This window comes from Aquarana catesbeiana, linkage group LG12 (assembly GCF_042186555.1).
Source record: "Aquarana catesbeiana isolate 2022-GZ linkage group LG12, ASM4218655v1, whole genome shotgun sequence".
Taxonomy (NCBI): domain Eukaryota; kingdom Metazoa; phylum Chordata; class Amphibia; order Anura; family Ranidae; genus Aquarana; species Aquarana catesbeiana.
The window spans coordinates 140,786,127-140,858,215 of record NC_133335.1 but is presented as its reverse complement, the minus strand read 5'-3'; the positions used below and the strand labels follow the sequence as shown (position 1 = coordinate 140,858,215).

At 44.1% G+C, this 72,089-nt stretch overlaps 1 pseudogene; it reads right to left on the bottom strand.

The window, feature by feature from the left end:
- Positions 1–35,138: 35,138 nt before the first annotated feature.
- Positions 35,139–35,453, bottom strand: LOC141114072 (cytochrome c oxidase subunit 7C, mitochondrial pseudogene; annotated as a pseudogene).
- Positions 35,454–72,089: the final 36,636 nt, after the last annotated feature.

The following is a 72,089-nucleotide window of genomic DNA, read 5'->3' as shown; positions in this document are numbered from 1 at the left end:
TGTACAGCAGATCACACCATTGCTGTTTGCAACCTATGTCTGAAGCGGATCAAGCGTGGCCAGAACAGCAGCCGCTTGGGCACCACATGCTTGACCAGACATATGACGACCCCACATGCAGTCTGTTTCCTGTATACTATATTTGAGATTTAATATCGCTCAGATATGATTTGGGTTAAATAAGAGTTCTTTGACCACGAGTGAAAGCTTTGACACAATAACAACATTTATTGGTGAGTAGTTGAAAGTCTATCTAATACACAACCATCTATCTATAGTCTACACCAAGGAAGAAAATGTTAGGTTAAAATAAGAGAATTACATGAAGGAATACAGAGTATATTTCTTAAAACATTAATCGACAAACATATTTAGTTACAAGTAAAATGCAGACCTTTCCCATAATTACCCTTTGCACCAAGGTTCCATTCTGATGGTTGCTCTCCCATAAAAGTGTGTGTTTCCCTCCCATCTAATCTGTGTATATCATTACATGCTGATGCCCCATTGGTTGGCATAGCGTGGCTCTGATTGGTGAGCTTCCCTATTCCTGGTTAAGGACTGGCTACATCTCCAATCCCCATACTTTGCATAAGTCAACCCCCTTTAATGCAAATCCTTGTGACTATTCTGAGCAGGAGATTAACTTGAATTTTACCGGGAAGTTAAGTATTGATTACGGGTGGGGCGTGGCCTGAAGCTGCGTGGCGTGAGGAGTGCAGAGTGAGAGCTCCGGCTGCACATTATCCTCTGACCCGATCCTTTGGGGCTAAATTGCCCTCTAACTCAGTACAACTTACCTGCATAATCCAGAGAAGCTCTCACGCTCATGTCGCCACTGAAGCGAACTCCGGGAGCACTCGCAAAGCTGGACAAATATCGCCATGAGGAACGGGAGTCGACGGGGAAGATGGCGCTGCACCCGCCTCGGGGGAGGAAGGCCCGCTCTCTGGAGACACGGCTCGTATCCTGGATGCGGTCTCCCTCTGCCAGACAACCCTCACACCAAAGATAGAGGAGATCAAGGTTGACATTTCCCTAATCCGCCAAGATATCCACAAACTGCGTGAGAGGGTGACTGAGGTAAAGCAGGATTGGACAGGTGGAGGATGATTTCCCGTCACTGCAAGTCACTACCGAAAGGCTCCAATACCAGCTAAACGCCATCCTAAGTAAGCAGGACGACATGGAAAATAGGCTCCACCGCTGTAACCTTAGGTTTGTGGGATTGCCAGAGAGATAGGAGGGCTCGGACCCCCCCTCATTCCTGGAAAATCTCCTAATCACCAACTTTGGCAGAGAGGCCTTTTCCTCCAAGTTCGTGGTGGAACGCGCACACTGCCTAGCTGCGAGGCCTCCACACACTTTCATCGCAAAGTTGCTGAACTACTGAGACCGGGATACCATCCTGGGCCTTACCCGCAAAAAGGGCAACATCCCGTTCGCAGATTTACACATTTCAGTGTTTCCAGACTTCTCCGCAGAGGTCCAGAAAAAGAGGGCACAATTCTCAGAAGCCAAACGCCAGCTACGCAACCACCACCTAGCCTACGCCATGTTATTCCCGGCGTGCCTTCATGTGATCCGTGATGGTAAGGCTCACTTCTTTGAGGACCCCTCCGCAGTCATCTCATGGTTGGAGAGACAGGATGCAGCTGCCTCTGCTCCATTGTAACCACCGATCGTGTCCATCTACCGATGAACCACGCTGAACTGGAACCCCGAGACCCATGCCATGGATGTCCCTCCTAGGAACCGTGAGTTGACATAGGCCTGTTTTCCTTACACCCCTCCTGACTGCACTCACAGTGCCCCCGGAGGTGACCACACCTTGATCCTGTCCTTCTCCCCCAGCCCGATACCTGACCAATACACTGCCACCTCGTTCTCATGCTCCTGCAAAGCCCCCTCAACAGAGCACTTATTCAGCCTCTCTTGAATAACATTCCTGCACCCCCCCTAACATCTAGATGATACATCATCTAGCACCATTGTACACTTCTGATAACTTTTGTTCTCCCCCAGAGACAGCTGAGAATGCACCTGGACTGCCACCTCCATTGCATCCTCCCGTTTCTGTTCCCCTGCCCCATGGACAATGGTGCACCTCGCTGTCCTCTCAAGTCACGTTTCCCTGGCCAGCAGCACCCCCCACGGCTGTGGAGGGCTGCCACCAGTTTGACATGCCAATCTGGTCCAGAGTTGGCATAGTTTCTATACTTTCATTTTTTTCTTCTTTTTGTCTATTTTTGCAGAGTCTGACATACTACACATTGCAAATTATATATTGTTGTTTGCTAGTGATTTTACCTGCTCACCCACTTCCCTGTGCGGCTCCCTGCAGTTCGGTCATGGACACTTTGCCGCTTTTTGTGACCCGCCTGCAGGGATCCATTATGTGCTGGGAACTGGGACCTCTGTTTCAATGCATGTTTTCATATATGTTGATTGTACTTTATGTGAGAGGAGACATGTGCCATCCCCTCCTGATCCGACTGCATATCCAGCCAATACTACTGGTAACATGGAAACCCTTAAGCTAGTCACATGGAATGTGAGAGGGCTGAGAGCTAAACCCAAAAGGCTTGCCGTCCTGTCCCACCTTAAACACATGCGAGCAGACATATCTGTTTTTGTAGAGACTCACATTACAGGCCAAATGCAGATGTCTACCAGGCCCCATACACTAACAACTCCAGTGGGGTTGCTATCATTATTGCCAAGTCGGTTCAGTTTCAACTAAACAGCCTGCGGTCGGATCAGCGGGGCAGGTTCCTCTTCCTACATGCCACCATAGGGGGTCTTGAGGTCCTCCTCTTAGCCTTTTACATTCCCCGACCATTCCAATTCACTGCTCTTAAGGAGGGTGTGGCCTTCATGATCCAATACCCCACGGTTCCTGCCATATAGATCCCCTCGTGGACAGACTTCACCCATCCACCATGGCACCAACCCAGCCTACATTAACTAGGTTTGGTAGATTCATTCTGGAATTTGCCATGACGGACACTTGGAGATTCAAATACCCTACCAAAACTGCATATTCCTTTTTCACCTCCTCACGGGCTGCTATGTCTCGTATAGACATGATAATGCTGTCTCCCACCCTGGTACCAGACCTCCTCGCAGTGGGGTTTGGAGTCAGAATCTTTTCCAACCACTCACCATACTGGGTCACCCTTAGCCTGCCCTCCACCCCTCCGACCCGCATATGGAGTCTGAATCCATTCTGGCTCACAGTTCTTATGGACCTGGAGGCCATTCAGCGAGAGTGGATTCACTATTTCCACTCCAATGCGGGGTCAGCCTCGGTTGGGATGGTGTGGGAGGCATTTAAACTACATGCCAGCTCAACCCTTTCTATACGCATAAACAGACACAAAGCCTCTTCTAAACCTATCCTACAGCAGGCTGATGAAAGACTGGGCTCCCTTGAGCAAGCTTTTCTCGCAGACCCGACACCCTCCAATTCTACCCAACTATGCCTACACTCCAGACTGACAGACCACCTACACTTCGAGAAAGCCAAAAGAGGCATCTTCTTTAGCAAGCAGAAAACCTTTGAACATGGTGAGCATGCAGGGAGGCTTTCAGCTTACATGGCTCACCTAGATCATAGCCCCCCTGTGGTGGTTCAACTCTGTTCGGAAACTGACACCACCCTCACAGATCCAGGTAGTCCAAGAGTTCAAACAGTTCTATTCTGAATTGTACACCTCAAAGACTAGCTGTCCCCAGAGTGAACAACACTCACTCCTTCAGAGCGTAGACTTCCCATCCCTCACAAACCCCCAAATAGAACTTTTGGAAGCGCCCATCACCGAAGAATGTATCATGGAAGCGATAGCAAGTTTACCAACATCCCTAGGCTCAGATGGCCTCCCATTAGAATTTTATTATCAATTCCAGAAGGTCCTCCTCCCTAAACTACAAGCACTATACTCCCACATTTACGAGTACACTCCCGCGCACCATGGGCGAAGCCCTCATTGTCCTTATCCCGAAGCCAGGAAAAGACCCTTTCTACCCTAAATCATATCGCCCCATTTCCCTCCTACAATTAGATGTCAAAATACTGGCCAAAATTCTCGCCCTAAGACTTAGTAAAGTAATACTTAGCCTCATTCACGCCAATCAAACAGGCTTTATGCCCAATAAAAACACTGCATTTAATTTATGGAGATTATTCATGAACTTCCAAGCCACACAAGACAACGTTGGCTCGAGGGTGGTGGTTGGCCTGGATGCCACCAAGGCATTTGATTCGGTAGAGTGGAGCTACTTGTGGGAATGCCTTCATAGGTTCGGCTTTGGCCCTAGATTCATCAGGTGCCTCCAACTCCTCTCTCAGGCTCCCACAGCCCGGATCCAGGTTAACGGCAAGACCTCCGACCCTTTTTCTCTGTCCCGAGGAACCCGCCAGGGATGCCCTATATCCCCTATGTTGTATGCTCTGGCTGTTGAGCCTCTGGCTATCACCATAAGGACGCACCCTGAAATAAGGGGCCTCCGCATGGGACAAGTGACTGAGGTAATCAGTCTCTATGCGGACGATATGCTCCTTTATCTGGAAGATGCAGGCTCTTCACTGACAGCAGCCCTACATTTAATTCAACAATTTGGCACTTTCTTGGGACTGCAGATTAATTGGTCCAAATCCCAAATTCTTCCTATTGATATCACCGCCCCCACAGCCTCACAGGAGGCTCTCCCCCTAGTGGGGACCAACCAGATTAAGTATCTGGGTGTACAATGCTCCCGCTCCCTTATGGACTACACACAATAGTTTACAGCTATTAATGGAGATTTCACATAAACTCATAAGGCAACAAGTCCGTTGACAACAGCACTTGAAAGACCCACATCAAGGAAAAAGGCAGACTTCTCCTTGCTCCTCATCTGGGATCTCCAACCCTACTATACCTCCAGTCCTCTCGAAAACCTGCACTGAGAGGAATGAAGGTATAGCAATAGGTGTCCCAAGTACTTGCAGCCAATCTGCTAGCAGTACACCACCATCTGATTTTAGCAGGCAAATTTCCCTACCCCAGTTGCTAAACCGGTGAAAGAAATTCTGTCCCAGCCATCCACATACTCAGCATCTGAATGCTAGCTTGGCCAAATTGCTAACACTGCAACTACTGCCTTTTCAGCTGGTAGACTCTTCCCCCTTTCATGAATTTGTGTAATGTGCTGTACCTCAGTTGCAGGTTCCAAAATGCCATTTCTTTTCACGGAAGGCCATTCCAGCTCTCTACCTACATGTGGAAGGCAATGTTTTTGTCTTGTTGGACAGGGCAGTCATCAGTAAGGTGTATATTACCGCTGACTCATGGTCTAGCAGGCATAGGCAGGGATGTTACCTTTCCTTCATGGTGCACTGGGTAACTATGCTGGCAGCTGGGAAGGATGCAGGACAGGGTTCAGTATTGTTGGAGCTTGTTCTGCCACCACGCCTCCAACATGCTAGTGGTGATTCTCGCACAGCTCTCTCCTCCACCCCCTCCTCTTCTTCTTCCTCTATGGCCTCTTCTGCAGATTTGTCTCTTAACCAGTGGTGACCATAAGCATTCAAGGGGCTATGCAAGCACTCAGGCAAAAAGATGCCATGCAGTGCATGAGTTGGTCTGCTTAGGGGACAGGAGCCACACTGGGGCAGAGATTCTGTGTGAGGTTACAATTTTCTGGTCCTGGACAAAGTATTGCTCAGTCAGAGGACAAGCAGTAGGGAAGGTGGCCGTCTGACCGATGCTTTTTAGCCAATTTTTCAGTCCTCAGCCAAGGTCTGATTGGTTCAAGCAACCGTCGCCAGTGTCTGCATTACATGGTGCAGGAATATATAGGGACAAGAGCAGACTTTTCCAACAGAGCATCCACTGGGTAACTGGGTCTTGAGGATGGACCACTGGCCAGAAATAGCTCAATATGCAATTAAGCTACTGGCCTGTTCTGCATCCAGCGTTCTTTCTGAACGCACATTCATTGCTGCTGGTGTGTTTGTAACGGATCATAGAGTGTGCCTGTCCACAGACATCATTGATAGGCTCACATTCATAAAAATCAATCAGTCTTGGATCAGCAGCAGCTATCAAGCACCTGATGCTGATGTAACTGATTGATTTTTCTATGGATGTGGGATTCTTTGAAGACTGTCTATGCTGAGTGACTATCCTATTCCTCCTAAATCTTGATGATGCTAGCTTCCAACAATATTTTTGGTTTAGGGCACCACCACCACTACCTAATGCCCAATTTTTCTGTCCCTGTTTAACAGGGGCATGTAATTCCAATCTTTGATCTAATATTTCACAGCAGGGCCCGTTCCTGCGCCCAACAAGAGTATCTGTGAGGGGTTACAGTGTTGTGGCACCACCACCACCAAAGGCCCAATTTTTCTGCCCCTGTCCCAGCAGGAGAAAAAAAGGACAAGCGTGCCCCACGGCCACCTGCAGAAGATGCACCATGTCCATGACCAGCACTGTTGACTGTAGACACAGAGCCTGCTTGCCCTCTTTTAGTGGCCTTTGACCATCTGCCTCTCCTTGGTGGCCTTCCAGACATGATGGGGATTTTGTTTTGCAACACCACACTGTATTGCAGAATGTGTACACCACCAAAAAAGTAGTAGCAACTGCACTATGGGTGCACGGTACTGTGTATACCAACAGAAGTGTAATAACAACTATGGGTGCACTGTATGTATTGTGTACTGTGTACACCACCATAAAGTAGTAGCAACTGCACTATAGGTGCACGGTACTGTGTACACCAACAGAAGTGTAATAACAACTATGGGTGCACTGTATGTATTGTGTACTGTGTACACCACCATAAAGTAGTAGCAACTGCACTATAGGTGCACGGTACTGTGTACACCAACAGAAGTGTAATAACAACTATGGGTGCTCTGTATGTATTGTGTACACCACCAGAAAAGTAGTAGCAACTGCACTAGGGGTGCACAGTATTGTGTACACCACCAGAAGTTTAAAAGCAACTATGGGTGCACTGTATGTATTGTGTACTGGGTACACCACCATAAAGTAGTAGCAACTGCACTATAGGTGCACGGTACTGTGTACACCCACAGACGTGTAATAACAACTATGGGTGCACTGTATGTATTGTGTACACCACCAGCAAAGTAGTAGCAACTGCACTAGGGGTGCACAGTATTGTGTACACCACCAGAAGTTTAAAAGCAACTATGGGTGCACTGTATGTATTGTGTACTGGGTACACCACCAGAAAAGTAGTAGTAACTGCACTAGGGGTGCACGGTATTGTGTACACCACCAGAAGCCTAATAGCAACTATGGGTGCACTGTATGTATTGTGTACTGTGTACACCACCAGAAAAGTAGTAGCAACTGCACAAGGGGTGCACGGTATTGTGTACACCAGCAGAAGCCTAATAGCAACTATGGGTGCACTGTATGTATTGTGTACTGAGTACACCATCAGAAAAGTAGTAGTAACTGCATGAGGGGTGCACGGTATTGTGTACACCAACAGAAGTGTAATAACAACTATGGGTGCACTGTATGTATTGTGTACTGTGTTCACCACCAGAAAAGTAGTAGAAACTGCACTATGGATGCACGGTGCTGTGTACACCAACAGAAGTGTAATAATAACTATGGGTGTACCGTATTGTGTACACCACCAGAAAAGTAGTAGCAACTGCACTATGGGTGCACGGTACTGTGTACAGCAACAGAAGTGTAATAACAACTATGGTTGCACTGTATGTATTGTGTACTGTGTACACCACCAGAAAAGTAGTAGCAACTGCACGAGGGGTGCATGGTATTGTGTACAACCAACAGAAGTGTAATAACAACTATGGGTGCACTGTATGTATTGTGTACTGTGTTCACCACTAGAAAATTACTAGCAACTGCACTATGGGTGCACGGTACTGTGTACACCAACAGAAGTGTAATAACAACTATGGTTGCACTGTATGTATTGTGTACTGTGCACACCACCAGAAAAGTAGTAGCAACTGCACGAGGGGTGCATGGTATTGTGTACACCAGCAGAAGTGTAATAGGCTTATATGCAAGTTATTGTCATAAAAAGTGTTTGGGGACCTGGGTTCTGCCCCAGGGGACATGGATCAATGCAAAAAAATGTTTTAAAAACGGCCATTTTTTCAGGAGCAGTGATTTTAATAATGCTTAAAGTCAAACAATAAAAGTGTAATATCCCTTTAAATTTCATAGCTGGGGGGTGTCTATAGTATGCCTGTAAAGGGGCGCATGTTTCCTGTGTTTAGAACAGCCTGACAGCAAAATAACATTTCGAAGGAAAAAAGCCATTTAAAACTACTCGCGGCTATTGCATTGCCGGTCTGACAATACACATAGAAGTTCATTGATAAAAACGGCATGGGAATTCCCCACAGGGGAACCCCGAACCAAAAAAAAAAAATGACGTGGGGGTCCCCCTAAATTCCATACCAGGCCCTTCAGGTCTGGTATGGATATTAAGGGGAACACCGGCCAAAATTTAAAAAAAAAAATGACGTGGGGGTCCCCCTAAATTCCATACCAGACCCTTCAGGTCTGGTATGGATTTTAAGGGGAACCCCGCGCCAAAAAAAAAAAACAGTGTGGGGTCCCCCCAAAAATCCATACCAGACCCTTATCCGGGCACGCAACCTGGCAGGCCGCAGGAAAAGAGGGGGGGGACGAGAGAGCGCCCCCCCTCCTGAACCGTACCAGGCCACATGCCCTCAACATTGGGAGGGTGCTTTGGGGTAGCCCCCCAAAACACCTTGTCCCCATGTTGATGAGGACAAGGGCCTCATCCCCACAACCCTGCCCGGTGGTTGTGGGGGTCTGCGGGCGGGGGGCTTATCGGAATCTGGAACCCCCCTTTAACAAGGGGACCCCCAGATCCCGGCCCCCCTGTGTGAAATGGTAAGGGGGTACAAAAGTACCCCTACCATTTCACTAAAAAACTGTCAAAAATGTTAAAAATGACAAGAGACAGTTTTTGACTGTCTTTATTTAAATGCCTTTATTTAAATGCTTCTTCTTTCTTCTATCTTCCTTCATCTTTTTCTTCTTCTTCTGGTTCTTCTGGCTCTTCTGGTTCTTCCTCCGGCGTTCTCGTCCAGCATCTCCTCCGCGGCGTCTTCTATCTTCTTCTCCTCGGGCCGCTCCGCACCCATGGCATGGGGGGAGGTTCCCGCTCTTCTCTTCATCTTCTTCTCTTCTTCATCTTCTTCTTCATCTTCTTCTTTTCTTCTCTTCTTCTCTTCTTCATCTTCTTTTCCGGGCCGCTCCACATCCATGCTGGCATGATTTTTATGACAATAACTTGCATATAAGCCTTTAAAATTAGCACTTTTGATTTCTCCCATAGACTTTTAAAGGGTGTTCCGCGGCATTCGAATTTGCCGCGAACACCCCAAATTGTACGCTGTTCGGCAAACTTGCGAACAGCCAATGTTCGAGTCGAACATGAGTTCGACTTGAACTCGAAGCTCATCCCTATTCACCACCAGAAAAGTAGTAGCAACTGCACTATGGGTACACGGTACTGTGAACTGTGTACACCGCCTGAAGTATATTAGAAAAAGTACACCAGGAATGGCCTGCAGTCAGATATAGGCTTGGCTACACTGGATGCAGTGTATATATATATATATATATATATATATATATATATATGTATATATATATATATATATATATATATATATATATATATATATATATACATATATATATATATATATATATATATATACACACGAGACTGTCAGGAGACGAAAACCTTCTCCAGAGTGCTCAGGACCTCAGACTGGGCCGAAGGTTTACCTTCCAACAAGACAATGACCCTAAGCACACAGCTAAAATAACGAAGGAGTGGCTTCACAACAACTCCGTGACTGTTCTTGAATGGCCCAGCCAGAGCCCTGACTTAAACCCAATTGAGCATCTATGGAGAGACCTAAAAATGGCTGTCCACCAACGTTTACCATCCAACCTGACAGAACTGGAGAGGATCTGCAAGGAGGAATGGCAGAGGATCCCCAAATCCAGGTGTGAAAACTTTGTTGCATCTTTCCCAAAAAGACTCATGGCTGCATTAGATCAAAAGGGTGCTTCTACTAAATACTGAGCAAAGGGTCTGAATACTTAGGACCATGTGATATTTCATTTTTTTTTTTAAATCTGCAAAAATGTCAACAATTCTGTGTTTTTCTGTCAATATAGGGTGCTGTGTGTACATTAATGAGGAAAAAAAATGAACTTAAATGATTTTAGCAAATGGCTGCACTATAACAAAGAGTGAAAAATGTAAGGGGGTCTGAATACTTTCCGTCTCCACTGTGTGTGTATATATATATATATATATATATATATATATATATATATATATATATATATTAAATACACTACAGCTAACTGAATAACATGCCTGCCTGTCAGGAAAGGTTCCCTCCGCTGGTAATATCGATCATTTGGCGTGCAGTACTGAGGCCCACCAGCAGGTGTCTCCTGGCAGTTTGGAGCTGTCAGAAGAGCTTTTCCCTGCTGGTATTATGTCATCTTTCCACAGTACTGGCGTCCACCAGTGGAGGGATCTTAGCAGTATGGAGCTTTTCCCTGAGCTTTTCCCTGCTGGTATTATGTCATCTTTCAACCACAGTACTGGCGTCCACCAGTGGAGGGATCCTGGCAGTGTGGAGCAGGTATTACCTTCTGCAATCAGGTTTCACCTTACCTTGTTAGCAGCTATAGTATAAATACCCGGCAAGTGCACACACACCTGGTATTGTCCTTGTGCCTTGACCTGCAGCCTGTTTACCTGTTATTCTGTTTCTGATCGTGAGCCTGAACCCTGATTCCTGATTCCTGTATCATGCATCCTGTACCTGTTATATCTGTTCCTGTATCCCTGGATCTTTGCCCTGCAGCCTGATCCCTTCCATCATGTTCCCTGTCTGTTACTCCTGGCCCCCCATCTACTGATCTCCTGTTTATGACCCTGGCCTGGCTTGACTACGATTCTGGTACTTCCTTTTGCTACATATGCTGGTTGGTTTATTATCACTGTTTGGTTGTTTGGTTTGTTCACTCTGTTTGTATTGGTGGTGTGTTCACGTGTATATGCATTTTACCTTAATAAACTTACTTTCACCTATTTATGTCTGGTTCACTCTGTCGCAGTCACACAGTTCTGGTCACATCTGGTTTATGACAGAATACCAGGGCCATCCCTGACTGGAAGTGGCTGCACAGGGGAACCATTTTGATTCAGTTTGGTTGCAAACATGAATGCTGATGAGGTTATTTATTTTTCTCTGCTGGCATCTGAAAGTGGTGATTATTGCCGCCAGGCTTTGAAAGGATGGTCTAGTGACCAGTTGTTTGCAACTATACGTTTGGCTCACTCCCTGGTCGATCAGGATTATATATTGTTTGCGGAGGTACAGCCTTTGATCAAGATCTGTACTGAGCTGGCCCTGCCCTGTATTCCAGAGGGCCATGACGATTTCACTCCTCCTTTTCAAATGAATCAGGTTGAATCCCTATATGGCTTTTTGAAGATGTTCCCGCCAATTTTTGTGAGCACTACTTAGCCTGTTCCCCACAGGTGATTGCTGAGTGCATTGTATCTGCTCAGTCTATTGTTTGACAGGGAGATTTAAAACAACAGTTTGTACAACCTATGCTCCCAACCAAATACTCATATCTGGTCTCTGCTCCCTGTACCTATCCTGCATTCAACCCACCTGCCTCTTCTCAGCTGCCTACAAACCCACAAGAACTTCCCCCAGCTACTGTTACCTCTTCTCTGCCATATCCCAATCCTCCTTTCCAGTCTGCTGCACCCCTAACCTACAGAGCTTCAGTGGCTATGCCAAAGAAAAAAAACAAAAGTTTTTCCCAACCAAAACGATCCTGCCATTAACCCAACCTGCATCCACACCCACCAATCTGGCCCAGCTTGAAGTTCCAGTGCCAGTGTTCGAGCCCGCCGTGCCAGTGTCCCAGCCCACCGTGCCAGTGTTCCAGCCTGAGGTGCCAGTGTTCCAGTCCGAGGAGCCAGAGCCAGCGTTCCAGTCTGATGTCCTGATGCCTGCCTTCCAGTCTAATGTGCCTGCCTTCCAGTCTGATGTGCCTGCCTTCCAGTCTGATGTCCTGGTGCCTGCCTTCCAGTCTGATGTGCCTGCCCTCCAGTCTGATGTGCCTGCCTTCCAGTCTGATGTCCTGGTGCCTGCCTTCTAGTCTGATGTGCCTGCCTTCCAGTCTGATGTGCCGCCTGCCTTCCAATATCATGTCCTGGTGCCTGCCTTCCAGTCTGATGTGCCTGCCTTCCAGTCTGATGTGCCTGCTTTCCAGTCTGATGTCTCGTTGCCTGCCTTCCAGCCTGATGTCTCATTGCCTGCCTTCCAGCCTGATGTGTCCCAATCTGCTGCCCAGCCTGATGTGTTCCTGTCTGCTGCCCAGCCTGATGTGTTCCTGTCTGCTGCCCAGTCTGATGAGCCTCTGTCTGCTGCCCAGCCTGATGAGTGTTTGTCTGCTGCCCAGCCTAATGTGTTCCTGTCTGCTGCCCAGCCTGATGTGTTTCTGTCTCCTGCCCAGCCTGATGTGTTTCTGTCTGCTGCCCAGCCTGATGTGTTCCTGTCTGCTGCCCAGCCTGATGTGTTCCTGTCTGCTGCCCAGCCTGATGTGTTCCTGTCTGCTGCCCAGCCCGATGAGCCTCTGTCTGCTGTCCAGCCTGATGTGCCCGTGCCTGCTGCCCAGCTTATAGTGCCCGTGCCTGCTGCCCAGCTTGAAGTGCCCGTGCCTGCTGCCCAGCTTGAAGTGCCCATGCCTGCTGACCAGCTTGATGTGCCCATGCCTGCTGCCCAGCTTTATGTGCCCGTGCCTGCTACCCAGCTTGAAGTGCCTGTGCCCGCTGCCCAGCTTGATGTGCCTGCTGCCCTGCTTGATGTGCCTGTGCCTGCTGCCCTGCTTGATGTGCCTGTGCCTGCTGTCCAGCTTGATAGTGCCTGCTGCCCCGTTCGATGTGCCTGTGCCTGCTGCCCTGCTTGATGTGCCAGTGCCGGCTGCCCAGCTTGATGTGCCTGTTGCCCAGTTCGATGTGCCTGCCACCCAGCTCGATGTGCCTGCTACTCAGCTTGAGGTTCCTGTGCCTGCTATCCAGCTTGATGTACTTATTGCCCAATCTGATGTGACTTTGCCCGCTGCCCGGCTTGACGCCATGGACTTTCCCCAGCAACAGCTAGTTGGAGTGTCCGGAGGTCGCTCCTTTTAGGGGGGTACTGTCAGGAAAGGTTCCCTCCACTGGTAATATCGATCATTTGGCATGCAGTACTAAGGCCCACCAGCAGGTACCTCCTGGCAGTTTGGAGCTGTCAGAAGAGCTTTTCCCTGCTGGTATTATGTCAACTTTCCACCGCAGTACAGGCGTGCACCATCGGAGGGATCCTGGCAGTGTGGAGCAGGTATTACCTTCTGCAATCAGGCTTCACCTGGCCTTGTTAGCAGCTATAGTATATGTATAGCATGTATAGTATAGTTTATGACACTGCCTGAAGTATATTAGAAAAAGTACACCAGGAATGGCATGAGTCAGATATAGCTAAACTGGATGCAGTGGATATATATATATACACACAAGACTGGGGATATATATATATATATATATATATATATATATATATATATATATATATATATATATATATATACACAAGACTGGGGATAAAGAGAAAGAGAGAATAGAATATGAGAGAAATAACCAAGATAGTACAGAAAAAAACCAGGGAAGGGGGATGGTAAAACAAAAGAGGGAAACTGAGTGAAAGAAAAGGGGGTGAAGAAAGACCATAGCTGTGAAGAAAAAGACCTGGAAAAACAAAAACACGAAGTGAATAGGTGAGAATAGTGTGAAAAAAAGCAGTCAGGATGGGTTGGAGTGAAAAGAGTGAATGAACCAACCCTCCAACCCATTCTCACTGCTTCATACTCTTTTTTTTTTTCCTTTTTTTTCACACTATTCTCACCTATTCACTTCGTGTTTTTGTTTTTCCAGGTCTTTTTCTTCACAGCTATGGTCTTTCTTCACCCCCTTTTCTTTCACTCAGTTTCCCTCTTTTGTTTTACCATCCCCCTTCCCTGGTTTTTTTCTGTACTATCTTGGTTATTTCTCTCATATTCTATTCTCTCTTTCTCGAAACCTTTTTTTCTTTTATTTTTTCTTTTCTTTCTTTTATTCGTTGTTTACGCCAACCTATTTTCACTGCTTCATATTCTCCTTTCATTTTTTTACACTATTCTTACCTATTCACTTTGTGTTTTTGCTTTTCAGGTTCTTTTTTTCTCCTTCTTTCACTGAGGTCACCCCGTCACACTCTGACCCAATCTGGGGGTTTCTCGTTGCCGGATCTGCTGCCTGGACACGCTCCCTCAGCTTCGGACCCTGGCATTGTGGGTGGGCTCTGCATTCAGGGCTGCGCTGCCTTTGCACGGACGCAATTGTAAGTTTATGGTCTTTGTGGAAGAATGTGGAATTTTATGTTTTACATTTGCCCACTCGTCCTTTAAACTATTCTAAATATTGCTAATTTCCCCTATTTATAGGTGATTAATACGGTTATGCTCCTGATGAGTGGCTATAAGGTCCCGAAATGGCGTAGAGCTTACAACTACCGTTATTCATACACCATTATTAGCTATGTATGGACGTTCCATTGTTATTGCATTTTGTCTTTGCCACTTTTTTCTAGTGACACTGCGTGCCACATATTTATTGTTATGCATTTTTTATTCATATCCTCATATGTTTACATAGAAGTCCTTGTTGGAATGTATTTTATGACTGAATACAAATTATATTTATTGAGCTATGTGCCTACAAATGTAAACTTATGAATTCATGTATTACTTTATATTAAAAATTGAAACTTTATTCTAGTTTGACTTCTGCTCCCGTGTGCCTCACTCAAAGTCCCACATCCTTTTTCTTTTTTAGTTTTTACTATGTGTGTGTATATATATATATATATATATATATATATATATATATATATATATATATATATTGTTATATCACACAATACTGACTTCAAAGTTTTAGAATTGGATTGGTTATAGTATGTGTTAAACCATTGATTCATTCTAAATCTAAAATATAAGCTTTGATCAAATTATCAAGCTGTGCATAATATAACAATTTTTGTTTGTGCTTTTAAGAGTGTAATAAGAAGGTCTGTTGGTTTTGAGAAGAGATCACATCATAGTATTAAGGTAAACAATATTTGTTTACACAAGTCCGTGAAGTCACGGAAGGCTATTCACAAGTTACCAAGTTTAAAATGTACAAGTATCATTTAAGTATTGAAATGTGGTATTTTGTTATAAGAAATTGAATAAGAGAACTGTGAATATTATCTGAACCATCATTTATCTTTGATATGTAGAAGTATATCCATCTATTTGTTTTAATCACGAAATATACCTGATATTATTTTGCACTGTATTTTTAGTTAATAAATATATATTTTTAGGCAACATCATTTGTATCACTTGTCTTCAAAATAGCACGGATAAACGAACTTGAATTTCTTGTTGGTACTGGTAGAAAATTGTAAATCTCCCAAATCAAAGATTTGCATATTTTCATGATTACAATACTATTTTATTATTTCAGTATAAACATTCTGACAATATATATATATATATATATATATATATATATATATATATACTGTATTTATTGGCGTATAACACTCACTTTTTCACCATGAAAATTGGAAAATTGGGTGCAAATAGTGCGTGCGTGTTATACGCCAATGCTTAAATTTTAGCTGCCTCGGAGGGGACAGGGAGGGGGTCGGGACAAGCGCTGTCAGATTAAATACAGTGAGAGTCTCCTGTTTACTTGGCAGCCTCTGTAATAGGAAGTCCTGTCTCCTGGGACGCCATTGGACCACTGTTCTGTCTATCATAGGAGATTCTCACTGTATGTAATCTGTCGGCGCTCGTCCCACTCCCCTCCCTGTCCCCTCTAGGCTGCAGATGGGCATCGATCAGGCTGCAATGATGGCAATGGTGAGGCTGCTGCATTGATGGCAATGGCAAGGCTGCTGCATTGATGGCAATGGTGAGGCGGCATTGATGTGGACTGATGAGGCTGCATTGATGGCACTTGTGAGGCTGGGCTGGCAGAAGGGCATTCCTTATTTAAAATTAGTTTTTTTCCTGAAACTTCCCTCTTAAAATGAATGTGCGTGTTATACGCCTGTGCGTGTAATACGCCAATAAATACGGTATATATATATATATATATATATATATATATATATATATATTAAATACACTGCAGCTAACTGAATAACCTGCCTGTCTGAAATATATTATATTAGAAAAAGTACACCAGGAATGGCCTGTAGTCAGATATAGGCTTAACTGGATGCAGTGGATATATATATATATATATATATATATATATATATATATACATATACTATACTAGACTGTGTGTGTATGTGTGTGTATATATATATATATATATATATATATATATATATATATATATATATATATATATATATATATATATATATATATATATATTAAATACACTGCAGCTAATATATATATATATATATATATATATATATATATATATATATATATATATATATATATATATATATATATATATATATATATTATATTAAATACACTGCAGCTAACTGAATAACCTGCCTGCCTGAAATATATTAGAAAAAGGAAAAAAAGGAATGGCCTGCAGTCAGATATAGGCTTGGCTAAACTGGATGCAGTGGATATATATGTATATATATATATATATACTGTATTTATTGGCATATAACACTCACTTTTTCACCATGAAAATCGGGTGCAAAGAGTGTGTGCGTGTTATACGCCGATAATTTAATTTTAGCTACCTCGGAGGGGACAGGGAGGGGGGCGGGACGAGCGCTGTCAGATTACAAAGTGAGAATCTTCTGTTTACTTGGCTGCCTCTGTAATAAGAAGTCCTGTCTCCTGGGCCACCATTGGACCACTGTTCTGTCTACCATAGGAGATTCTCACTGTATGTAAATTGGTCGGCGCTTGTCCCGCCCCCCTCTTTGTCCCCTCTAGGCTGCAGATGGGCATCGATCAGGCTGCACTGATGGCAATGGCGAGGCTGCTGCATTGAAGGTAATGGTGAGGCTGCTGCATTGATGAAAATGGTGAGGCTGCTGCATTGATGGCAATGGTAAGGCTGCTGCATTTATGGCACTTGAGAGGCTGCAGATGGACACTGACCCTTATTTTGCTTCAAAGTTCCTTATTTAAAATTTATGTTTTTTTCCTGAAACTTCCCTCTTAAAATGAATGTGCGTGTTATATGCCTGTGCGTGTTATACGCCGATAAATACGGTATATATATATATATATATATATATATATATATATATATATATATATATATATGAGACTCTCTGTATATATCTATATTAAATAGACTGCAGCTAACTAAATAACCTGCCTGCCTTAAGCATATTAGAAAAAGTACACCAGGAATGGCCTACAGTCAGATATAGCTAAACTGGATGCAGTGGATATATATATATATATATATGTAGGAAGGCCAGTATGGTGGCCTGAATTTATGGGTGGAGCCCGGGGGGTATTTAACGAGCCCGCTCGCATGTGGTCTTTGTCGGTTTCCTGTGCGCGGTATGCTACGTCACTAGGCCGACTCTTCCAACTCGCTGGCGTTCATGAGTTGCGCGTTTGAAATTTCAGCGGCTTTCGGTTCCTGTTCGCAGTTTCTGAGAGGCTTCCGTTCTCGTTCGTAGTTTTTCATACAAAGGTGTCTGGCTCGGCTGTCACAGGTAGGGTTTCATTGACATTCCTTCATTTTATGTATCACCATTTGCTAGATACCGTGTGTCGCTCAAACCACGATACGGAACTTACGAGTCATTCGTTAAGAAACCCTGCACGTAGCCGTAGCACTCAGCCATTCGTGCCTCTATCATTTCTAAAACATTTTTCATTCATTTTCTAGGTACCTCACTCTGATTCTAATCCAGTTGTGTCCGCTTCGCACCTGTTTGTCCAGCCATGGCTGTTGTTTTGTCCCATGTTTTATACTATGCTCCACAGTCCGGTTCGTTATCAGTCGCAATTAAGGCACGTAGATGCCTCTGTCGTGGCTTATCATTTCAATCATTTCACTCATTTCACTTATTTCACCTCATGTACCGCGCTCCGATTCAAATCTAGTCGCATCCAAGATGCACCGATTCCTCCCCAGTTGTTATTTGGCCTCATTTCAGTACATGCTCCAGAGTCCGGTCATTGTCAGTCGCAGTTTGCGGCTCACCGATTCGTGCCTCTGTCATGGGAAATCAATTCACTGTCATGTAGCACGTCCTGCTTCGAATCCAGTCGTGTTCGTGATGTACCGATTCGTTCCGGCGTGCCCCAGTTATTTTTCGGCCTCATTTCAGTACATGCTCCAGAGTCAGGCTCGTTGTCAGTCACAGTTTACGGCTCACCGATTCGTGCCTCTGTCATGGGAAATCATTTCACTGTCACGTATCACGTTCCGATTTCGAATCCAGTCGCATCCGTGATGCACCGATTCATTCCGATGTGCCCCAGGCATTTTCAGCCACATTTCAGTAAATGCTCCAGAGTCCGGTGTTGTCAGTCGCAGTCGCGAAATGACCGATTCGTGCCTCTGTCATGGCACGTGCCTCTACCATGACAATCATTTCATCATTTCACTCATTTCACTGTCACGTACCGCGCCCGATTCGAATCCAGTAGCATCCAAGATGCACTTATTCGTCCTGGCGCGCCCCAGTTGTCTTGGCCTCATTTCATTGTGTGCATCCACAGTCCGACTCGTCGTTTGTCGCAGTTGAAAAAAAAAAAGTGTTTCGGCCTCATCCAGCACCTGCACCAGAGCTTGGTTTGATGTCAGTCGCAGTCGCGGCACGACCGATTTGTGCCTTTGTCAGGGCAAATATTTCATTCATTTCACTGTTACGTACCGCACTCTGATTCAAATCCAGTCGCATCAGTGATGCACTGATTTGTTCCGGTGTGCACTAGTGTTTTTTCTTCTTGCTTCATTTCAGTACATGCTCCAGAGTCCGGTTCGCTGTCAGTCGCAGCTGTGGCACGACCGTTTCGTGCCTCCGTCATGGCGAAACATTTTCATTCATTTCACTCTAAGGCAAACATTTCATTCATTTCATTGTCACATGCTGCGCCCCTCGAGTCCAGGGCATCCGTCAGGCATCGATTCATCCCAGCAAGCCCCAGTTGGCTTGGCCTCATTGGCACAGTCGCGGCACACCGATTCGTGCCTCTATCATGGCATAAACATTTCACGCATTTTATTTAATTTCATGCACCTGTCGCTTAAACACGTTACAAGTTACTTTTAAAAGTCAGGTAGTCAAACCCTTCACCGGTTGTCATTTGTCATTTTCCTCCAGGTCAGTCAAGTTAAAAAAAAAAGAAAGCCACCCCCCGTCTTCCCTCAAAGTTCAGTCATTGTCCCGATTCTTTTGTTAAAACCTTCGCCTCACTACTATTCCCCCTTATAGTCGCACAATCTGATTCATGTTGATTTCATTTCATACACTTTACAAACCGATTTGTATCAGGATTCATTGTATGCAACTTACGAATGATTCGTATCGGTTTAATTCATACACGCTACAGTTTGATTCAAATCTAGTCGCATCGGTGGCACAGCAATTCATATCAGATCCATATTCATACTCTCCACAGTCTGATTTTATATTGGATTCATTTTCATACACTCTACAATCGGTTCGTATCAGACTAATTTTATACAACCGATTCGTATCGGATTAATTCTATACACTTTACAACCGATTCATATAGGATTAAATTTCATACACGTTCAAGCACAACTTCTTGCAATCATTGCAAGCACGCATCCAGGCATAAACTTATTGTATTCATTGCAAGCACACATCCAAACATAACTTCTTGCAATCATTGCAAGCACACATCCAAGCACAACTTCTTGCAATCGTTGCAAGTATGCATCCAAACATAACTTCTTGCAATCGTTGCAAGCACACCCAAGCACAATTTCTTGCAATCATTGCAAACATGCATCCAATCATCACAACTTGCAGTAGTTGCAAGCACGCATCCAAGCACAACTTCCCGCAATCGTTGCAAGCACGCATCCAGGCATAAACTTTTTGTATTTGTTGCAAGCACACATCCAAAAATAACTTCTTGCAATCATTGCAAGCACACATCCAAGCACAACTTCTTGCAATCGTTGCAAGTACGCACCCAAACATAACTTCTACAATCGTTGCAAGCACACCCAAGCACAATTTCTTGCAATCATTGCAAACATGCATCCAATCATAAACTTCTTGCAAACATTGCAGGCATGCATTCAAGTATAACTTCTTGCAATCATTGCAAGTACGCATCTAATTACAACTTCTTGCAATCGTTGCAAGCACACATCCAAGCATAACTCTTGCAGTCTTTGCAAGCACATGCAGTAATACGAACTTCTCACAGTCACTACAAACACATCTCCAGCGACATAAACTCCCTTGCAATCGTTGCAAGCACACATCTAAGCACAACTCTTATAATCATTACAAGACACGCATCTTAGCATAACTTCTTGCAATCGTTGCAAGCACGCATCTAAGCATACCTCTTTGAATCATTGCAAACACGCATCCAAGCATAACTCCTTGCAGTCCTTGCAAGCACATGCAGTAATACGGACTTCTCACAGTCACTGCAAACACATCTCCATGGACATAAACTGCCTTGCAATCGTTGCAAGCATGTATTTAAGCACAACTCTTGCAATCATTGCAGGGCTCGCATCTTAGCATGACTTATTGCAAACACATTCCCAATGGCACACAATCAGCCACACATCATTTTTCAGTGGCACTTAATTGGCCAATTGTCTCCAGTGGCATCTTCATACGAGCCACTCATCATTTTCTGTATCATTTCTCGCTTAGGTCAGTTGAGTTTAGGTTGTATCCCGCACCAGGTATCGTATTGCCACATGCAACTGGCTCCTTCTCATAACACTATCAGGCTATATCTAGACAGCATCCAGCATTTCCTGTCCTTACAGGACCCCAGAGAGCCGTCTGTGTTTATGGCCCATACAGAAAGATCCCTACTACGTGGCATCCAGAAGCATCAGCCCATAGCTAAACGGCAAACACTTGCCCATCACAACTGCCATCTTTAGGGACATTTCAAAAATCCTCACACGTTCCCCAGTCTAGTCATCCAAGCAGCCATCTACCTCGCCCTCTACGGTTTTCTACAGCCTAACAAATTCACTTTTAGTGGCACTGGCAGCCAGGTCCTAGGTAGACACCATTACGTCCTTCAGCTTGTGGTCTCCAAAACTCAACAATCCGGAACCGACCTCTACAATAACCTCTTTCAAACTAACAACTCCACACAGGCCAGCCTCCCCCTTGACAAGCTGACCCGCATCAGGCGAGTTCCCCAAGACTTCACCCATACATGGGAGTGTACTAAGAAGCAGCTTCAGTCTCTCTTGGGAATGCTCAATACGGGTCATTCCCCAGGGTCAATCTTCTGTGTCATGCTGCCTGGTCTTCCTCTCCCAGACACAGGACCCCTTTCAGATCCTTAACTTAGATGCCGCGGCGGTAGCAGACCTATTAATGTTGGAAGGTTCCGTACTACATGGATCTGTATATCAATGTTTATACCATCTATGTCACCCCTATCACCCCAGTTAGTGACAGATGCCGCAGCCTCCACAGGCTTCGCTGCAATTTTTGGCCACCATTGGTTTACGGGAACATTGGCCTCCAGCGATATTCCTAAACCCCGGGTTTACTCGGACTTCCTCCCTCTTCAAGCTATACCCAGTCATGGCAGCCGCTTAACTCTAGGGTCATATCTAGACAGGACAGGCCGTGGCTTTCACCACCGATAACCGGTCCAAGGCCGATCTTGTTTATGAAGCTAGGTCCGCATCGCTCTGCTATGTCCTTCCTGCCCAGGCTGGTGCAATTATCTTGGCAGCACCAGTTTAATGTTCACTGTACATTCATTCTAGGCTGCCATCTTCTGGGACATGTCTACTATCTTTACTAGTTCACCATTTGGCCTTCTCCCCAGTCTGCTCATACAAGCAGCCATTTGCTTGGCCTGCTACGGGTTCTGGCGGCCCAGCGAGCTCACCCGCAGCAATCCCGCAGGCCAAGTTCTGTGTAGTTGGCTCACCACCAACACCATTTCATCCTCCACCTTGCAGTGTCTAAAACCCAGCAATCGGGCTCCAGGATAGACATCCATCTCTATAAAATAAACAATGTCCGGTGTCCAGTAACCATACCCGACCGCCTACTGTCACTCCTACCGGAACACTCAAACTCTAGTCCCCTATTACCTTTTCGGGCAAACCCTTGAGTGCCTGCCAGTTCATTAAACACCTGGGGGTTCTTCTACGCAGCCTACACCTCGACCCCAGTCATTACTCCGGTCATTCTTTAGTATTGGGGCAGCCTTGGTAGCATCTCGGCATGGGTCCCAGATCACGTCATCAAGAGACTTAGCAGGTGGAACTCTGCCTATCTCGCCCGGTACATCCCCCAATCCTCAGGTGGAAATGGCACAAGCATTCATCAAACTTGCTCAATAAATAAAGCTAAAACAAAACTACACCCCTACCTGAATGTTTTTGCCCCCTTATTTTGGTATACCGACCAGCAGACCAGGACACACTTCAGGTCCATTTCATGTTGTAAGTCTTATGGTAAGTCTGTTTGTTCATATTTCTATTGGCCATAGGGCTTCGACCATAAATAAATATATATATATATATATATATATATATATATATATATATATATATATACACACACACACACACACAAGACTGGCTGTGTGTGTATATATATATATATATATATATATATATATATATATATTAAATACATTGCAGCTAACTGAATAACCTGCCTGCCTGAAGTATATTAGAAAAAGTACACCAGGAATGGCATGAGTCAGATATAGCGAAACTGGATGCAGTGGATATATATATATATATATATATATATATATATATATATATATATATAACGACTAGCCTACCGCCCACTGTCATATGATGGCGGGACGGTAAAGCTCTCATTCTGGGCGGACGTCATATGACGTGAGTCCATTTAAACAGGGCATGTGGGTGATCGTGTGCGCACAGCCCTGTACTGTCGGTGGCGGCGTGTCACAGAGACACCGCTTGTCACCGACAGGGGTGAACAGCCACTGGGCATGGCTGTTTACCATGTAATCGGCCATGATGAAGTCATGGCCGATCACGGATGGTAACTCCCCCACTTTACACGGCGCATGCGTGTGATCGCACTGTGCGTGTCTGTTGGTGGCAGTGTGTTCCCAGGAACACTGCTCGCCACGACGATAGTAAACAGCCATTGGCCAGGGCTGTGTACCACGTGATCGGCTGTGATCCATTCGTAGCCGATCACTAAATGTAAACATAGAGCTGTAACTAACTGTTACCAGCTCTTCTCTCCTCACACACCGTTTCCAGTGTGAGGAGAGAAGAGCTAGGAGCAGTTTGTTACAGATCTATGTTTAGTAGTGTCTGCACCAACACCACACCTGTCCCATCACCTCCCCAATTGTCATCTGTCACCCAACAGTCACCCCATAAAAGTGCACCTGTCACATAAGAGACTGCCATCAGTGACCATCAGCAGTGCAACCATCACCCATCAGTAACCGTGCCCTGTCACCCATCAGTGACCGTACCCTGTCACCATTACCCATAACCCATCAGTGACCGTGCCCTGTCACCATCACCCGTCACCCATCAGTGACCGTACCCTGTCACCCATCACCCATCAGTGACCGTGCCCTGTCACCCATTAGTGACCGTGCCCTGTCACCATCACCCGTCACCGATCAGTGACCGTGCCCTGTCACCCATCAGTGACCATCAGCGGTGCACCTGTCACTCATCAGTGACTGTGCCCTGTCACCCATCACCCATCAGTGACTGTCAGCGGTGCACCCGTCACCCATCAGTGACTGTGGCCTGTCATCCATCACCTGCCACCCATCAGTGACCATCAGCGGTGCACCCGTCACCCATCAGTGACCGTGGCCTGTCACCCATCAGTGACCATCGCCTCTCACCCATCAGTGACCATCGCCCCTCACACCATCATCACCTATCAGTGAACGTCACCTGCCACCCATCGCACAGTCCATCAGTGACTGTCACCTGCCACCCAACTGTCACCGCACAGATACCCACCACACAGCCATGTACAAAAGAGTATATAACAGTGAGGAGGCGTTCCAGATCCTCTGCATGACTGATGAGAGCACCGGGGAGTTCTCATCAGATTCTAATTCCAATTCTGATTCCGAATCAAATTCGGCACTTGAACCGATCGAGAGTAGTAATGACAATAAAACTGACACGTTTCGGGAATAGCCTTAGTCGTAGCTATGACTAAGGCTATTCCTGAAACGCGTCAACTTTGTTTGTCACTACGATGTACCAATAAACGACACTTCAAGGATTACAGTTTTGCCGGCTCTCCTTATTACTGTTCCACATGAACTGACCCTGACCTGTTTTGTGACTATGCTTCTGCCTACCGCTTGGACTGCTTGCACATGAACTGACCCTGGCCTGTTTTATGGACTATGCTTTTGCCTACCACTTGGACTGATCTGTTGCCCTGCTACTGTGGTACACAGGGGTCTCACATATGTGAGGGGCTCCAAAATAGTTTTTCCGGATGGAGAAAACAATTTTTTTGTTTTCTCCGGGTTTCGTAATCTCCGGACTAGGGTCTGGAGTCCGGAGGCTTCATAGAGATTTGGGTGGGTCGAAGCCTCTACCCCTGTGCCCCTGTGCACAGGTCTTACCCGATTGCAGGCCTCAGCCTGCTGCTGACTTACTGCCATCATGCCTTTGCCTGCTGCATGAACAGACCACACCTCTGCCTGCTACCTGGACTATGCAAATAATTAGCTGTAGCAAGAGGCAGTATGTTTATGAAGGTCTGGAGAGCGGTACAATAATGAGTGTCTGCAGGTAACAGTGTACCAGGACCAATATTATGGCTGTGCTGGCTGTCTCTGCCTGGACAATTTCTATGGACAAATTCTTTGGCTGTGCTGACAATATCCTTGTACTGATCATAGACAATATTCCTGCTTGGATAATTACTATTGCTGTCTCTAAGCACATCCCTGACTTCTGTCTGGACCAGTGCTCTCTTCTGGGGACACTACTAAAAGCAGAGGTAATACTTTTTTTTTACCCTTTCCGCAATAAAATTTATTTTGCATTGTAATTTTTGGTATGTACATGCCATGGTTAGAAATATGAAGGGCCTTCAAAAATGATAGGTTGCCAGGAAATTATCTATGTAATGTATGCTCCTAGAACACCTGATGGTGCTACTTGGATGTTGGGGGGTATTTGTACTTTTCTGACTTGTTAGTACCTCAAGAAATTAGATTCACCTGATGTACTGAAGGCCTGAACAGATGTTTTCAATTTTCAGTGATTGGCACCATAGTTTGTAGACTCTATAACTTTCACAAAGACCAAATAATATACACTAATTTGGGTTATTTTAACCAAAGATATAAAGCAGTATAAATTTTGGCCAAAATTTATGAAGAAAAATTACTAATTTGCTAAATTTTATGACAGAAACAAAGAAAGAGGCAATTTTTCACAAAATTTAGTCTTTTTTTATTTATAGCACAAAAAATAAAAAAACAATTAGTGATTAAATACCACCAAAAGAGCTCCACTGTTATAAGGTACAACATTAAGGTATTACATTGAGTGCTTTATATAAGCATTATTTTCTTCAGGTTTGGGGTCGGTGCCGGAGCATCGGGACGATGCCCACGCCAATTTGGTATTAGTGGTTAGATGCCTGGGGCTCCTAACTTCCCCACCATAGGGTACGGCATGGCCCCATGTCCTCATGGTCCTGCTCCTTTTGGAGCAGTGGTCATGCGGGTGATGGGCATCACTTGTACCCTTTCCACGCACGGCAGTTTACTGCGTGCACATGTTTGTAGTGATATAATAATATTGGGTGGATAGTGGTATCGTGGGTATGATAATTAATTAGTAAGTACTCTTCCGCAGCAACCCAATTCTTCCAGAGAGATGCACTTTTTTGACTTCCAACACAGAACAAAGTCCAAAGTCCACAGATGACAAAAAAATCCGACAGAGGAAATATAATTCAGAGACCCATCTCCTAGGTCTGTGTGTTCCCAACCATACACAGACAAGCCTAACTGACTATATAATTTGATTGGCCGTCTCCATTTAGGTCTTTGATATACTCTAGTCTTTCAGACAGACAACTCCCAGCCATGAACAGCTGTAGTCATAAACCGCCCCAATTTGCACTCCCGCATATCAACATCAACAAGTCCCCTTAGATATGTGTAATTAGATTAGAGTAACAGATACCACCTGAACACCCTTTGAAATGTTCAAATAGACTTACATAAGATTAACACATCAACGGGTCTTCAGCTGTCCCCTTGCTATGTTAAAATTCAGTTGGACAAATCAACCATTGTCAATTGAATTCTGGCCTGGTCAATATTGACTGTATGTGTACATACATATAATAATGTCCCACATAAATCGGTGAACATATTACAACAATGTTGACCATCCTTTTGAATGGTCGTTTTTTTCTTTTACTGAACGTTGCTCATTTTTTTTTCTCTTTCTTTTTCTGTTCTAGTCTCCTCCCTCTTTTTCTCTCCCTCCCCTTCCCCCCCCCCTTGCCCTCATCTTAACCTTTTTTCTCCCGCCTCAGGTCCAACTCCTCAGGAAGATAGTGTCTGCTGACACCTCCTACCTTTTCCCATGGCTACGGTAAAACTTATATCATTTAATGTACGGGGTCTTTATGCTCCAGGAAAAAGACATAATTTGTATAGGGAGCTGGGTCACCTGCGGGGAGAAATTATTTTTCTGCAGGAGACTCACCTCACACATACCACTACTGTAAAACTATTTTCCCAACGGTATCCTACGTGGTATTATAGTCTCTCTGATATACATAAAGCAAAAGGGGTGGCCATTGGACTCCGTAGCAATATGGCGTTTAAGCTAGATACTATGCTATGTGACCCCAAAGGTCGTTTTCTGTTCCTCAAAGGCAACCTGGGTAGTATGCCATGTACTTTAGCAAATCTTTATGCCCCTAATCGAGATCAAGCAGGATTTATAGCTGCCACCTTAAAAAAACTGAGAGATTTCGCACAGGGGTGCATTCTCTTGGCTGGAAATTTTAACGCTCCACTGGAACCAATCTTAGACACCTCCAAAGGAGGCTCTAGTATTTCGCATAGACGTTTGTTGTTTATACGAAAAGGATTGCATGATTCCCAATTGATGGATGTTTGAAAGATTATGCACCCGCGGGCGAAAGATTACACTCATTTTTCCCAGGTTCATCACACTTACTCTAGGCTTGATTATTTTTTTATAGATCATCACCACTTTCCGCTACTCAAGAGTACTCACATAGAATCCTCACCTATATCTGACCATTCCCCGATTTCGCTCGAGTTAAAAATTCCATCACTGCCCCTTAGGACCACTAACTGGAAGCTTAACGAAGCTCTCATAACTGAGGACATAGAAAAAAACAAATAGAAGATGATTTATCATTCTACTTCAAGGAAAACACTCACTCAGACATATCACCAGGCATACTCTGGGAAGCCCATAAGGCCCATATTCGAGGCAAGTTAATGGAATTGGGAGCTAGGAAAAAAAGGGAATGTTTATCTCAACAATCCCAGCTACTTAGAGACATTAAAGTGCTTGAGCTACAACACAAGGCTAGCTTATCCAAAACCATACTATCTACTTTGACTACAAAGAGGGAAGAATTGAAAGCCTTATTTCACACTGAACAGAAACAACAGGCACGTATAGTAGCACAACGTTTCTATGAATGGGGAAACAAGCCGAGTAGGCTGTTGGCCCGTTCACTACAACAGAAGAAATCTGCATCTTTCATAGCAAAAAAAAAGATTCATCAGACACTCTAATACATGATACACCTGCCATATCCAAAGAATTATGAGAGTTTTACCAACACCTATATCATGTCCAACACTCCATAACAGACCAGGCCACTAAAACCACTCTCATCAGGAACTATTTGTCAAGGGCCAATCTACCTAAACTGTTGCCCGACTCCCTGGCCACTCTGGAAGGAGAGATCACTATCTCTGAGTTACGTGTTGCCCTGAAAGATATGGCTACTGGCAAGGCTCCTGGCGCTGACGGGTTCACGGTTGCATATTACCGAGCTTTTGCAGACATCCTGTTGCCTCGCTTATCTTGCTATGTCAACACTATCTCCGATGGTGGAGTCCTTCGACCTGAGACTATACATGCGCATGTTACCATAATCCCTAAAGACCCCACCAATTGTGGAAGTTATCGCCCTATTTCATTGCTGAACATAGATGCCAAATTGTATGCCAAAGCTATTGCGAATAGACTCCTCCCCTTGCTCCCACAATGGGTTTCTAATGAACAAACAGGTTTCATTCCTGGTAGGGAGGCAAGGGACAATTCCCTACGTACCCTCTCTTTAATGGCACATGTTCGTGGGTCCTCCCAGCCCACCCTGTTATTGTCCATGGATGCCGAAAAGGCGTTCGATAGGGTGGACTGGGACTACCTTATGGCAACGCTGGCACATCTAGACATCAGTGCCTCCCTTCTATGCCAAATTTCAGCTCTTTATAACAAACCTACTGCCCAATTGCGCATAAATGGCACCCTCAGCGATCCATTCACCCTATATAATGGCACCCGACAGGGTTGCCCGCTCTCACCTATCTTATATGCCCTATCCTTAAAGCCATTTTTATCAACTGTGAGACATAACTCCTCTATTCATGGTATCCCTATAGGAGAATTCGAACATAAATACGCTGCATATGCAGGTGATATTTTATTTTACATACAACAACCCTTGATTTCTTTACCTAACCTTATGTCTGAGTTCTCATCATTTAGCGCTATATTTATTTATTTATTTCAGGTACTTATATAGCACCGTCAATTTACGCAGCGCTTTACATATACATTGTACATTCACATCAGTCCCTACCCTCAAGGAGCTTACAATCTAAGGTCCCTAACTCACATTCATACATACTAGGGACAATTTAGACAGGATCCAATTAACCTACCAGCATGTCTTTGGAGTGTGGGAGGAAACCGGAGTACCCGGAGGAAACCCACGCAATATCCAATTTTAAATTTAATATGTCAAAGTCTGAAATTCTAAATGTCTCAGTCCCTGACCAGTATGTACACCACCTGAAGCAGTCCTTTCCTTTTAGCTGGCAGACTGGGAAAATGAAATATCTAGGTATATACCTTACCCCGAACCTGACAGCCCTTTTTCGCAATAACTTTATGCCCTTACTTAATCAGATTAAATCAGATTTACAGAAGTGGTCTCAAATAGCTCACACTTGGCTAGCGAGGATTGGAGTTGTGAAAATGAATATACTACCCAGGTTGCTATTCCTGTTTCAAATGATCCCTTTTGGTATACCGGTAGGCTTTTTTACGATTATAAGCTCATTAATTGGCATATATGTTTGGAACAGAAGGCGACCTAGAATTGCAATTGGGGTGGGGCGCGATCCCACTGCCCTCATTCTATTTCCCTATTTTCCCTACTCAATTCTACTCATCCCACTCTAGACTTTCTGCTAACTCTCCTTCTTCTCAATTCTTCTCTATAATTTCTATTCCTACACTTTTTTCTATCAATCTTTTTTTCTGTTACGTTGTACAAGGTATACATCCAGTGGTATAAATCTAAAGTTTGTCCACCTGTTATAATTTTTTCCTATTTTTCTAACATTCAGACAGACATGTAAAGTGACACTAACTTCATGTTATAACTGTTATTAGAGCCGGGCTCTTTTCTGGAAACGACTACTGCACTTTTTTATGTATCACCTTGTACTTTAATTTTCTATTTGTGTTCTATTATGAAAAATGTAATAAAAATTGTCAATTTAAAAAAAAAAAAAATTCCAAGCTATGGGTAAACCTGGAAATTGAACTTAGTGGTTCTGATCTTTTCACGCAAATATGGATACCCAAGAGACACAGAAATTTGTCTGCAACCACATCTCCACTTACACACTCCACCCTTATGCTATGGGACTCACTATGTAAAGCGAATAAATGGCCATACAACTCACCACTTTTGCCACTGACTGGCCACAACTATTTCCCACCAGGGAACATAGACCCCAAGACGCACTCCTGGACTTTCAGAACTTTCTCTCAATTACACCATGTAACCATCCCAACGGGTATATTGCCGCTAGATAAAATTGCACATAATTCTACAGCGACTCCCATGGTCCAGTGGAGGTATCGTCAATTTGCAGCTTTCGTCCACTCTCTCACAAAACCTTTCCGGTCCATTTCGGAATTGACACCCCTTGAAGCTGCTTTCAATGAAGATCAGCCAGTGGAGAAGCATGTCTCTTATTTTACCAAGCCCTGCACAGTTTAGCTCCCTCAAGAGACCCGGCCTTTCTTAATAACTGGGAAAAGGATCTTCATAAAGAACTATCACCAGCGCAAAAAGCCACTATACTCACAATGGCCCATGCCTCCTCTGGAGCTTCCAAAACCGCAGAGGTGAATTATAAACTGCTCACAAGATGGCACTATACTCCAGTGGTGCTTCATAAAACCTTTCCTCAAACATCACCTCTGTGCTGGAGAGGGTGTGGTGAACATGCATCACATTCTCATATATGGTGGTTTTGCCCTCTTATACGTCCTTATCGGCTGTCTATTCTTCATTGGATTAAAGAGATTCAGGGTACTGAGATTCCTAATGACCCATGGATTGTATTGCTACATTGTACAGACAAACCAGTGGTAACATATAAAAAATCTATAACACCACATCTCCTTAATGCTGCAAAAGCTCTTATCCCTCGACTTTGGAAACAACCGAACATACCTACCCTACGCCAATGGCTAGTGGAAGTAGATCGTTTGTACTATATGGAAGATCTTACTCTCTCCCTTAGACAAAAATCTGACCTAGCGAAAAAAATATGGTCCCCCTGGTTTCCCTTTAAATATACATCCGCTTATGCGAAAATTATGTCCCCAACCAAATAATTTGTTTTTGGCTATTCTTATTGCATAATGGCGTTTGGACCGAGGCGGCCCCATTTTTCCTATAACCCAACCTCCCCCCCGTCCTCCCTTTTTTCCTTCTTTTTTAAATCAGAAAAAAGTTTTATTTGAATTTCAGCACAGCCATATACAAGTCATACACAACCATGACGTACCAGTGATCATAACAAATATCCAGTGTCTTTTTACAAGATTATCCAAGATGTACAATATCTGAATACCTTTTTTTACATATATATATATATATATATATATATATATATATATATATATATATATATATGTGTGTATCTAGTAAGGCAGTGCGGAACAGAACTGAAAACAGTAAAATGAAAAAAGCATCAATGCAGCCAAAACGTGGTATTAGATGCATATTGCAATATAAAATCTATTATTCTTACTCCGGAACATTGCTCGTTTAGTTATAGTGCACAGCACAACCTCTTCAGCAAACTCTCTCCACTCGGTTTATGTTTATCAATTAGTGTGAGATCAGGTACTACGGTTTTGTGATTAACATTGCAATAATCTATATTTGACCAATTGATGGGGGGCCAAGCCTCCTAGCACTCCTAGCCAATCTTGCCACATCTGGTAGAATTTACGGGGCACATTTCTGTGTTGGTAAGTCAGTTTCTCGCGTATTAATAATTTATTCACTTGGTCAATCCACTGAAGCCTGGTGGGGACCCTGGAGGTGATCCAGTGTCGAGCTATCAGTCTCCAAGCTACGTAAAGCAGACGGAGTATCGCTGTATGGGTCGAAGGGGTCAAGGAATCATCATCCAGGGCACCCAGCAGGCACACCACCGGATCTTTCGGGAACTGTAAAGTGAAACACCTGAGATATCAATTCTAAAATTTCCGCCCAATACCGGAAGAGTTTTGGGCATCTCCAGTACATGTGCATGAGGTCCCCTTGATCCCTTAGGCACTTGGGACAAAGTGGTGTGTCACGTAAACCCCATTTATGCAGTTTAGCGGGTGTTCTGTATGCTCTATGTAACAAATAGAGGTGAAAGAGTCTCTGTGAGGCTGATATAGATACCTTCGGGGCAGAGGCAAGACACAAATTCTATGTCTCCTCGTCTAATGGTCCTACGTCTTCCTCCCATTTGCTTTTACATGGTAAACCGGTAGGATGCTGCAAGGATAGTACTGCACCCTCTAGAGATCATACCTTTTGTTTCTCTTACCATCAAGATCTCTTGCAAGTTTAAGTAGTTCCTTATAGTTGCCATTCCTCCAAATAGGAGTACACAATATAAAGCCCCTTATGCCTTTTAATTGTTTGAGATAAGTCCATAATCTTTTCAACAAGACTATGGTTGGGAGACCCCTGACTAGATGAGTGTAACCGGCCTTTAAGGTGGTTAATGCAGTGGTAGTACTTGACGATGTGCAAAGAAGTCTACGTATAGGATCCAAGTCACCTGTCAACCCCCACCCTCCTACCTGTTGTAGCTGGGATGCGAGGAAATAGACTCTAGCATGTGGGACCGCCAGTCCACCCTCTTCCTTATTATATTGTAAAGTGGACAGGCTGATTCTAGTTGCTTTTTTTACGCCACGGTAGTTCTCTGAACTGAGTATCTATTTTATCGAACCACCGCCGGGGTATCCATATTGGTGAGTTATGACATATGTATAACAGCTGCGGGGACCACACCATTTTTATGAGGTTTGCCCTCTTGCACCATGTATTACATTTTTCTCTAAACTTAATAAGTAGGGGAATAAGATTAAGAGTGATATATTGGGTGACATCTGGGGACACCTGTACACCTAAATAGCGAAAAGAGGACACTATCTGTACCAATGAAGCACGATCCGGCAACGGGGCAGGTAGTGGGTCCAGGGGCATCAACACAGACTTATTCCAGTTGATGGAAAATCCTGACAGTGTGCCAAAAACTTTAATTAGATGCATAGCTGTCTTTAAAGAGTCTTGGGTATCGCCAAGATATAGCAATGTATCATCAGCGTATAATGATATAACGTCTGTTCCCATGGCGCGACGGAACCCTATGACTCTGCTATCACCTCTCAGCCTAGCCGCCAAAGGCTCCAAAGCCAAGGCAAACAGCAGGGGCGACAAAGGGCACCCCTGCCTTGTGCCTCGGAATAGAGGAAACGGTTTTGAAAGTTCCCCATTGACCCTGATTCTGGCTGATGGCTGAGCATACAGCAGTTTGACCCATCTAATAAAAGTACCGCCTAATCTCATGTGTTCCAACACTTTCCACAGGTAAGGCCACTCGACACTGTCGAAGGCCTTAGCTGCGTCCAGTGAAAAAATGGCCTGATTACCGGGATTATCAACTGGGATTTGAATGTTTAGAAATAGGCGCCTAATATTTTGGGCTGTGGATCTGGTAGGTATGAATCCTGATTGATACCTATGTACTAACTTCTGGACTATTTGAGAGAGTCTCGTCGCTAAAACTCTGGCTAATAATTTTACATCAGTCGTTAGTAGTGAGATGGGCCTATATGAGTCAGGAGACGTGGCATCTTTACCAGGTTTTGATAACACTATTATAATTGCCTTGTACATAGAGCTAGGCAGTACACCCCTCTCTAGTGCATCATTATATACTTTTAATAACATAGGTAGTAATGTGTCTGCATACCTTTTGTACACCTCGGATGGTAGGCCAATAGCTCCTGGAGCCTTATTATGTGTTTTCTCTAGGGCTAATGCCAATTCCTCTGCCGATATCGGGACCTCCAAGAGGCCCGCATCCGAGGCGGACAATCGAGGCAACCCACACTCATTGAGGAAATTCATTATGTCACTCTCTTCCGGGCACACTTTAGACGTGTATAGATCAGCATAGAATGACCGAAAAACCTGTAGTATTTCTATATTATTCGTATGAACTGCTCCCTGCGTGTCACACAAGGAGGAGATCATAGAAGGGGACCCCTGCGCCCGCGCTAGTAATGCCAGCATGTGTCCAGTACACTCCCCCTCCTCAAAGTGGGACTGCTGTAGGAAAAATCTTTTGTTTTCTGCCAGCTGTAGTGCCAGCTGGCTGGACATAGCCTGTGCCCCCAGCCACGCTTTTTTTGTATCTTCTGTGGGATTAGAGACATATGCATCTTCTGATTCCTTAAGTACCTTACATACCTCTGTTTCCCTGGCCTTTGTATTAGACTTTATACTGTTAATAGTGGTTATAAACTGACCACGTAAGAATGCTTTCATGGCCTCCCAGACCATATTTATTTGGGTGGAGCCCCTATTATCCTTTAGGAAATATACTAGGCGCTCTCTAATTGGATCAGGGGTGGGAAACAGAGCTAGCCAAAAGGGATTGAGCTTCCAAAGTCTGGATTGAACGGTCACTGGGATCGCTATTTTCACCCAAAAGGAGGAGTGATCAGAAATGTGTCTATCACCATATCCGGACTCAATGACCAATGGGAGTATGGCAGCATTACCCAGCCCTAAGTCTATTCTGGATAGGCTCCCATGTGCCATGGAGCAGCAGGAGTACTGTCTAACGTGAGCATTACTCCGACGCCAAACATCAGTCAAGCCCAGTTCTGATATCAACCCAGCAAAGGGCGTCAGCCCCTTGTTACGAACATTTACAACTGAAGGTGTAGGTAGTTTATCCCATTTATGGTGCAGGTAATTATTAAAGTTGTCTACTGCTATTAGAGGAACATTGGGATATTGCGCCATAAACTTAGCCAGGTGCCTAAGGGTCTCTGCAGAGTATGGGGGTGGTATGTATATATTAGCTATGATACACACCAGGTTTGGATTCATATATTTATATAGGATGGTTGAAACATATCAGAGACAAATATCATATGTACGTATTTATTTACAATCCATTCATGGCTACGAAATTCTTTGTCAAGACGGTCCACTGAACCTTAGGTTTTCTTCGGAAGGTTTTCTTTTTCAGAAGCTGGTGTCTGACGATCAGGAAGGGGGCAGTAAACCCACTGCCGAAGAACACAGTCATTAAAGCTAGAAGCCTCCATTTGTTTTCCACAGAAAAGGGCAGGTTCTTGCCGGGACCCTCCTCATAGTGGGAACGGCGAATAGCAAACATCGCGAAACGACGGACAGCCTGGCCGAACATGTTGAAGACTAGCAGACACTACCACTGTGACCTCCGTGCCTTTCTACTTCCGTTCCGATACACACCAGATTTGATATTGTACATAGTAGGAAAATAAACTTTCCCCCTGGGTCTACAGACTTTTGCGAGCAATGGAACTGAACGTCCCGACGAATCAGGACACTCACCCCCCTCGCATATGCTGAGTAGGTGGAGTGTATTTGGGTATTATATATTCTAGAACCAAAACTAGGTATAGCCCCAGGGGGAAAATGGGTCTCCTGTAGACACACAATGTCCGCTTGTGCGGATTTAAAATGTCTGAGTGCCGCCATTCTCTTTACAGGATTACCAAGACCTCTAATATTCCACGACAAAATCTTAATACTTGCCATCATTTGTATATATCAACTGTATGCAGATTACCACATTGACTGTTATTGTGGAACCATAATACATTTGATTGACAAACATGTACCAATGCATAATAGAAAGTGGGTCTAGAATCTATGGTACCTACATGACCTCTATACACACTGTTGTGATACATTTTAACACAAAACTGTGCATGCAAAGCTGAAGGGCTGGATACACACTTATAGTTCCGGAGATACCTTTTGAGAAAAAATGGAAGGAAAAAAACTGAGGAAAAATGGGGGAAGGGGAAAAGAAGAAAAAGGAAGGGGAGTGTAAGAAAAAACAACCACTCCAAAAAACATAAAACATCAATGTCAGTGTTCATAGAGTGAGCCATGTTCTCAGCCATTAGGGCTAACTTAGGAACTGTTCCCGGATAGATCATCCTGGAGGGGGGAAGGCAGTGGAAACACCCAGGAAAAACAACTTCCAGCTGATAAACGGTGTCTCACACATGCAAGCTATTAGCAACTTAAAAGTTTTCAAAAAAAAGGGGAAAAAAGAAGGGAAAAAATATACTTCTCTCTCCGCCGGACCTGAAAGAATATGTTCCTGTCCCATATAAGAAGATGAACCTTTAATGTTGATCTGGACGCTGCCTTCTGGCCTCTTTAATAGCTCTTTCCTCACGATCCAACCATTGTGCAGCTGCTGTGGGTCGTTCAAAAAAATGGGTCGTGCCAAGAGCCGTTACTCGGAGACGGGCAGGATATAGCATACCATATTGCACATTAAGTTCTCTGAGCCTCTTTTTTACATCATTAAATGTTGCACGTCTTTTCTGTAATTCAGCAGAGAAGTAAGGAAACAAAGAGATCTTGCTATTATCAATCTTCATTTTGTCTGGCAAAACTCTGGCTTTGGATAGTATTGCATCTTACATAGTTACATAGTAGGTGAGGTTGAAAAAAGACACAAGTCCATCAAGTCCAACCTATGTGTGTGATTATGTGTCAGTATTTCATTACATATCCCTGTATGTTGCGGTCATTCAGGTGATTATCTAATAGTTTCTTGAAGCTATCAATGCTCCCCGCTGAGACCACCGCCTGTGGAAGGGAATTCCACATCCTTGCCGCTCTTACAGTAAAGAACCCTCTACGTAGTTTAAGGTTAAACCTCTTTTCTTCTAATTGTAATGAGTGGTCACGAGTCTTATTAAACTCTCTTCTGCGAAAAAGTTTTATCCCTATTGTGGGGTCACCAGTACAGTATTTGTAAATTGAAATCATATCCCCTCTCAAGCGTCTCTTCTCCAGAGAGAATAAGTTCAGTGCTCGCAACCTTTCCTCATAACTAAGATCCTCCAGACCCTTTATTAGCTTTGTTGCCCTTCTTTGTACTCGCTCCATTTCCAGTACATCCCTCCTGAGGACTGGTGCCCAGAACTGGACAGCATACTCCAGGTGCGGCCGGACCAGAGTCTTGTAGAGCGGGAGAATTATCGTTTTATCTCTGGAGTTGATGCCCCTTTTAATGCATGCCAATGTTCTGTTTGCTTTATTAGCAGCAGCTTGGCATTGCATGCCATTGCTGAGCCTATCATCTACTAGGACCCCCAGGTCCTTTTCCATCCTAGATTCCCCCAGAGGTTCTCCCCCCAGTGTATAGATTGCATTTATATTTTTGCCACCCAAATGCATTATTTTACATTTTTTTACATTGAACCTCATTTGCCATGTAGTCGCCCACCCCATTAATTTATTCAGGTCTTTTTGCAAGATTTCCACATCCTGCGGAGAAGTTATTGTCCTGCTTAGCTTAGTATCGTCTGCAAATACAGAGATTGAACTGTTTATCCCATCCTCCAGGTTGTTTATGAACAAATTAAATAGGATTGGTCCCAGCACAGAACCCTGGGGAACCCCACTACCCACCCCTGACCATTCTGAGTACTCCCCATTTATCACCACCTTCTGAACACGCCCTTGTAGCCAGTTTTCAATCCATGTACTCACCCTATGGTCCATGCCAACGGACCTTATTTTGTACAGTAAATGTTTATGGGGAACTGTGTCAAATGCTTTTGCAAAATCCAGATACACCATGTCTACGGGCCTTCCTTTATCTAGATGGCAACTCACCTCCTCATAGAAGGTTAATAGATTGGTTTGGCAAGAACGATTCTTCATGAATCCATGCTGATTACTGCTAATGATATCATTCTTATTACTAAAATCTTGTATATAGTCCCTTATCATCCCCTCCAAGAGTTTACATACTATTGATGTTAGGCTAACTGGTCTGTAATTCCCAGGGATGTTTTTTGGGCCCTTTTTAAATATTGGTGCTACATTGGCTTTTTTCCAATCAGCTGGTACCATTCCAGTCAATAGACTGTCTGTAAAAATTAGGAACAACGGTCTGGCAATCACCTGACTGAGTTCCCTAAGTACCCTCGGATGCAAGCCATCTGGTCCCGGTGATTTATTAATGTTACGTTTTTCAAGTCTAATTTTAATTCTGTCCTCTCTTAACCATGTAGGTGCTTCCTGTGTTGTGTCATGAGGATAAACACTGCAGTTTTGGTTACTGAAGCCCCCCGATTCACTCGTGAATACTGAGGAGAAGAATAAATTCAATACCTTTGCCATCTCCCCATCCTTTGTAAACAGAAGTCCTTCCTCATTCTTTATGGGGCCAATATGGTCTGTCCTCCCTTTTTTACTGTTTACATACTTAAAGAATTTCTTGGGATTTTTTTTGCTCTCCTCCGCTATGTGTCTTTCATGTTTTATCTTAGCCGTCCTAATTGCACCCTTACATTTCTTATTGCATTCTTTATAAAGTCTAAATGCTGAGGATGATCCCTCAACCTTGTATTTTTTGAAGGCCTTCTCCTTTGCTTTTATATGCATTTTTACATTGGAGTTAAGCCATCCAGGATTTTTGTTCGCTCTTTTAAATTTATTACCCAATGGGATACATTGGCTAATGCCCTTATTTAATATGCTCTTAAAGCAAACCCATCTCTCCTCCGTATTCTTTGTTCCTAATATTTTATCCCAATTTATGCCTTTTAGCAAGGTTTGTAGTTTAGGGAAGTTGGCTCTTTTGAAATTCAGTGTCTTTGTGTCCCCTTCATGTTTCCTATTTGTGTGATTTATACTGAAACTAATTGACCTGTGATTGCTGTTACCTAAATTGCCCCATATTTCCACATCTGTGATCAGGTCTGTATTGTTGGTAATCAGTAGATCCAGTAATGTTTTATTTCTAGTTGGTGCGTCTACCATCTGACCCATAAAATTGTCCTGCAAGACATTAAGGAACTGGCGAGCCTTAAATGAATGCGCGGTTCCCTCCGCCCAGTCTATGTCTGGATAATTAAAATCCCCCATTATGATGACACTTCCCATCCTTGCTGCTAATCCAATTTGTGATAGGAGATCCGTCTCCACTTCCTCCCTCAGGTTAGGGGGCCTATAGCATACTCCCAGTATTATTTTCCCCTTAGCTTCATCCCTTTGGAGCTCTATCCATAAGGATTCCACCTCCTCACCAGCTCCCTCAGTGATGTCATCTCTCACATTCACTTGTACATTATTCTTGATATGTAGGCATACCCCTCCCCCTTTTTTTACCCTTTCTATCCTTGCAGTATAGGGTATACCCTTGAATGTTTGCCAGCCAATCATGAGAGCTGTTGAACCAGGTCTCTGAAATTCCCACAAAATCCAAATCCTCCTTGTACAACAGTATCTCCAGTTCACCCATCTTGTCCTCCATGCTCCTGGCATTGGTGAACATGCCACATAGTTTAGACCGGTCGCATATTGTCCTCGTATTGGGTGTTTCAAGATTGCAACTAGGACTTGCTACTATACTCACCTTGTGTTTTTGTGCTTTGGTTAACCTATCACTAATGCCCCCAATGGAATATCTTCCATGCTGGCTATCACTGTCTCTGGACCCTCCCCCCCATCGACCATGCGACCTCTGCACAGTGTTCAGCTAAAGCTACAAGTTAGTGTAGTGCGTCCTCCTCACAGTGTTCAGCTAAAGCTACAAGTTAGTGTAGTGCGTCCACTGAACAGTATTTAGCTAAAGCTACAAGTTAGTGTAATGCACAGTGTTCAGCTAAAGTTACAAGTTAGTGTAGTGCGTCCTCCTCACAGTGTTCAGCTAAAGCTACAAGTTAGTGTAGTGCGTCCTCTGAACAGTGTTCAGCTAAAGCTACAAGTTAGTGTAGTGCGTCCTCTTCACAGTGTTCAGCTAAAGCTACCTGTAGAAGGTTGGTGGCGTTTTCCTGATCCTATCACTACTTCAGGTAGCTACATTATTTTAATGTTAGTGTAGTGCGTCCTCTGCACAGTGTTCAGCTAAAGCTACCTGTAGAAGGTTGGTGGTGTTTTCCTGATCCTTTCACTACTGCAGGGAGCTACATTATTTACACGTTAGTGTAGTGCGACCTCTGCACAGTGTTCAGCTAAAGCTACCTGTAGAAGGTTGGTGGTGTTTTCCTGATCCTTCCACTACCGCAGGCAGCTACATTATTTTAATGTTAGTGCGTCCTCTGCACAGTGTTCAGTTAAAGCTACCTGTAGAAGGTTGGTGGTGTTTTACTGATCCTAGCACTACCGCAGGCAGCTACATTATTTTAACGTTGGTGTAGTGTGTCCTCTGCACAGTGTTCAGCTAAAGCTACAAGTTAGTGTAGTGCGACCTCTGCACAGTGTTCATCTAAAGCTACCTGTAGAAGATTGGTGGTTTTCTCATACTACAGGCAGGCAGTTGATTTTGCTGGCTACAGTATCAGTATATATAGTGCAGCTACATATCACTGCAAGCTATTAGTATGTCTGGAAGGCCAACAAGGAGAGGCAGACAGTCACAAGCCAATCAAAGAGGGCAAGCAGGCTCTGTGTCTAGAGGCAACAGTGCTGGTCGTGGAGACGGTGCATCCTCATCAGCACGTGGCCGTAGGACACGCTTGGCCTTTTTTCCGGCAGCTGGCCGTGTTGAGCCACAACATGCGGAAGACTTGGTCAAGTGGATGACCAAGCCGTCCTCATCCTCCTCATCCTCTCTCACCCATGCTCAGGGTGCTTTGTCTGGCAAAGCAGCTGCCAACGCGGCCTCTTCCCTCGGCTCATCAGCATGGCATCAGTGACTCCTTCCCTAGCCCCACCATGTCCTCCTGAGGAGTCCCTCAAACTGTTTGACCACAGTGTTGGGTACATGCTCCAGGAGGATGCCCAGCATTTAGAAGGCTCTGATGATGATACTGAGCTAGATGAAGGCAGTAACGTGAGCACAGACAGAGGGGGTGCCCAAGAAGGACAGCAATCTGGCAGTCATGCTCCCCCTGCTGCAGCATAATGCCAGGTTTGCTCCAGTGATGAGGAGGGAGGGGATGATGAGGTCACTGACTCAACATGGGTGCCTGATAGGAGAGAGGAGGAGGCACATCACCAATGAGGCAGGATGCCCTCCAGGGGCCAGCCTAAGGGCAGCACTCTGACTGCATCACAACGCAAAGCTCCGCATGTGCAGGGCGCTGCTGTCTCTGGGCGTTATTCCAAAAGTTCTTTGGTGTGGGCCTTTTTTGAGATGAGTGCATCAGATCGCACTGCTGCTATTTGCAACATATGTCCCAAGCGTATCTCGCATGGCCAAAACATCTCCCGCTTGGGCACCACATGCTTGACCAGGCATATGTTGACCTGCCATGCAGTTAGTTGGCAAGCGTATCTAAAAGACCCACACCAAAGAACAAAGAGGACCTCTCCTTGCTCCTCATCAGCTGAGATCCCCAACCCCACTATACCTTCAGTCCTCTCTGAGACCTGCACTAAGAGGAATGAGGGGCGGAGGTTCTGTCAGCTCTGCAGGGGCAGGTTCAGAGGTGGTTGATGCCACACCAAATTAAGGCAGGAATGGTGGTTTGCGACAATGGCACCAACCTCCTCTCTGCCCTCCGACAGGGACAAATGACCCATGTGCCCTGTTTGGCTCATGTCCTTAACTTGGTGGTGCAGCGGTTCTTGGGCAGGTACCCGGGCTTACAGGATGTCCTGAGGCAGGCCAGGTAAGTCTGTGTGCATTTCCACCGGTCATATAATGCCAGTGCTCGGCTGGCTGACCTCCAAAAGGAATTTAACCTGCCCAAGAACCGCCTAATCTGTGACATGCCCACCAGGTGGAACTCAACGTTGGCCATGCTGCAGCGGCTGCACACGCAGCAAAGGGCCATCAATGAGTACCTGTGTGACTATGCACCAGGACAGGGTCAGGGGAGCTTGTTTTTTTTTCCCCACGCCAGTGGGCCATGATCAGGGATGCATGCACTGTCCTGTCACCATTTGAGGAGGCCACGAGGATGGTGAGCAGTGACAGTGCATGCATCAGTGACACTGTCCCCCTTGTCCACCTGTTGGAGCACACGCTGCGTGAAATAATGGACAGGGCACTTGAGGCAAAACAAAGGCAGGAAGAGGAGGACTTCCTTAGCTCTCAAGGCCCTCTTTATCCAAACAGTGTTCCTGCGTGCCCGCCGATCACACAGGAAGAGGACGAGGAGGAGGATTGTGTCAGTATGGAGGTGGAGCCTGGCACTCAGCATCAGCAGCAGTCTTTAAGGGATCATTTACAGTCCAAAGAAACACATGGACTTGTACGTGGCTGGGAGGAGGTGGCTGCAGATCATGTCGTCCTTAGTGACCCAGAGGATTCCGGACCGAATACCTTAGCAAACCTGATCCTGCAAAGCATGCAGAAGGGTCCTCGTATTCATGGTATCAAGGAGAAGGAACAATACTGGCTCGCAACCCTCCTTGATCCACGTTACAACGGTAAGGTTGCGGACCCTATCTTGCCGTCGCAGAGGGAGCAGAGGATGAAACATCTTCGGGAGGCCTTGCAGAAAGGTCTGTGCAACGCGTTCCCAGAGACTGGGAGGTTACAAACCACTGTTTCTGGACAACGTGTTGCTGAGGCTTCGGTCAGTCAAAGAAGGCGTGTTGGAGAATTTGGCTGTCTGACCGATGCGTTCAGACAATTTTTTAGTCCGCAGCCCCAAGGTATGATCGGTTCCAGCAACCATCGCCAGCGTCTGTTTTACATGGTGCAGGAATACCTAGGGGCAAGATCTGACTTGGACACCTTTCCCACTGAAAATCCTCTGGGTTACTGGGTCTTGAGGATGGATCACTGGCCAGAGCTTGCACAGTATGCAACTGAGCTACTGGCCTGTCCTGCATCCAGCGTTCTTTCGGAACACACATTCTGTGCTGCTGGAGGCTTTGTAACTGATCACAGGGTGCGTCTTTCCACCGCTGTGAGGACTTACAGTGTTGTGGCACCAGCACCACCACCAAAGGCCCAATTTTTCTGCCCCTGTTAAACAGGGGCATGTAATTACAATTCTTGATCTAATATTTCACAGCAGGGCCCTGTGAGGGCTTACAGTGTTGTGGCCACAACAACACCTAAGGCCCAAATTCTGCTGAGTATATAGGGCATACCCCTACTTTCAAACATCCAACTTACAAACGACTCCTACTTGCAAACGGAAGGAGATAACAGGAAGTGAGATGAAATCTACCCCTAGGAAGGGAAATTCTCTCCTGTAAGAGTTAATATGGGAAAAACTTTTCTCCTTTCCACTGATGCTTTATAATCAATCCTAGTTTCACAAAAAATCCCAAATTTTCAAAAAACATTTGTCATTGGGACAAAAAGTGAGGTGAAATCTTCTGAAGAGGAGCACAGACAGCAAAACAAATGTCACAGGGGTGATAACCCTTCCCTAGGTTTTCCAAAATTACAAACAGATTCTACTTAACAACAAACCTACAGTCCCTGTCTTGTTTGCACCGCCTGTATACTGCTGTTCAGAGTATATAGGGCCTGGGGGCACACCTTTCCCAAAGTACCTGGTAATGGACTTGGGGGTACCCATGCCGTTTGTCTCACTGATTTTCATCCATATTGCCAGGCCCCGACATTACATTAAATCCGCAAGCAGTTTTAAATGACTTTTTTTCCTTTAAAAATGACATTTTGTGCAGGGACTGTTCTAAGCACGGGAATCACGCGCCACGTTACAGGCATACTATAGACACCCCCCAGGTACGATATTTAAAGGAATATTTCACTTTTTACTTTAAGCATCATTAAAATCACTGCTCCCGAAAAAAACGTCATTAAAAGTTTTTTTGCATTGATACATGTCCCCTGGGGCAGGACCCGGGTCCCCAAACCCTTTTTAGGACAATACCATGCAAATTAGCCTTTAAAATGAGCACTTTTGATTTCGAACATTCGAGTCCCATAGACGTCATTGGGGTTCTAGTGTTTGTGCAAATTTTCGGTCCTTTCGCAGGTTCTGGTACAAATCGAACCGGGGGGTGTTTGGCTCATCCCTAATCACAAGTTACCAGCCCTAATAGTCGCTACATTTGTTGTGGAATGCCATTGCCTGCCAAGCTAGTATGTCAAATCTGCCTGGAACAAGCACTATACAGCCCTGCAAGGACCTCAAGGTGAAGAGAGCCTGCTAAAAGCCAGAACAGTCACCATTCAAAGCGCAGACATACAGGCAACATTGATCAATGTCATCTTCTCACCTCTCATTTTGTTTGCTCCCCGTTTACGAACACCACAGATTACCAGCCCTAATGGTTGCTGCATTTGTGGTGGAAAGTCATTGCTTGACAAGCTACAGTGCATAAATTGCCTAGCACTTCCAACCAGAACCAGTAGGTGGTGTCCAAATAGGAAAGCTTGCACAAGCTTTAAAGATTACCCAATAGAGCCTTTTTTTGCAAGGGCAGCTAAGGACCCAATTGCCTGGGTTGAAGTGGAGGAAACTCTCCACAAGGTTAGAAAGTACTAATTTCCTTCACTGAACAACTGGAAGAGTTAATCCAGGAAGAATTGAAGGGGTCAGAGAAAAATGCCCTTATAAACAGGCTGTCAAAACTGTATACCCTGAAAAAGCTAAAGGTCAACCTGCTGCAGTCTTCTCCAATGATGGATGCATCATGAATGTAGCTGGAAAGACATAGCACATTCAAGGAGGCTCTAGTCTGAAAATTAGATCTAGAGCTGAAGTGCTCCTTCATACTGTAGCATCTGCAGGTGCTGGCACACCAGCAATAACCAGCCCATGTGCTTAATGAGTCTTAATGGGAGCGGTTTCAAAATTGTCAACCAGCTGCTGTACCTGCAGGACTCTGAGGAAAGTGGCAGGGTCTGCATCCCTTCAGATGTTATTCCCTTTTGGGAGTATCTTATCAAAAATGAAATTTTTGATGCGGTGGATGCTAAAGAATCTGACTTTTATCTTGGTGCATTCTGTGTGCAGAGCACCTCCAAATGGTCATGTTTCATTGCATTTTACAGAAAACTGCAGCCCTAAAAAAAAAAAAAAAATGGTGTAACCCTTTAAGCCCATCTGGAAGGAGTGAAGAGACAAGGTGGTAACAGCTTTGTAAGAGCTGAAATTGGCGGCATACTCTGTGGTGGATGTGTCAGACATTAATTGATGTTTTTCAAGAGCGGTGTTCTCTGCTGTCACGGCAAGGAGTACATTATGGCTGAAGCCATGGTTGGTGGATCCCGCCAAAAAAAAAAAAAAAAAAATGGTGCAAGACACTAGAACACAGATCCAATCTATTTGGGAGTAGACAGGATACAGCCACCTCAAGGGTGACCATTAGCAGGTCATGGCGAATATCATCTGACAAAAAACAGAAAATTCAAATGTCCAGCATACAGGTGGCGACTCCCAAGTAGACACCAGGAGGCAAAATCCTACGGACCAGGAAAAAGATTAGTAAATGAACTGGAGAAGTAGCCAATCTTCATTATTGAAGCCTTAAAGCTCTAAGGCTCCTGTCTTAGGAAAACAGCGGAAGTCCCTTTTAAAGGTGCACTAATCCAGGGGGTGCCTGTGGAAAGCTTTACGCACACACCTGGAGGGAAAACCTTCAGGATCAGTGGGCCATATCAGCTATATTGGCGTGACATTAGCGGAAATTTAAGGGAGGTCCGCCTTTCTGGTACAATAATTTTTATTGAAAAAGTATAACATGACAAACTCACCCATGCAGGGGCATAATTCAATGAGCATACCGATCATATAACATTGACAGGTGGGAAGTCCACCTTTCAATCTCTTGCAGTCAGCCAGGCTACCAGAGTTGATGGGAAAGTAAAAAATTCTATTTCAGTTTGTAGCTGGATAAAAAAAAAAAAAACAAGCAATCGTGAAGGTTCTAGTTACCCAGAGGAGATGAGGATTCGGTTCACCTCTGTTCCTAGCAAAAATAAAAAATGAAAACCAGATAATCTGTGCCCAGTGCTAAAGTTTAAAAAAAAAAATTGACAAGCAGCACAGGAAGTTAGTCACACCAGATGGAAAACCTCCAATCAATTATATTATTCATATATCTGGGAGACTGGATTCTCCTGTAGGTTTATCAGACACCTACTTGTCCCAATTCATCCTCAATTTCTCTACCAGTTGAGTTCCTCCCCTTCGGTCTGTACATCTCTCCCAGGGCATTGACAAAGGTCTTACTGTCTGCAATAGCGACGGGAAAAATTCAGTAGAACTTACACAAGGGAATTTCCATCCTCTGATAGAGAAAGCCAAAGGTGCTTTGGGAGTGAAGTCTCTTCCAGCAGAACAGTCCCGGAGTATCCTTGGCTCTTTGTAATTGACCAATTATTCTCAGATGGAACATTATCACATCAGACCCCAGCTAGAAAGGTTGGGGGACTAATTTCAAAGACCAGGCTGCTTAAGGTCGTGGCATGTTAAGCTTATGAGGAATAGTTTCTTTAATTTCTTGAACTGAGTAGTGTTCAAAGCACTTCTGTCATTCACTCCTTTTAGTAAGAGGAGCAAGATTTGTACGGTGCCTAGGCAGCAGTGGAAGGGTAGAATTCTTAGGCTGTCAGTGGAGCTTCCTGTATCAATAGTTGCAAATGTACCATTTTGGCTTAGGAGGCTCTAGTGTCTCTCTCTCTCCTACTCTTAAGCATTGAATCACCACTGCCCCTTCCAGTGATGGATTCGCTCTCTCATGGGCAGTTTTGCCATCCAGCTCCAAGAGACTACTTTTGATGGCATGGAAGTTCAGAGGCAGTGTCTACCAAGTCAAGTATGCTGAGTGCAGGTAGTGCCTACCTTGTGTCAAACCAGAGAGGTCTTCATGAATAAGATTTACCTAAGAATATGGGAAAATGATGCAGATCCCACACAGCAAAAGCCTGGAGTCCTTTATCACCTAAACCAGCCAAGGTTCCAGAGTTCTTACAACTGGGACTGAACAGGGGCCTAGGTTCAAATATGTTTAAAGCTCAAATTTCAGCTTTGTCTGCACTTGCAGGGGTTTAAGGAGTCCTTAACCATTAGCGATGCAATTCTTAAAAGGCTTGCATGAAGTTATAGGCCTCCCAGGAAACCATTGTTCCCTATGTGGAACTTGCTTATGATCCCAATTTCTATCAGACTCATTTCTATCCTACAGAATTGACTACACTCTGCAAACCCTAAAGACCGTATTTCTGATTGCTACAACCTCTGTGAAGAAGGATGTCAGAACTGCAGGCTTTGCACTCAAGGAGCCTCACTTAACATTATGCCCAGACAGAACAGAATAGTCCTAAAACTCCAGACTGCTTTTATTCACGTGGTGTCTTTCTCCTTCCAATTTAACCAGGAAGTCAATTTCCTGTCTTTCTTGGTTGAGTGGGGGAACCACATTCCCTGTAGGTTGAGCTAACGCTGGTGACCTGCTTGGCAGCTACCCTTTCATTCAGGAAAGCTGAAATATGTACTTGGTTCCAGCATGACTTAAGGCAGGGTCAGTCAGCATCAACACGTTCAGTCACCTCCTAGATTGTTAAGACAATTAAAAGAGCCTACTCTTCAAGGCCTTCCTGTTTTGGAGGTCTTAAGAGCACATTTAACTAGGGCATTTCCAGCTCTGTGGACAGCTCAGCGCTGAGTCTCTCCTGAGGTTATTTGCAAGTTAGTAACATGGTCCTCCCAGGACACCTTCATTACACTTTTATAGGTGAACTCGGCTCGCGACAGTCAAGTTCCTATCATTATTATTACTTGCATGCTGCTCAATGTGCTCTTATTTACTGTTGTACAGTTTAAAATGGTGACTTTCATGTTGGTGGGCACAGTAATCGGTCGTAGGAAACATTGTTTGTTCATTAAATACGATGTTTTGGGCAGATACAGGTTAAATACATTTGGTCATGCCTATTTGTATAAAATTAAGTTTTGTACATTGCTGTCTAGATGTGTTTGTAACTAGAATGAAATGCAAGCTTGATTCAGTGTAATGTAAGGAGATGACACTCAGCAGCTGTTTATACATCTGGACTCAGGAGCACTAGTGTGGGACACAAGAACAAACTTTTTAGGGTGTCCCACACAGGTACTCCAGTGGATACTTGGTGTGAAAATTGTCAGAAAAAGGTAATTATTCCAGCTTTGGTAAGGTAAAAAATCATGTCTTCAGCTTGGAACTCTGCCCAAAACAGACAATTGTACCCCACTTCCAAGCAATGTTTCATATTCACATTTCTGGACTCAAATATCTGTGTACTAAGTATACCTTTTGTTTCATTCTCATAGGGGAGAAAAGTCTCGGAGGACAGCACTCAGAGGACACCAGGGACCCCACACATCACCAAGAAGGGGAAGTCAGCCCAAGACAACACCCCGAGGATCTGGAGGAAGGAGAGGTGGAGGAAGTGGGCGAGATTGTCACCAAAACAGGTGAGTGTCTGACACCCCAGCTTCAGGTAATCTATGTATGCCTGCATATTTATAATACATGTTTTTAATCCAATTTTTAGGTGATGTGCTGGTTGTTGAACAGCAAGCTGAACATTTCACAAGTGACAGTGCCCAAAGGCTCATCCACGACAACATGGTGTGGAATGGTGAAATCGACATTATAAGGAAGAAACTGAATGTTATGGAACAACAAATGAAGAACATGATAGATGTGTTGGGAAGAATATAAATGTCTTTCAAATTCCATCCATTTACACTTTTGTTGGACTAAACCAATTTTTTTTTCTTCAAATTTTAAAAGCCAAATTTTGAAGATGCACACGGTGTGTCAACATGTGCTATCTGCCATCAGGGGATCTCAATGTACGAATTTTGTGGGTGCAACCCCTTCCTCGTAACTCTAGTAGGTGAGAGGAAGGGGTTGCACTCCCAAAACATGTCCATTGATCCCCCATGATGGGAGATAGCACATGTTGACATTAGGCATGGGATCAGGAGGGAAATACCCATTTTGACTCCCAATTTGTGTGCATCTTCAAAATTTGGCTTTTACAGGGGTGACATTACCCCATCGGATGAAAGCAATATCAAGACATTTTTGACACTATAATGTCTGATATTGCCTTCAGTTTTTAGATGTTGAACTTTGTAAGTTCCAGAGTTGTGTATGTTATGTTTTGAAACATAACAAGTAAAGAGGTGCCTCTGGGTGCAGACGTTTTTAACAGTTTAAAATGCTTTAATAAAATATATAGAGATAAACTCATATTATGGTGATAAAAACAAGCATGATAGTTGGAGTCATGGATGGCGCTCCCAGTCCTGTGCCTGTAAACAGTCTCTGTGGTAGATATAGTGACAGCTCTTCCTGGTTGTAGTGAGCCGGCTTCAGACAACAGAGGAGCGGCCTCAGAACGAGGCTTGAGACACACGAGACAGCTGGCTGCAGGGGGATGGTGTCATCAGCAGTGGATGCATTTCCTGGGCATGCGCGCTTGGATGATAAGCAAGCCGCGCCCCTTTCTCAACAGACTGGTCTACTAAGCATGCTGGAGAATTAAATAAGGATAGGGGGAGGGAACGGGGTGGAGAAAAGGGAGGGGATGGGGCGGGAAGACGAAAGGGATATACAGAGCCCAATGCTATTCAATATGGTTAGTGACGTGAATAGAGAAGGAAAACCGGAAACGAAAAATGTGTATGGATATATATAAGAAGATGGGAGATATGTGACCAAGGGATAGAGAAGAGAAAGGGGAGGAGGGAAAAGGGAGAGAGAAGACGGGAACGGAGGGGAAAGAGAAGGGGGGGGAGGTGTGGTGGTGAGGAAACCTGAAGCAGAGGAAAGAAAATAGAAAGGGGGAAAGAAAGAAGGAGGGGGGAGGGGGAAAAAGGAACAGACTGGCTAATATATAAAAAATACAAAAAATACATCTCATTCATATCAAAACTAGAATAATAATGATCATGAAAACTATGTATAAAGGAACACTAAATATTCAGAATATGTCTATATACACACAACATGTGCGCAAGTTACACTGGGAAATAGAGCCATTATGCAAAAAATTATATGAAAATAAAAAATGAATGAAGGAGAAGAAATAAAAAATGAAAAAATGTGACATTACTACTAACTATGCACTGCATAGTAGTAGAATTGGAAGAAATTGGAAAAAATTATAAAATATATACCGTATTTATCGGCGTATAACACGCACAGGCGTATAACACGCACATTCATTTTAAGAGGGAAGTTTCAGGAAAAAAATTTACATTTTTAATAAGGAACTTTGAAGCAAAATAAGGGTCAATGCCCATCTGCAGCCTCACCATTGCCATCAATGCAGCCTGATCACTGCCCATCTGCAGCCTCACAAGTGCCACCAATGCAGCCTCATCAGTCCACATCAATGCAGCCCCACCATTGCCATCAATGCAGCAGCCTCACCATTGCCATCAATGCAGCAGCCTCACCACTGCCATCATTGCAGCCTGATCGATGCCCATCTGCAGCCTAGAGGGGACAGGGAGGAGGGCGGGACAAGCGCCAACAGATTACATACAGTGAGAATCTCCTATGATAGACAGAACAGTGGTCCAATGGCGGCCCAGAAGACGGGACTTTCTATTACAGAGGCCGCCAAGTAAACATGAGATTCTCACTGTTTGTAATCTGAAGGTGCTCGTCCCGCCCCCCTCCCTGTCCCCTCCGAGGCAGCTAAAATTAAAGTATTGGCGTATAACACGCACGCGCTATTTTCACCCGATTTTCATGGTGAAAAAGTGAGTGTTATACGCCAATAAATACAGTATATATATAAAAATACTTACACACATATATATATGTATATACACATATGCATATATAAATTAAATGCACATATTAAAATGGGGGTATATATAAAAAATGTCAAACGTTATCCAAAGTTATATATATAAAAAAGTCCATAGGACTATAAAAAGGGACCAGTGTCCGTGGAACTGAGAGGGGCACGGGTTTAGAAAATAATACAAAATAATAATAGTAAATAATTTATATTGTTATAAACTCTATATATTATACTTCTGTGATGAATCTGAAAAGGGCGGAAGAGAAATAGTACCAGATCTGGGCGGAAGAGAAATAGTACCAGAACTACAGTATGGTGGAGATTTCTTTTCCTTCGTTCATACCCCCAGGTGAAAGAACATCTAACTGATAAATCCAGAACGTTTCATGGGTGCATAGTTTTTTGTAACGTTCTGCAGCTGGTAGAGATCTGGGGATTTGTTCTATGACCCACACCTGTAACCCTGCGGTGGATTTTTGATGGACTTGGGAAAAGTGTTTGGGCACACTATGTGCCACCTTTAGGGGGTCAATCCCACCCTCAATAGATCTTCGGTGTTCACCGAACCTGGTCCTGAGTGTTCGTATCGTACGGCCTACATAAAGTAGGCCACAAGGGCAGGATAATCCGTAGATCACAAAATCGGAAGAGCAGTTGTAAAAATCTTTCAACATATGAGTTACACCCTTGGTGGTGAAAGACTTCTGACCATGGTGGACAAATCTGCAAGTTTTACACAGCGGTTTTCTACACTGGAACATCCCAACTAGTGGGATGAGTACAGGCTGGTTGGAAGGGCAGTGTTTTGATCAGATTCTACTAGGGGCTATGTTCATTTTGATGTTGGGGGCTCTGCGATATGTGACCTTAGGTTTTTCAGAAATATAGGGTTTTAATAGTGGATCTTGTAGTAATATATCCCAATGATCCGCTAGAATTTTTTCCATTTTCTTGAATTGATAATAGAAGGTAGTGGTGAACCGTACTGTATGTTGGTCAGGGTCCCGAGATTGTTTCAGAGGTTTACCTTTTAAGTAATGCTTAAAAGCTCGATCAGTGAGGTCTGGAGGATAGTCTTTATCTATAAATTTGTTTTTGAGCAAGGTACTCTGGTTGACGTAATCACATTCTCTGGTGCAGTTCTGTCTTAATCGACAGAACTGCCCCTTTGGAATGTTATTGATCCATTGCGGAAGATGGCAACTTTTATAGTGCAAAAATGAGTTGCCCGCAGTCGGTTTGACATAGTTTCTAGAAATAATGGTGGAAGTGGCTGCATCCGTCCCTAACTCCAGATCGAGAAAGGGCAACGTGTCAGGACTGGCAACAAAAGTAAAAGATAAGCCATACTGGTTATCGTTACAATATTTCACAAAGTCTTTGATCACATCGACGTCATCATCCCAAATGATGATGATATCGTCGATATAACAACCGAAGAACACAATGTGGCGAGCATATGGGTTATTGTGGAGAATGTGTAAATTTTCCCAATAGCCCATAGCCAAGTTAGCATATGAGGGCGCAAAGTTGGCCCCCATCGCTGTTCCCTGTATTTGGACATAAAATTCTTCATCAAATTGGAAGTAGTTGTGCGTGAGACAATATGAAGTAGCTTCCAAAATAAATGCCACCTGGCGATGGTTGATGAGAGGGTCTTTTGCTAAAAAGTACTCAAGTGCTATTAGGCCAAACGCATGGGGAATCAATGTGTACAAGGAGTTCACATCCAGTGAGAGCCATGTGTAAGTCGGCTCCCACCTGTATGCTGACAGAAGCTCCATCAAATGAGTCCCATCTCTGATATAGGACTGTAATCTTTGGACAATGGGCTGAAGGAAGTGATCGATGTATATGCTAAGACCCGTAGTGACGCTATCCATAGCTGCCACTATGGGTCTACCGGGGGGTTGTCTAGACTTTTGTGGACCTTTGGAAGGTGGTAAAAATAAGGGATTTGATAAAAATCTTTGAGAAGGAAAGACTTCTCAAATTTGTTGAGGATGTCATTGTGGATTGCCTCAGAGACCAAATTATTGACCTCCTTAGTATAATCGGAGGTGGGGTCTTTATTGATTTTCCGATAGGTGGACGTATCAGAGAGCAGCCTTCTGGCCTCTGTGACATAGTCTTCCTTGTCTTGTAGGACAATTCCGCCACCCTTGTCTGCCGATTTTATGACCAAATCCTCTGCTTCCATTAGCGATTTTAGTGCTTGGATCTCTACAGGTGACAGGTTGTGAGTATTGGTAGCGTTGGAAGATTGGCAAAGCTTCTGAAAATCTGAAAATACAACCCTATAAAAACTTTCGATGTATGGGCCCTTGGCCTGTGAGGGGTAAAAATTGGACTTTGGTTTAAGGGTGGTATGGATAATAGGAGGGGAAGTCGCAATGTGTTGGGTTAGGAGGCAAAGCAATTGATCATCAACCATATCATCATCAGGTAAAGCATTTTCTGTATCATCCACTGGACTTGCATCAAATGAGAAAATATCAGGTGAAAGGGAAGGGGAGGATAGGGGTGAGGTAGAATTAACCTGTGTATTCTTTTTTTCTTTTAAGTGGTAGTAACCTTTTAGGGTAAGGTTCCGTACATATCTGTTAAGATCCTTAAATAACAAAAAGGGATTAGGTTTGTTAAGGGGCGCAAAATTAAGGCCTCTGCTCAAAAGTAAAGTATCAGCATTGGATAAAATATGAGAAGATAAGTTGAAGATCTTCACAGTTTCCTTATTTTGAGTGTGTTGGGACTTCCTCTTGTTGCTTCCCCCTCTGCAGCCTCTCCGATGAGCTTTCTTTTTGTGACAGACCTAGCCAGAACAGAGGCTGTTGGAGAGGACTGTATGCAAGCCTGTTGCCTTTTGATTATGGGCCCTGGATTTTCAATGGAACAATACTCTTTGTGAGGTGAATGAGAAATCCAGGCTGAACTGTACTAATCAGACTCAGTCGTGTATATATGTATATATTGTATGGGGACTCCTTACTGTAGATTTGTGTCCCTGAAGAGGGAGGGGGGATTCCTCCAGCAGCCCCCTGCTGATAAGACTGATTCATTCTGTTGGGACACATCCTGTGAGGAGATGCTGGTGTCATCAATTCCAACTACCTGTGTTTATGTTAATTGAATGAGCTGATGACATTGTCCTCTATACAATGTAGGAGACGGGACAACTCCTATTGGAGCTGCTATTGTGTTGATATAACTGTGTGAAGCTCGGTGACCACAAGTCTGGGCGAAAGGTCATGTCTCAGTCACCTAGGCTGTATAAAGGATTAGATAATTAGCTCATGTTAATTAAGTTACAGTTGTATTGTTAGAGGAGGTTCCAACGGCATATAAAGTCTTGTAATTTTGATTCTAAATAAAGTGAGTTCTTGGTAGCAGCAAGCAAGTGTCGCCTTGTGTTGTGCTCAGAGAGGTTGGGATATCTGTATACAGACTGGGAGGAAGTGGTATATGACGGAAGCACTCAAGCGGAGTGTGGGACGTTCCGTGACACTTTTCCTGGAGGCTGCAAGAGGAGGACTGAGCACCAAAAAAGGAGGAGACGAAATAGGTGGAGGAAGAGAGGAGTCCATGTGATCACTTGGACGGGGAGGATTGGGAATGGGGGCAACTGTAACTTCTGTTCCTACGGAGAGAATATTTGTGGTTGTCTATTATAGAATCGGTTTAAGGCAGAAAGGAGACCGGAGTTGGTTGATGCATTGTACAAACTTTTCTTCTTGTGATTGGGCTGTTTTCTGACCTGATTAGAAGGGTCAGAATGATGTGGACTCCTAGTGGGTTTCTTATTTCGATACCAAGTTGGTGAACCCACAGAGAGGCTCATTAGGGGACGTGGGGAGTCAGTCTGGGTCAAAGCACGGGAGGGAGGGTGGGTAGAAATTGAGGATGGTGGGGAAATCATATTATGTTCTGAAATAACTGGCCGTTCAGGATTGGAATGTGTTCTCCATTTTTTGTTCCAAGAAAAAACCCTATCATAGTTGTAGTCATCCAAATCACGTCTGAATTTACCTAGCTTCATACGTAATAGGGAATCTTTATCTGTTTTGGTATTTTTCTTCAGAGTATCTAGCCATGAGAGGGGAATGATGGTATTGTGATTGGTAATGTCTTGTATCAATGTGAGAACATCCTGTTTAAGTTTGTTAAACCTGGAGGTTCTGTGTAGGATAAGAATACTCATCCACTTCCAATCCTGAACAGCCAGTTATTTCAGAACATAATATGATTTCCCCACCATCCTCAATTTCTACCCACCCTCCCTCCCGTCCTTTGACCAGACTGACTCCCCACGCCCCCTAATGAGCCTCTCTGTGGGTCCACCCACTTGGTATCGAAATAAGAAACCCACTAGAAGTCCACATCATTCTGACCCTTCTATTCAGGTCAGAAAACAGCCCAATCACAAGAAGAAAAGTTTGAACAATGCATCCACCAACTCCGGTCTCCTTTCTGCCTTAAACCAATTCTATAATAGACAACCTATGTCATTGTCCACTCATGACACCACTAAACACACCCGTACTCTGGTTGCCACAAATATTCCCTCCGTAGGAACAGAAGTTACAGTTGCCCCCATTCCCAATCCTCACCGTCCAAGTGATCACATGGACTCCTCTCTTCCTCCACCTATTTCATCTCCTCCTTTTTTGGTGCTCAGTCCTCCTCTTGCAGCCTCCAGGAAAAGAAAGCTCATCGGAGAGGCTGCAGAGGGGGACGCAACAAGAGGAAGTCCCAACACACTCAAAATAAGGAAACTGTGAAGATCTTCAACTTATCTTCTCTTATTTTATCCAATGCTGATACTTTACTTTTGAGCAGAGGCCTTAATTTTGCGCCCCTTAACAAACCTAATCCCTTTTTGTTTGTTATTTAAGGATCTTAACAGATATGTACGGAACCTTACCCTAAAAGGTTACTACCACTTAAAAGAAAAAAAGAATACACACCTCACCCCTATCTTCCCCTTCCCTTTCACCTGATATTTTCTCATTTGATACAAGTCCAGTGGATGATATCGAAAATGCTTTACCTGATGATGATATGGTTGATGATCAATTGCTTTGCCTCCTAACCCAACACATTGCGACTTCCCCTCCTATTATCCATACCACCCTTAAACCAAAGTCCACTTTTTACCCCTCACAGGCCAAGGGCCCATACATCGAAAGTTTTTATAGGGTTGTATTTTCAGATTTTCAGAAGCTTTGCCAATCTTCCAACGCTACCAATACTCACAACCTGTCACCTGTAGAGATCCAAGCACTAAAATCGCTAATGGAAGCAGAAGATTTGGTCATAAAATCGGCGGACAAGGGTGGCGGAATTGTCCTACAAGACAAGGAAGACTATGTCACAGAGGCCAGAAGGCTGCTCTCTGATACGTCCACCTATTGGAAAATCAATAAAGACCCCACCTCCGATTATGCTAAGGAGGTCAATAATTTGGTCTCTGAGGCATTCCACAATGACATCCTCAACAAATTTGAGAAGTCTTTCCTTCTCAAAGATTTTTATCAAATCCCTTATTTTTACCACCTTCCAAAGGTCCACAAAAGTCTAGACAACCCCCCCGGTAGACCCATAGTGGCAGCTATGGATAGCGTCACTACGGGTCTTAGCCTATACATCGATCACTTCCTTCAGCCCATTGTCCAAAAATTACAGTCCTATATCAGAGATGGGACTCATTTGATGGAGCTTCTGTCAGCATACAGGTGGGAGCCGACTTACACATGGCTCTCACTGGATGTGAACTCCTTGTACACATCGATTCCCCATGCGTTTGGCCTAATAGCACTTGAGTACTTTTTAGCAAAAGACCCTCTCATCAACCCTCACCAGGTGGCATTTATTTTGGAAGCCACTTCATATTGTCTCACGCACAACTACTTCCAATTTGATGAAGAATTTTATGTCCAAATACAGGGAACAGCGATGGGGGCCAACTTTGCGCCCTCATATGCTAACTTGGCTATGGGCTATTGGGAGAATTTACACATTCTCCACAATAACTCATATGCTCGCCACATTGTGCTCTTCGGTTGTTATATCGACGATATCGTCATCATTTGGGATGATGACGTCGATGTGATCAAAGACTTTGTGAAATATTGTAACGATAACCAGTATGGCTTATCTTTTACTTTTGTTGCCAGTCCTGACACGTTGCCCTTTCTCGATCTGGAGTTAGGGATGGATGCAGCCACTTCCACCATTATTTCTAGAAACTATGTCAAACCGACTGCGGGCAACTCATTTTTGCACTATAAAAGTTGCCATCTTCCGCAATGGATCAATAACATTCCAAAGGGGCAGTTCTGTCGATTAAGACAGAACTGCACCAGAGAATGTGATTACGTCAACCAGAGTACCTTGCTCAAAAACAAATTTATAGATAAAGACTATCCTCCAGACCTCACTGATCGAGCTTTTAAGCATTACTTAAAAGGTAAACCTCTGAAACAATCTCGGGACCCTGACCAACATACAATACGGTTCACCACTACCTTCCATTATCAATTCAAGAAAATGGAAAAAATTCTAGCAGATCATTGGGATATATTACTACAAGATCCACTATTAAAACCCTATATTTCTGAAAAACCTAAGGTCGCATATCGCAGAGCCCCCAACATCAAAATGAAAATAGCCCCTAGTAGAATCCGATCAAAACACTGCCCTTCCAACCAGCCTGTACTCATCCCACTAGTTGGGATGTTCCAGTGTAGAAAACCGCTGCGTAAAACTTGCAGATTTGTCCACCATGGTCAGAAGTCTTTCACCACCAAGGGTGTTACTCATATGTTGAAAGATTTTTACAACTGCTCTTCCGATTTTGTGATCTACGGATTATCCTGCCCTTGTGGCCTACTTTATGTAGGCCGTACGATACGAGCACTCAGGACCAGGTTCGGTGAACACCGAAGATCTATTGAGGGTGGGATTGACCCCCTAAAGGTGGCACATAGTGTGCCCAAACACTTTTCCCAAGTCCATCAAAAATCCACCGTAGGGTTACAGGTGTGGGTCATAGAACAAATCCCCAGATCTCTACCAGCTGCAGAACGTTACAAAAAACTATGCGCCTGTGAAACGTTCTGGATTTTTCAGTTAGATGTTCTTTCACCTGGGGGTATGAACGAAGGAATTAGAAATCTCCACCATACTGTACTGGTACTATTTCTCTTCCGCCCTTTTCAGTTTCATCACAGAAATATAATATATAGATTTTATAACAATATAAATGATTTACTATTATTATTTTTTATTATTTTCTAGACCCGTGCCCCTCTCAGTTCCACGGACACTGGTCCCTTTTTATAGTCCTATGGACTTTTTTATATATATAACTTTGGATAACGTTTGACATTTTTTATATATACCCCCATTTTAATATGTGCATTTAATTTATATATGCATATGTGTATATACATATATATATGTGTGTAAGTATTTCTATATATATATATATATATATATATATATATATATATATATATATATATATATATATATATATATATATATTATAATTTTTTCCAATTTCTTCCAATTCTACTACTATGCAGTGCATAGTTAGTAGTAATGTCACATTTTTTCATTTTTTATTTCTTCTCCTTCATTCATTTTTTATTTTACATATAATTTTTTGCATAATGGCTCTATTTCCCAGTGTAACTTGCGCACATGTTGTGTGTATATAGACATATTCTGAATACTTAGTGTTCCTTTATACATAGTTCATTATTATTCTAGTTTTGATATGAATGAGATGTATTTTTTGTATTTTTTATATATTAGCCAGTCTGTTCCTTTTTCCCCCTCCCCCCCCTTCTTTCTTTCCCCCTTTCTATTTTCTTTCCTCTGCTTCAGATTTCCTCACCACTCCAGCTCTCCCCCCCTTCTCTTTCCCCTCAGTTCCCGCCTTCTCTCTCCCTTTTCCCTCCTCCCCTTTCTCTTCTCTATCCCTTGGTCCCATCTTCTTATATATATCCATACACATTTTTCGTTTCCGGTTTTCCTTCTCTATTCACGTCACTAACCATATTGAATAGCATTGGGCTCCGTATATCCCTTTCGTCTTCCCGTCCCATCCCCTCCCTTTTCTCCGCCCCATTCCCTCCCCCTATCCTTATTTAATTCTCCAGCATGCTTAGTAGACCAGTCTGTTGAGAAAGAGGCGCGGCTTGCTTATCATCCAAGCGCGCATGCCCAGGAAACGCGTCCACTGCTGATGACGCCATCCCCCTGCAGCCAGCTGTCTCGTGTGTCTCAAGCCTCGTTCTGAGGCTGCTCCTCTGTTGTCTGAAGCCGGCTCACTACAACGAGGAAGAGCTGTCACTATATCTACCACAGAGACTGTTCACAGGCACGGGACTGGGAGCGCCATCCATGACTCCAACTATCATGCTTGTTTTTATCACCATAATGTGAGTTTATCTCTATATATTTTATTAAAGCATTTTAAACTTATAAAAACATCTGCACCCAGAGGTGCCTCTTTACTTGTTGTCTTTCAGCTTCAGGGAACATGGTTTCTTTCTTACTATGATGGCAGCCCTGCTTGCCTCCTTTGGGCATTTTTTCCCTTCATCCTGATCACAGTAATATATGGACTATTGGCTTGTGCTTATTACATGGACTGATACTTTTCATTTTTTCATGTTTTCATCTTTTGACCGTCCTTTGATTGTTTAAATTGTGCAGATATGATTTTGTGAGAGCTCTAGGTGATTGCGCCTATACTTGTTATTTTATGTTTTGAAACATGCCTGTTTGTAAAAAAAAAATATATATTAATTGAGAAAAAAAAAATAAAACATTTTTTATAACGCACATGTGAATGTGCAAAGAGTAAAAATTTTGCTAATCAACAATGTGTGGCTTCTTCTTTCAATGCTCAATACCAGTTTTGGAAGTAATTTTGTGTTTACAGTGACAATGGGGCTTATTTACTAAAGGAAAATCCACTTGGCACTACCAGTGAACTAGGAGAACCAAGGAGACAACCAAAAAGAAACACAAGCAATAAAGAAAATGCAAGATTTTATAAGATATTATTTTTTTATTTAAAAAAAAATATTTTAGACATTGTCTGGCATTGCAATGGCCCCCCTACCCTAACTGACATATTTATCCTGAACTTCACGGGCGCTTTGGGGTGCCAAGCCAGGACGGCCAGTATCCAGGCTCATCAGAGGATTTGAAGGAAGTCCGGCCTCAGGACCAACTGAGGCTATATAATTGTGGGCATTTTCTCTTAAAAAATTGTGCAATATGCAGCAGGATAAAATGATGTGGTTGAGTTTGTATTCCGCCATGTGTATGGCTGTCAGAAACAGGCAGAACCGGCTGGCCATTATCCCGAAGGCATTCTCAATTACTTTTCTGGCCAGCCGGTAGTTAAAAACCCTCCTCTCCGGGGTGAGGGTCCTCTGGGGGAATGGCCTCATCAGGTGCTCGCCCAGACCGAACGCTTCATTAGCAAGAAAGATGAACGGGAGTCCTTCAGCATTGTCCGCATCAGGTGGCAATCCCAGGCCACCACTCTGGAGCCATTGGTAAAACTCCGTCTGGGCGAAGACTCCTCCATCCAACATCCGGCCATTCTTCCCCACGTCCACATAGAGGAACTCATATTGTGCCGACACCACTGCCATTAACACTATACTATTAAACCCCTTACAGTTATAATAGTAAGCCCCCGAATGGGGTGGTGGCACGATGTGGACGTGCTTCCCATCTAAAGCCCCCCCACAGTACGGAAATTCCCAATGGTTGGCAAAATGGGAGGCCACAGTCTGCCATTCCTGTGGCATTGAAAGAAACAGTGGAGTCAAAACATAAAAATATATATTAGTACTTTTGCACATAACATTGCAAGCAGATTAGACAGAAACATTCTTGGCCAACATCAGTATAACATTTATTTTAAGGAGTATTTTAAGACAAAATTATAAGGTCCACTTATCAGATCCCGCCCCCCCCTCTGATGGCCTATTGTAAACATTTTAGGGGGGGAAGGGTTCGAGCTGAGTTTGGGACCCCAAGAAAAAGCCCATGGCACTCTGCCTGAATTTAAGGACAACAATAACATTTGTACACATTTTAGGGGGTGTTTAGGGTAAGCACTACAATGGAGCTGACAAAATACATTGTTAAGTGACTAGGCTATAGGTGTATATGGGCCCAGGATAGCATGTTGGGGAGGTTAGTGAAGGCAAATGTTAGAAAAGTTTTAAATGTTTATTGTGTGACTATTAGAAAAACTATTAGAAAAACAATAACCCTGAGATTATTTTTAAGATGACTTCTGAGCACATTGTTGTACTAACTAGCTGTATCGTTTGCTTTAACTAACCCCATAGTAAGTTGTAGGATGATTAGGCTTAACCATATATGGTAGAACAAGAATGTACAGGAAACACTAATTAGCAAAATAAAGTACCATTTTGTACCAGGCACGTTATCTGTGTTTCCTCAGCCAATAGAAGCGTTATAGCTATATTATTGTAGGTATTAGGAGGGGGATGTACATCTCTTTGTATGATTCTTACTGCATCTTTTGGCTTGTAAGCATCATCCATTTGTGTGACACATCTGAAATAAATTGTCTGCTTTTCAATACATCTGGAGTTCGACTGATCACAAGAGGAGAGTAATCCTAACATTTTTGGTCCTCCAAGCCGGAACCAACAAGTGCCTTACGGGTCAGATGGTCCAGACAAAAACTTTGGTGAGTATTGGACTGAGAATTAAAAGTCCCCCCACTCAACGTTAGTGGTGAAATAGGGGCAGGGGCCTGAGACCGAGATCCACTGTCTGGTTTCGAACTTCGTGATCCAGTCCTCCTGGTGTTTGAGAGGTAAGATAATTTAACTTATTCTTAATTCTCTCTAAGAGTCTTTTCTTCTCTTTCTGTTTGATTCTGGTTTAATGTGTTGACACTGGTATTGATTGTATAATATCTTAATAATCCAGTGTGCAAAGACAGAGACACTTGGGAGCGTTGTCTAAGGTAAAAAATAGCATTTCCCGCTGTCCAGGACAGATAAAAAAAAGATTTGATGTATACCGAACGTCAGAGGGTGAATGCCTGACGTCATCGTCGGAGGTGGATTGCCTGACGATGTAAGCGCTTAAGTGATCTAGAAAGATCACAAGACTAACTTTCTTCTGTGTGTTTAGTTTCTCCTTTCTCATGGTTAACCTTTCTGTTGATGCTGTAACCTTATTGAAAAGAAAAAACAAAAAACCAACAGTACTGCAGAGACAAGTTAATTATTTTTTGATTCTCCCTATATAGTGTGGGGAGTGATGATATTTTTACACTTCTTGTATTCCTATTGTTACCGTGCGCCGAGGGTCACTATACCAGTGTTTTATAGGTAAATGAGAGACCCGTCTGGTGCTGACAATGGGGAATAGTCTCTGTAAAAGAATGTTTTGTGCCTGCTTATGAGGCTGCTGTGTTCCTAATGTGCCAAGTGGGAGACTGGAACTGCTCTTTAAGGACACAGGGCTTTATAGGGAAGTTTGGATTCAATAGTAAACTAACTGTAAAAGTGTCAGGATTTGATGGATAAATTTAAATTGTTAGGACCCAAAGATCAAAAAAGGTATGGGTTGATAATAGGAATTTAAATAACCAGCAAAAAATCTTTCTTCACATCTCATGTTCTGTGTGTCTGTAAAATTTGTGTTGTAGCCTGTTTGCCTATCAGTGACAGATTGGGAGCTGGCAGAGAAGCAGGAAAATTTGCAAAAGCTTAAAGAGATACTTGGTTTAATTGTCTTATGGCTTCGCTCTGTAAGGCAGCCAACACCTTGCTAGCCGATGTATTAAGCAGATAAATATGTAAAATACCAGGTGACATTGCACTATATGGCCCATGGGGAATGGACCGGAGCCGGCGTCTTGGATTACTGCACCGTCTCAGGCACTACTGGACAACATTGTCTGGGAGACTGTGCTACATCTGGGCCGCCTGCTCGGGGACAACCCTCGGTCGGACTCATAGGAACCAAACAGATGGAGCTGCAACTTCAGGTAAAGGTAATCCAATAGCCATATCACTGATGGGTCTAGCAAAAGAGAATCAGACCAGACGCAAGTGTGATCTAAATGTTTAACAAATATTTGAGAAGCAGAAAAAATAGCTAAGTATGGCTGAGTAAAAAAAATAAATAACCAAGTGCGAGAAATCATTACAGGGAGATTGAAGCCTGCAGTTTTTCGCCCCCTCCCCTCGTGTGAATCTCCAGTATTACAGGAGGGAGTGAATTGCTCCTCCGTTTCAAATTCCTGTGTGAGAGATTGTGTCTGTAAAAAAAGTAACTCTTGACCAGCTATGACAATACAGAAGGGTTATATTGTAAATATTGAAACTGAGCATAAAAAAAAAAAGAAAAAAAAAAAAAAAAGGTACACTGATAACACCAGGCTGCTTTATTATTTTAGCATGCCATGGTGTTAAAGGAAGCACATGGCAGAAATTGTTGATGGTTTTGAGGAGGTAGATGGGAGACATGAAGGTGGATTACATTGTGGAGTGAACAGAATGTTGTGGAGTTGTCAAGTGGCTTGATGAATGTGAGAAAAGGAAAGGCTGACAAGTCACCTCCCGTTCTGTGCTATGGAACCGTTCTAAGGGGAGCGACGCAAGTCGCTCCGACTTAGAAAAAGGTTCCTGTACGACTTCGGGGGCGACTTGGGACGACTTGCATAGACTTCTATACAGAAGTCGTTTTGCAAGTCACCCGGGCAGTCGTTTGCAGGTCGCCTCGCTGAGGCGACCTGCAAGTCATGTTGCCCCTGTGTGAATGGGGTCTTAATGTGTCCAGTCCAGAGACAGTATGTGACTGAGTGCTAATTTTACTGCCATAAGGAAATAGGGATTTGAATGGGCTTTGCTAAGAGAAGCGTGCTGTAGTTTTGAAGTCCAGAGAGAGGAGAGAAGGGAATATACAGACTTGATGCTTTTTCTCAGAAACAAGAAAATGCAGATTGCCTGACAGACATAGCAGAAGAGAGAGGGAGATGATGATGGATGACTAGTAGGGCAGCATTAACCCTTTGAGCACACAGAGGTTAATTTGTGCATCTGTGAAAATATTAGGATTTTTGGTGGGAAAGAAAGTCCGAATAATAGTCTTAAAGTAAATATTTCTTGGATATGTTACTTTTAATTCCCAGATTTTCAACTGTAAAGTGTTAATGCTGCAATGCTGTTTAAAATTCGGGTACATTTATAAAAAGTTAAAAGGCTAAGTTCTGAATCAGAATATGTGTTTGGGTTAAATAAAAAAAAAATGTTTTGGGACCCTTTGGATTTCACTTGGGACCAGAGAATAAGGGGAACAATACAAAAGGGGATTCATGTTTTATTTAATTCTGCTAAAATATCGGGGTCTGAGAAAAATATTTTTATATATATTGAATATATATGTCAAATAATGTAAATGTCGCTAGGAAACATTTTATGTCTGCATACTTGGTGGACTTATGGACTTATATTTGAATAAATGAAAGAATATTGTTTTTAACAACTCCAAAGTAAGGAAGGCTCATTCATGTTAGATAAAAAGTTTCTATTTTCCCCAGCCCCAATTTCAAGTGCAGATATAATAACCCCCCCTCCTCCTTCTACACAACTGAAGAATGAGGCAAGTTCCTTTTTATGGGGTGGGTGTCTAGTGATTACATGAATGGGTACAAAATTGAACCTTTACAGGTATTTTAAAGTTTAGAACATTAAATTAAGGTATGAAATAATGTAGACTACACATTCCTTAGAGACAAAGAAACAATATTGGAAAACAAAAGGTTGCACAAGTATAGATAACATTTACATGTCACCTGATTGAAAACTGGTATTTTCAAAATCCTTATTTAGGTATGTAGCAGTATTGACACATGGAGTAACACATGTGTCAAACAGGGGGATGACTGAGATGTTTAATAAGGTATGTACAGCCTATGGCTTCACTAACTACTAAAAAACTTTTTGCTCTCAATGGATTATATGTGCAAGATACAATGCTTAGGGAGGCATAAGACCACGGAATGGGAAGTTCCCCACACCGCAATATCCATTCCAACACATTTGCATGGATTTTATTGAATTGGACAAATGTGAAAGGAAGAAATATTGTTTGCTAATCATAGACACCCTGACCAAATGGGTGGAGAATTCCAGACAGGAAGTGCAGATGCACGGACAGTGATAATGGACCCCAATTTTGTAAATAAAACTATACAACATTTGACAGAAGTGATGGGGAATTTAAGTGAAATACCATTGTGCCTATCATCCCCAATCAGCTGGATTGGTGGAAAGACATAATGGCATTCTAAAAAAGCAAACTGAGGAAAGCTATGGAAGAAACAGGTAAAAATTGGATGTGCTGCCTACTAGTAGCTGTGACCAGTATGCATATTACACCCACAAAAGAAGGTTTAAGCACACTTGAGATGATACATGGAAGGCCATATAAGATACCCTTACAACCAAATGAAACACTTACTGAGGAGTCTGAGCACACACTAGCAGAATACATGTCTAGGCTGTTAAGACAAAGACGTACTAATGATTTTTGTTCTGTCCTAGAAGGTCCAATTCGAGAAGATGAAAAGGTGCATGTGGGAGATTGGGTCTTAACAAAAAGTAATAAGAAAAAGCAGTGGTGGGATGGTCCTTTCAAAGTCCTCCTAACTACCCCTACTGCGATAAGAATTGCAGAGAGGTCTACCTGGATTCACCAGTCCCATTGCAAAAAGGTTTTATAGGTAGAGTAGGGCCAGTTGGCTACAAGAGGTTCAGAAAGTCCGGCTACAAAGGGAGGTCTCACACAAGGTGGGACTTGTCTCAAACCGGTGAAGTCTCCCTCCCCTTCCAACTCCCCTATCCTATCCGCTGGAACTCTGTAGCTGGTTAGGATAAAAAGGGACAGTAATTATCCTTGGGTTACTGGTGACTCTAGGAGAGGCATCCATAAGAGGGGTTATACATTATGGAAGAGCAGAGGAACCTTTGGATTTGGAAAGAACAGGAAAAACATTGAATCTAACCTTTATAGAGGGAATAACTAGCACTATACTGGTACACTTCTGTCAGATTGCAGATTGTGGGGATACAACTGGGTCTAGAGGACTTCTATGAGCAGATAAATACATTTGCTGGCTCTAGGATAGGGCGGGATGTCAAGCATGGAATCAGGGCCTGTGGACCAGTGTATTAAGATTGGGGGTATAATCTACCAGGGCCTAAAAAGAGTGGAATAAAGGAAAGACTCATAATTACAAAAGCGGCCAACTCCCCTTGCACACATAGTAAGAACTGTAAATAATTACTGATAACATTAAAGGTGTCGAGGAAGGAAGATCAGCGGTTGTACTCTATGGGAGCATGGGTGTCAGGAACTGACCCCTCAGGCAAATTTTTCCTCAAGGTATTACCACCTAATAAAACCTGACAACAGGAAAAGGTAGATTATGGGAGTGTAGACGTGGCGCTATTTCCCTTCAAATTAAAAATATATATATGTAAAATATTAGGGGAGGTGTGCCTCAAATAAAATGTGATACATCCTCTGTCTGTTGGTCTCAAAATGTGTTTGAAAAAAAAAACAAATAAAAATATATATAAGTACCAAACATCTAAACAAATGCAACTACTTTATGTATTAAACTTCTGATGCAGTAAACCACTTTTGTGTTGCACCCCCTGGGGGCAAGAATTAAAAATAACCTATACAAGTGATAGTGTTACACCCCCTGTTGATGAATATCAGAGTGTGTGTGTTGAAGGTGCTGAACTTCAGATAGGGTGTCCAACTGGTGTGCTACACCCTCTGGAGTCCGCAAACTAAAATCTATGATCTACAATATCTGGAACTGTAGAAATGCAGTCATCTAATACCTAGTTGGCAAAGTGATAAATATGGATGTCCGCTGTATCAAAAATCTGGTATGTGAATAAAAATACAATTATGCCAATAGATAAACTTTAAGCAGAAGTGAAAAATAAATTAAAAAAAAAAAAGAAACAAACAACAAAAATGTGAATGCACAATTCAATATACGTCTCTGTGTTACACCACAGTAAGACCAATTCAAAACCAAAACAAAAGATGAAATTGTTGCAAACACTAAATTATGAGTAGATAAGTCCATACAATAAATAAAGTGACGTGCTTAAAAAAAAAAAAAAAAAAAAACAGTGTCCAGTGCTTCATCAAAATTTGGTGCTGATTAGGGATGAGCCGAACACCCCCCGGTTCGGTTCGCACCAGAACCCGCGAACGGACCGAAAGTTCGCACGAACGTTAGAACCCCATTGACGTCTATGGGACTCGAACGTTCAAAATCAAAAGTGCTCATTTTAAAGGCTAATTTGCATGGTATTGTCCTAAAAAGGGTTTGGGGACCCGGGTCCTACCCCAGGGGACATGTATCAATGCAAAAAAAACTTTTAAAAACGGCCGTTTTTTCGGGAGCAGTGATTTTAATGATGCTTAAAGTAAAAAAAAAAAAAGTGAAATATTCCTTTAAATATCGTACCTGGGGGGTGTCTATAGTATGCCTGTAAAGTGACGCGTGTTTCCCATGTTTAGAACAGTCCCTGCACCAAATGTCATTTTTAAAGGAAAAAATCTCATTTAAAACTGCTTGCGGGTTTAATGTCATGTCGGGTCATGGCAATATGGATGAAAATCAGTGAGACAAACGGCATGGGTACCCCCCAGTCCATTACCAGGCCCTTTGGGTCTTGTATGGATATTAAGGGGAACCCCGCACCCAAATTAAAATAAGGAAAGGTGTGGGGCCACCAGGCCCTATATACTCTGAACAGCAGTATACAGGCGGTGCAAACAAGACAGGGACTGTAGGTTTGTTGTTAAGTAGAATCTGTTTGTAATTTTGAACATTTTTAACGTGTTTAGCTCCAGCCAAAAAATCTTTTCTAAGCTTTTTGGAAAACATAGGGAAGGGTTATCACCCCTGTGACATTTGTTTTGCTGTCTTTCCTCCTCTTCAGAAGATTTCACCTCACTTTTTTGTCCCAATGAAAAATGTTTTTTGAAAATTTGGGTTTTTTTGTGGAACAAGGATTGGAAAGCATCAGTGGAAAGGAGAAATTGTTTTCCCATATTAACTCTTACAGGAGAGAATTTCCCTTCCTAGGGGTAGATTTCATCTCACTTCCTGTTGTCTCCTTCCGTTTGCAAGTAGGAGTCGTTTGTAAGTTAGATGTTTGAAAGTAGGGTCCTGCCCTATATACTCAGCAGAAATTTGGGCCTTAGGTGTTGCTGTGGCCACAACACTGTAAGCCCTCACAGGGCCCTGCTGTGAAATATTAGATCAAGAATTGTAATTACATGCCCCTGTTGAACAGGAGCTGAAAAATTAGGCCTTAGGCACTGGTGCTGGTGCCACAACACTGCAACCCCTCACAGACACTCTAGTTGGAACGCAGGAACGAGCCCTGCTGCAAATTATTGCTTCAAAAATTGTAATTACACGCCCCTGTTAGACAGGGGCAGAAAAATTGGGCCTTAGGCACTGGTGCTGGTGCCACAACACTGCAACCCCTCACAGACACTCTAGTTGGAACGCAGGAACGAGCCCTGCTGCAAAGTATTGCATCAAAAATTGTAATTACACGCCCCTGTTAGACAGGGGCAAAAAAATTGGGCCTTAGGCACTGGTGCTGGTGCCACAACACTGCAACCCCTCACAGACACTCTAGTTGGAACGCAGGAACGAGCCCTGCTGCAAAGTATTGCATCAAAAATTGTAATTACACGCCCCTGTTAGACAGGGGCAGAAAAATTGGGCCTTAGGCACTGGTGCTGGTGCCACAACACTGCAACCCCTCACAGACACTCTAGTTGGAACGCAGGAACGAGCCCTGCTGCAAAGTATTGCATCAAAAATTGTAATTACACGCCCCTGTTAGACAGGGGCAGAAAAATTGGGCCTTAGGCACTGGTGCTGGTGCCACAACACTGCAACCCCTCACAGACACTCTAGTTGGAACGCAGGAACGAGCCCTGCTGCAAAGTATTGCATCAAAAATTGTAATTACACGCCCCTGTTAGACAGGGGCAGAAAAATTGGGCCCTAGGCACTGGTGCTGGTGCCACAACACTGCAACCCCTCACAGACACTCTAGTTGGAATGCAGGAACGAGCCCTGCTGCAAAGTATTACATCAAAAATTGTAATTACACGCCCCTGTTAAACAGGGGCTGAAAAATTGTGTCTTAGGCACTGGTGGTGGCGCCCAGAACCAAAAATGTTCTTACAAGCTATCAGCGTGATGATTGAGGAGGAAGAGGATAATTACTCAGGGATAGTCACTCAGCATCAGCATAGGCAGTCTTTGAAGGGATCTGAGATTTCAAAAAAAATTATTCGGTTACATCAGCATCAGGTGCTTGGTAGCTGGTGGTGATCAAAGACTCATTCATTTTTATGAAGGTCAGCCGATCGACCGAGTCGGTGGACAGACGCACCCTGTGATCGGTTACCACGCCTCCAGCAGCACTGAATGTGCGTTCCGAAAGAACGCTGGATGCAGGACAGGCCAGTAGCTCAATTGCATACTGTGCAAGCTCTGGCCAGTGATCCATCCTCAAGACCCAGTAACCCAGAGGATTTTCGGTGGGAAAGGTGTCCAAGTCTGATCTTGCCCCTAGGTATTCCTGCACCATGTAAAACAGACGCTGGCGATGGTTGCTGGAACCGATCATACCTTGGGGCTGCGGACCAAAAAATTGTCTGAACGCATCGGTCAGACGGCCACCTTCTCCACCGCTCCTTCTTTGACTGACTGAAGCCTCAGCAACACGTTGTCCAGAAACAGGAGTTTGTAACCTCCCAGTCTCTGGGAACGCGTTGCACAGACCTTTCTGCAAGGCCTCCCGAAGATGTTTCATCCTCTGCTCCCTCTGCGATGGCAAGATAAGGTCCGCAACCTTACCCTTGTAACGTGGATCAAGGAGGGTTGCCAGCCAGTATTGGTCCTTCTCCTTGATACCACGAATACGAGGATCCTTACGCAGGCTTTGCAGGATCAGGGAGGCCATGCAGCGTAGGTTTGCTGAGGCATTCGGTCCGGAGTCCTCTGGGTCACTAAGAACGACATGGTCCGCAGCCACCTCCTCCCAGCCACGTACAAGTCCATGTGTTTCTTGGGACTGATCCCTTAAAGACTGCTGCTGATGCTGAGTGCCAGGCTCCACCTCCATACTGACACAATCTTCCTCCTCCTCCTCGTCCTCTTCCTGTGTGATCGGCGGGCACGCAGGAACACTGTCTGGATAAAGGGGGCCTTGAGAGCTAAGGAAGTCCTCCTCTTCCTGCCTCTGTTCTGCCTCAAGTGCCCTGTCCATTATTCCACGCAGCGTGTGCTCCAACAGGTGGACAAGGGGGACAGTGTCACTGAAGCATGCACTGTCACTGCTCACCATCCTCGTGGCCTCCTCAAATGGTGACAGGACAGTGCATGCATCCCTGATCATGGCCCACTGGCGTGGGGAAAAAAAACCAAGCTCCCCTGACCCTGTCCTGGTGCCATAGTCGCACAGGTACTCATTGATGGCCCTCTGCTGCGTGTGCAGCCGCTGCAGCATGGCCAACGTTGAGTTCCACCTGGTGGGCATGTCACAGATTAGGCGGTTCTTGGGCAGGTTAAACTCCTTTTGGAGGTCCGTCAGCCGAGCACTGGCATTATATGACCGGCGGAAATGCACACAGACTTTCCTGGCCTGCCTCAGGACATCCTGTAAGCCCGGGTACCTGCCCAAGAACCGCTGCACCACCAAGTTAAGGACGTGAGCCAAACAGGGCACATGGGTCATTTGTCCCTGTCGGAGGGCAGAGAGGAGGTTGGTGCCATTGTCGCAAACCACCATTCCTGCCTTAAGTTGGCGTGGCGTCAACCACCTCTGAACCTGCCCCTGCAGAGCTGACAGAACCTCTGCCCCAGTGTGGCTCCTGTCCCCCAAGCACACCAGCTCAAGCACCGCATGGCATCTTTTGGCCTGCGTACTTGCGTAGCCCCTTGAACGCCTACGGAGCACCGCTGGTTCCGAGGAAGAGGCCATGGAGGAAGAAGAAGAGGAGGGGGTGGAGGAGAGAGGTGTGTCACAATCAGCATTTTGGAGGCGTGGTGGCGGAACAACCTCCAACACTACTGCACCTTGTCCTGCATCCTTCCCAGCTGCCAGCAGAGTCACCCAATGCGCCGTGAAACTTAGGTAACGTCCCTGTCCATGCCTGCTGGACCATGAGTCAGCGGTAATATGCACCTTACCGCTGACCGCCCTGTCCAGCGAGGCATGGACATTGCCTTCCACATGCCGGTAGAGAGCCGGAATCGCCTTCCGTGAGAAAAAGTGGCGTTTGGGTACCTGCCACTGAGGAACCGCACATTCCACAAACTCACGGAAGGGGGCAGAGTCTACCAACTGAAAAGGCAGCAGTTGAAGTGCTAGCAATTTTGCCAAGCTAGCATTCAACCGCTGGGCATGTGGATGGCTGGGAGCAAACTTCTTTCGGCGGTGCAGCAGCTGGGGCAGGGAAATTTGCCTGGTACAATCTGACGTCGGTGTACCAAAAGCAGATTGCCCACAAGTACTTGGCTGTGACACACCTAATTCTACACCTTCATTCCTCTCACTGCAGGTCTCAGAGAGGACTGAAGGTCTAGTGGGGTTGGAAATCTCAGCTGATGAGGAGCAAGGAGAGATCCTCTTTGTTCTTTGGTGTGGGTCTTTTAGATACGCTTGCCAACGAACTGCATGGCAGGTCAACATATGTCTGGTCAAGCATGTGGTACCCAAGCGGGAGATGTTTTGGCCACGCGAGATACGCTTGAGACATATGTTGCAAATAGCAGCGGTGCGATCTGATGCACTCGTCTCAAAAAAGGCCCACACCAAAGAACTTTTTGAATAACGCGCAGAGACTGCAGCGCCCTGCACATGTGGAGCTTTGGGGTGTGATGCAGTCAATGTGCTGCCCTTAGGCTGGCCCCTGGAGGGCATCCTGCCTCATTGGTGATGTGCTGCCGCCTCCTCCTCCTCTTCCTCCTCCTCCTCCTCCTCCTCCTCCTCCTCCTCTCTCCTATCAGGCACCCAGGAT